Genomic DNA, 70,362 nt, shown 5'->3' with positions numbered 1-70,362 from the left:
CTAAATTGCAGAAATACCAAGATTTAATGGTATTTTGGTAATTTTTCATTTTCCTCTATTTTCCACCCGATCTTGATTTAAATTAATAATTTCATTCAATTTATTAATTTAGATAATAATAATAAAATTTCATTTCATGCAATTTGATAATTTTTGACATTTTTACAAAATTACCCCTAAAGTTTTACTTTTATTCAATTTATCCCCTAAACTCAAAACATACAAATTAATCATTTTTAATACAAATTCAAGCTAGCCAAATATTCATGGCATCCAATACAGCCCATTTTTGCAATAAATTCACTACAAACTCTTGTATTTTTACCATTTCAATAATTTAGTCCCTAATCGAGAAATTCATCAAAAATCACTTAATAAAATACTTTTAATTAACAAATAATATCTCAAATTCATCATTTAACATCAAGAATCATATATATTCATCAATGGCAACATCCAAAATCTTTAACAAATCAAAAATAAAAAGTAAGGTTTAGTTGAACTTAATTGTAACAATCTCAAAAACATAAAAATTACAAGAAACGGGTAAGAATTGGACTCACATGAAGCAAATATGTAAAACCAGCTCAAGAAGCTCACCCCCTGTCTGTTTGAACCGAAAATATGAAGAAGAAATGTTTAGAAATTCTTTTAAAATTCAATTTAGGTGTTTTAATTTCATTTTATTTACCATTGTGCCATTAAATGGCTTTATTTTATTAATTTCTTCTCCTATGCCGCCTCATCCTTTTCATTTAGGCAAAATTGTTATTTAGGTCCTTCCTTATGTATTAATCATGCCATTTAATCACTTAATTATTATAATTAGCAAGTTTTGCACCTTTTTTGATTTAGTCTTTTTTAATTAATTGACTACCAAAACGATAAAATTTTTCAACGAAACTTTAATACTACCTTATTGACACTTTGTAAATATTTATAAAAATATTTACGGCTTGTTTTATAAAAATGAGGTCCCGATACCTCGTTTTCTAAAAGCACTTAACTGAATAAATCATTATAAAACACAAATTACTAATTCAAAAACCTTTCTAAAATCATATTTGACTCATAAATATTATTAACCTGCTTGCCGGATTTGGTGGCCTTGAACCACTATTACCGACACCGCTAAAAATTAGGCTGTTACAGTAAACTACCCAGTCAATTACCCGAAATAATGGAAAACAACTTGAATTTTTCATTCAAGGTTTTCTCAATGCGATAAATCACGAAATTTAAATTGTACTTGCTTTATATGATAAATAATAGATTTGAAAATTTTCGGCATGAAATTCAACCCAAAAAATATTTTTTTGATTTTTCTCTTTTTCTCTTTTTGAATTTTTTTTATTTTTTGTTTTTTGTAAGAAATATCTTTTCAATGTATTAATGTGCCAAGAAATAGTATAAAAAAATTTCAGATCTTTTCGAATTCATTTACCCACTAAAAAGGATGTTTTTTGGAAAATTTTCTAGGTAAAAAACAGTTTGTAAATGTTGTTTAAACAAAATCAGTAAAAAAATTATATTTTGCACAAGGGAAAAACTCAAAAGTGCCTAAATTTGATACCAAATGATATGGGCAACGAACCAAGAATGTATTTAAGTTATTCGACACGAGAGGATTCAGATTTTACTTGAAAAGAAAAAACCAAACAATTCAAAAAAAAACAAGGAAAACAAAAACAACTAAAAGAATAAATTCAAGAATAAAAAAATAAAGATTCAAATCAATAAATAAATAAAGAAAATGGAAATTAGAAGGTGGAAGATTGATCAAATAAATTGATAGATATGGATAGAAGATAGTTGTCCAATTAAACCCTTTGAAATATATACCCCAACAAATTCAATTAATGACACTAATCAACCCTCCAAAAAATAATCATTGGCAAATTGAAAGATAAAAAATAGATTCCAATGACTCCTTGAAGAAAAGCGATGTAATGCCCAAAATTTTGAGCATTTTTTTGGTAAATTCTGTTTATAATTGAGTATCTGCTTTGTGGTTGTTGACACCATTTTTTTGATAAAACGGGGTCGACTTGGGTTTTGAAAAATGAAAACGAATATGGGAGTCGCCACCAATCTTTGGATGATGTGTGATCGGGTCACCTTTAAAACGGCTATTTTTAATAAATGGTTTAGATTTATTAAAACAATGCTTTTGGTCTGCGAAATTCAGAAAAAATAGGTTCGGGAGTCGGTTACGTACGATGAAAAATTAGCACCCTCGTAACGCCTAAAAATTGGTACCTAGTTGATTAATTAGTGTCTTAGTGTCGAAGATTGAAAACTTTGAAGAGTTTTTAAAAAATACGATCCTAAAAAAAAACTCGAATAACATGGATTGAAATTTAAGATTCTCTTGTTCCGAAGGGATATCACATCCAGCACGTTAGGACACGATACTTTAAACCATCGAAGCCAAGATCACCTTATGGTTTCAAAAAAAAACATACATTGAAGTTTTAAGAGGATATTTGGTTATTTGGTCAAACGAGAAATCGAAACCCAGCACGTTAGGGCACGCTTTCTCGAATTTCTGAATGCAAAATATTGTCTTTATTATTTTTAGAAAAATCCTCATATCGAGAAAACAATATGCCATATCCAATGCGTTAGGACACAACATATCGAATTTCCGATACTAGAATGCATGTCGAAAATTTTACTTATTTGAAAGACATTCGATTATCTCGATTTTAGAAAAGACCATATTCCGTAAGTTAGAACACGACCTTATTTGAAAGACATGATGTTGTAATAAAAGTGCGAAAACAGCTTACATTATTGATACGCATAACAAAATAATAATAAATATGATGGCGTAAAAATAACACGAGCAATAGCAACGAAAATAAGATAATAAAAGGGACCAATCAATAACATACAAAGTGACAAGTATATAGGCAAATAAAATTGAAACCTTCTTTCAAGATGATAATGAAAATGTAAATAAATAAGTAAATAACGAATAGATGTAAAAAAAAAAACATATATACGTGAATGTACACAAAATTACGAAAATATGAAAAATCTATGTATGTATATATATTTTAAAATTATCAAATATAAAAATATGTGTAAGGATGTATATATATATGTATATGTATATAAAAAAATTATGAAATGTCTAAAAATATAAGAGTATGTGTATACATGTATATTTATAATAAAATAATAAAGTACGTATGTATATGTTGTAGAAATGTATGCATGTATATATAAATGTATGCTTTGAAATTATAAAATAAGAAAAAAAAAACATTTATATGTAAGTATGTGTATGAGTTATAAAATATACATGCATGTATATACATGTATTATAAAAACGTATGTACATAAGTGAACACATATATGTACATATATAAAGTATATAAATAATATATAAGTATGTATATATATAAATAAATTAAAAATATGTACGTATGTATATATATATATAACAAAATGCATGGATGTACATATATGCAACAAAATTTGAAATAAAAATGACATAAATAAGTAAATCATAACAATAAAAATAATGTAATATAATAGTAATAATAATATTAAAATAATTAATTTAATGCTAAAATAACTCTAATAACACGTATGGGATTAAATAAAAACAGTTTAAAAATAATAAAAAAAAATAACAGACCCAGGATTAAATTGGAAAATAAATAAAATTAAAGGGGAAAATTTAAAAGAGAAAAAAAATTTGGACCCGAACAAAATGCGCGCAAAGAAATGGGGATTGATTGGGAAAATACCCCCAGCCTTGCGCGCAGCGTTTTAACGGATTAAAAAGAAATAAATAAAAAGATATAGGGACAAATTAAAAGAAAAGAAAAGAAAACAGAAAAGGACCAAATTACAACACTTCGCGAAAGAGGAAGGACTGCGCACATAATTATACCATTTAGATAAGCACGCGGATCCTTTGCCTGGAGCGGGTCGGGTTACGAGTCAGCCTCACCAAAACGACGTCGTTTTGTGTCTGGGGAGGCCACCCAAAACGCTGCTGTTTCAGCTTTCCATTTAAGCCTTCTTTTTATTTTATTTTTTGTTCATTTATTCCCCCCATTAGAAAAAAATCTGCAGAAACCTCTCAAATACCCTCCCTATGCCTTCCGGCGGTTGGGCTTCCCACCGCCGTTCATCCGTCTGCCGCACCGCCATTGAATCTGACAGCCGACGAAGCGCAATGAAGGGCTTTTAAAGCCCGATTCCAGGCGAGCTGTGAGGTCGGGCTTCTGAGCCTCATAAGGATCGAGACAGAGGCCCACAACCCCCTCTCCAAATCCGGTCTCGACGACGGAAACCCGCCCTTCGACGGTGGTCTCAGGGCGTCCGGTAAGTTCCTCTTCCTTTTTTCTTTATTGACAGTTTTTTAGAAGAAAAACGATATAAAAAAATACAATAAAATACTAAATCGAAAAACATTAACTTTTGCTTTTATTTCTGATATTCTCACAAAAGGTCCGAACCATACAAAGAAAAAGCTTGTGGCTTTTATAGCCAAATTACAAACGTTTAACTTCTATTTTTTTTGTCGTTTTGTTACTTGGACTATTCTTGTTTTCGTTTTCTCCTTGTTTCTGTTGTTGCGTGTGGTTTTGGTTTGTAGGTGTCAGGAGGCTGGTGATTGGCGAGTGGCAGCAGTGTACGGTGGTGGGCGTGCGGAGGAGGTGGCAGCAGCAACATGCGGTTAGGGTTTCTTTTTTGTGTTTGAAAGCTAGTGTGATTTGGGCCATTTGGGCTTAGGGTTAATTTTGGGTAGTGGGCTGGTATTGTAATTTGGGCTTGTGGGTTCTGATGGACTGTAATTTTTAATATTTGGGCCCGGACAAAAATGGGCTCTTACAGTGGTTAAGTGTTTTGTCCATGTATTTGAGATCGGGGGTTTGAGTCTTACTTATTGAGTTTTACTGTTTATTTTGGTTTAATCCCTATCCTTGAGCCCTCGACTTAAGTTTATTTCTATGTAATTTTGTGTTAATAATGAGCCTACTGGTTTGATGGTTAAGCTCCTGTATACCTTTTGGTCTTGTGTTTGAGTGTCTACGTAGGTAAAGAGAATACATTTTATGCTACATGGTAAATCCTGTTTTTTTTTTGTTTTTTTTTTGAAAAATTAAATAGGTTAGTTACTTCTTTGTTTAAAAAAATATTTGTCTGTTGACCTTTTTTTTACTTCTTCACTGTTCTTTTTTTTCTTTGTTCATTTCCTTTTCTTTTTAATGGCCTATGTAAGATTACTACCGAATTAATTGGGCATTCTATTTGGTTCATTGTTTCGATTGTAAAGATTTTGCGTAAGTTTTGTTGTTATTTCTTTCTGTTTTCGCTAGATTTCATATGTTTTCATTGGGGTCGAATGTTACTATTAGTGATTATCAATTATTTGTTAATTGTTGGATTTGCTTTCATTAGGCAAAGATCTTGAGAAGAGTATTCCTCTAGCGAGTTAGTTCTGCTTAGGGCATGTTCGATCGTTGTAAGTGAATAGTTTTTATTTTGGGGTTTTGTGTCAAAGTTTTCGATGTAATTCAATTCGACAGTTAAGTTAGCGTTTTTAGTTCGACTAATTCGTTAAATTGGACACTGGTTGGTTGTTTTAGGTTCTGGACTTCTCTGCATTGTTCTGGCATCTATACGACATCGGGTGTGTAACGAAAACCAAAAAATTATGTGATTCGCAAACGTCGGAAGACATGGTTGTCGGCGTCACACGATCGTGTGTCAGGCCGTGTAACTCACTATTTGTGAATTAAGGTCACACAAGCGTGTGTTCAGGCCGTGTAACTCACTGTTTTGGAATTAGAGTCATATAGGTCAAAGACACGGGCATGTATTCAGGCCGTGTGAGAGATATTTTGAGTTTTGAGTCACATGAGTGTGTGCTTGGCTGTGTGATAGGCCATGTAACTCATTGTTTTGAGTCACACGGCCGTATGTTAGACCGTGTGATAGGCCGTGCATGACATTAAGAGGACTACACGAGCGTGTGCTAGGTCGTGTGGACCACACGGACCAGCCACCTAGGCCGTGTGAATCCACATGGGCGTTTGGGCCAAAAATTAAAATTTTTCCCTTGGGCTGTAATCGTCGTTTGTCTCAAATGTAGGCCTACCGTAAGGGTTGTATGATTTGAATTAGATAATGAAACTGTTACCTGATGATCTGTAACTAAATTATCTATTATTTATATATATAGTTGACATGAAATCTGATAAGTAACTGTGATAGCGTTACATGAACATATCTGAATTGGTATTTCTGTACATGCATATCTGACATCTGTTAATCTACATCTGCATTGGGTTGAGATTGTGAAAAGGAGGAAGTGTGGGCAGTTTAATAATCTGTCAAGCTTAGTGGCTAAGCCATAATGATACGGGGTTGCGCGCGGACCAAGATCGAGTTGCCAAGTCACAAGAAACTCCTACGAAAACCCTAAACAATTAGATCTGAAACGAAACAGAAAATTAAAAGATTAGATTTTTGAATTTTCAGATCTGAAATAAAATCCCCAAATCAGCAAAGAATCAAATTGAGAATAGAAATAAGTGTTAGGGTTCTTGAAACCCTCAAGGAGATTGTGATTCTGCCCAATTGAACACCAAGATAGTTTTCCCCAAATTTCGACAATCTAATTTCACCCAAAACGAGTATGGAAAAACCCTAGAAATTGGGGATTTTTGGGCTGATTCCTTAAGATAGAAAAAGGCTGAAAACACAATAAGAACAGAAAATAGATTAGATAATGATTCAGCACAAGTAGAAATAAAGAAAGAATTGACAGTAAGAAATTAAAAGATAAGTCCTAAGAAGCCTTGAAATCTCGAAAGATCTCACAACTCCCTTCAAACGGCTCTAATCTCCCCTCCAAAGAATATCAATGGCAAGAAGAAGGTTGAAGATGGCTCCCACAATCAAAAAGATTGTTAAAACAACTTCTAAAGAAAACTCAAGAGAAAATCCTTGAAGAACTCAAAGAGAATTTTCACTCAAATCAAATCTGAAATTTTCAATGTAATTGTAATGTAATGTAGGGTGGCTGGCCAAGCCATATAAATAGGCCTTTCAAATGTTTTCCTAATTTAATTAGAACACTAAAACTACAACTAAAAAAAAACTCCTAATTATTTTAATATGGAAATTCGGCCAAGGGTCTTTTATTTGGGACTCTTGGATAAACATTTAAACTAAGTAAAATAAATAAATAAATAAAAATAAAACTTTACAACTTGGGCCACTTTGACAATTTGGCCTGATTTTCAACTAAGTATGGGTGGATTTCTTGATTGGGCTTGGAATCTTCTTATTGGGCATTGCCCTCAAGAATTTGGGCTTTTGTGACTCGTATCATTCCCCCCTTCCTCAAAAAGATTCGTCCTCGAATCTGAAAAATCAAATGAACTCGACTTTCCTCTATCGAACGGGACTAATGGCAATTGAGTCCACTGAAAAGAATAGCCATGAGATAGTAAATAGAAACGGAAACAAGCTTGTAGTCCAATCATAAGCATAACAGAACAGGTATAACGCATGTGAATGGACAGATTCAGATTACCATGCAAACAATCTAATTTACTCACCACTGCCTCGTCAAATATTTGAAACAAAGATGGACATGTTTTAAGGCATTCAGTCGTCTCACATTGTTCCCACAAACCATGAATAAATTGCGAGTAATAAATCAAATGGTAAACATAATCGTCACAAGTAGGTATTTGAAAAGATTTACATGGTTCACAGAGTTGCATAATCATACCATGCATTAATCGACGGTCTATAGATTCACTCACACATGCATTATCAAAAACAAGAATCTTTTTATCAACCATCAAAACAGATAGATCATCAATAAATAAAATAGGACAGTCAAGCACGTTTCGATCTAAGTGTTCATCAACACGATCTTTATCACTATCCGAGGAGTACAAAAGTGTTTCAAAGGTTTCAAGCATCTTACCTCGATAAGCAAAAGAATAAGGGTCGATTTTACCTTTTTCATTTAAAACAAACCTTCGTTCATCGGGGGCATAGTGTAGTCGAATCTCCGTTGTTGAGTTAACCTTTGTCAAATGGAACTCAAACTTCATGTACAACCACATAAACTGTTTAAGGCAAGAATATAAATTGAAAACAAATTTGGCAAATTTCGTTACCTTATTCTCCAAAACAGATTTGGACAAATTCAAGGATTTTACACAAGGTAAATCAAGAGAATAACAAATCACGCTTCTTTTCGTAATGACTTTATCAACCACAATCGAAGAGTAACAATTAATCGGATCAAAATGATGGGATCTTTTAAGAACTAAGTCACCAAAAGTTTTATCAATAATTTTCAAATCTGCACTGGACTCGGTTTCTAAAATTTCCTTACCTCGCTTACCTTCGGGATCATGTAGTGTGATTTCATCTTTGCTTAAGTTGATCGTATGAAAGCGTCTTTCATTTGAGAGGTATTGAAGTTGAAAGTTATCTTTCGATCTTTCGGGAACCTGAAAAGTAGCAACACAAGAAAAATTCATATCTTGGTTAGTGGAAACATTCCTCACTAGCCTTTCCTCGTCTTTTTCTTTTGTTTCTTTTTCTAACTCATTTTCTCTTCTTTCTTCAACTTCTTTTTCAATTTTCTTTTCTGTTTCACATTCCTTTTCACTCTCAATCTCTTTTTGCTCTTTTTCATTCTCTTTTTCTTTTTCCTCACTTGTTTTAACAGAATTTCTCAGTTTGATTTGGTCCTCATGGACTTGTTCCGGAGTGAGCGGCACTAAGGTGAGTTTCTTTCCTTGATGCTTGAAAGAATACCTATTGGTACGACCATCGTGAGTGACTTTTCGATCCAGTTGCCATGGTTCTCCTAGCAATAAATGGCAGGCTTGAATAGGTACTACGTCGCACACGACTTCGTCTTGATATTTACCGATAGAAAAGGCGATGCGCACTTGTTGAGTGACCTTAAATTGGCTTTCGTTGCTAAGCCCTTGTAGTTGATAAGGTCGTGGATGCTTGGTAGTGGTTAAGCAAAGCTTTTCCACCATCGTCGTGCTGGCTACGTTCGAGCAACTTTCACCATCAATAATAACTCTACAAAGCTTACCTTGTACATGGCAGCGAGTATGAAAGAGATGTTCTCGTTGCTGCTCGCTCTTTGGTTTTGCCAAAGATGATTGTCCACGATCATGAAAATCATCATCCATTCTAGTGACACGTCGAGGGCCGCGCCTCTGGGGTTGGTTATCCTTATCTTCTTTGATTGGATTTCGATATTGAGGTTCTTGATTCAATTGCACCTCATTGATGGTAGCAGTCAAAGCTCGAAGAGCAGCAGCCTGTTCATCCAACTGTTGTTGGAATTTTTTAAATATGTCACTATTATTATCACCTGTAGACATTTTTTTTAAAACCTGCAAAACACTCAACACTCAAAAATAAAAGTTATCAAACCTCACCGTTAATCACTTAAAAAGAAAAAATCAAATTCTCAATGAGGTCGAATTCAATCTTGTGAGTTCTTTATCAGAGTTTATATCAACCAATTAGAGAGTGTGAACCAAACTACCAAAGAATCCTAATTTGCACTAGGATGCCAAAAACTGACGAGACACCAATTGATTCGTGTTGCACCTAGGAAGAAGTTGTGCACACGTTTAAATCCTACTAACACAAGAAACAAGAAGGTGTTAGATAACGTAAAGGAAGAATAAAGGTAAACAAATGAAAACCTACAGCTAAGAATCAATAAAAATTGCTGAAAACAGAAAACCCGAAAAACTGCGGAGTAACTTGACAACTTCGTTCGAGGTGTTCCCGATCTCCAAAAATCACAAAATTAAATCTGGAATGTCTTAAAATATTGAATTTTTGATCTGGAAAATTTGGGCACCAAATTCAACCCGCTGAATATTTTTTTAATTTTTTATTGGATTTCGTCTTTTTTCAATTTTTTGACTTTTTCGACTTATTTTTTTGCGGGAAATATTTTTGTATATTCAATAACAGTGCCAAAAATATGTATGTAAAATTTCAGATCAATCAGAAAACATTTACCCACTCAAATGAATTTTTTTCGAAAATTTTTCTGGGTAAAACTGCTGTTTGTAATTTAAAAAATAGAGATCAGTTTAGAAATTAACAAAGAACACCCAAAACGCCCAAAATCTGATACCAAATGATACGGGGTTGCGCGCGGACCAAGATCGAGTTGCCAAGTCATAAGAAACTCCTACGAAAACCCTAAACAATTAGATCTGAAACGAAACAGAAAATTAAAAGATTAGATTTTTGAATTTTCAGATCTGAAATAAAATCCCCAAATCAGCAAAGAATCAAATTGAGAATAGAAATAAGTGTTAGGGTTCTTGAAACCCTCAAGGAGATTGTGATTCTGCCCAATTGAACACCAAGATAGTTTTCCCCAAATTTCGACAATCTAATTTCACCCAAAACGAGTATGGAAAAACCCTAGAAATTGGGGATTTTTGGGCTGATTCCTTAAGATAGAAAAAGGCTGAAAACACAATAAGAACAGAAAATAGATTAGATAATGATTCAGCACAAGTAGAAATAAAGAAAGAATTGACAGTAAGAAATTAAAAGATAAGTCCTAAGAAGCCTTGAAATCTCGAAAGATCTCACAACTCCCTTCAAACGGCTCTAATCTCCCCTCCAAAGAATACCAATGGCAAGAAGAAGGTTGAAGATGGCTCCCACAATCAAAAAGATTGTTAAAACAACTTCTAAAGAAAACTCAAGAGAAAATCCTTGAAGAACTCAAAGAGAATTTTCACTCAAATCAAATCTGAAATTTTCAATGTAATTGTAATGTAATGTAGGGTGGCTGGCCAAGCCATATAAATAGGCCTTTCAAATGTTTTCCTAATTTAATTAGAACACTAAAACTACAACTAAAAAAAAAACTCCTAATTATTTTAATATGGAAATTCGGCCAAGGGTCTTTTATTTGGGACTCTTGGATAAACATTTAAACTAAGTAAAATAAATAAATAAATAAAAATAAAACTTTACAACTTGAGCCACTTTGACAATTTGGCCTGATTTTCAACTAAGTATGGGTGGATTTCTTGATTGGGCTTGGAATCTTCTTATTGGGCATTGCCCTCAAGAATTTGGGCTTTTGTGACTCGTATCACATAAACTTATATATGACTTTAGCTAGTTATCGCATTCTGATCCGACAGCTTGACTATAATATTTCTGAAACATGACAAATGCAGTGTGTACGGATGGATGGGTATTTGATACCCTATATGGTGTATAGGGATGGACGGAGATGGTGTGTAGCGGTTGGGGGTAGGAATTTGCATCTGTATCTAAACAATTCTGCAATTGTATCTGATATCCTTTGTTTCTGTTTCTGTATCTAATTCTGAGAATTAATTTACTAAAGATGAACTAAATTAACATTTTTTATTTTATGGTTTAGTTGAGAATGTAAGTTACACACTAAGTTGTAAACTCATTATTTGTTTGTTGGATTAAAAGTAACTCGTTGGTCAACGTGGCAGAAGCTCGATCATTCCTCTTTAGTTTTTTTATCGTTCCTTTTATAAACTTATGCTAGTGTGTGCTTATTTTGGATTATGTTTCGGAAGTTGAATTTTATGTTTGATTTAACTAATTACATGCTTTTCGACTGTTGAATTTCAAGTAATTAAAGGTTGGTTTGTTCTAAAATAATTTGATGTAACCTTCAGACTTGGTATTAACTTCTAGACTATGTATGGGGTGTTACAAGCGAGAAGAAACATTGCTTCTAAAAATTACAATAAAGCAATTTTGCACAAAAGAAATTAACTCCAAGAATTGAAAATTTTATTAATGAATAAATGCCTTTAATGAATACTGAAGAGGTCTTTAAATAGGCTAGCTAATTACATCCAAATAAAACTTTCAAGTGTAATGAAACTTTAATTAATATAAATTAGAAGTAGTTTTAATGGACTAAACTTTCTTGTTGACTAAGAAACATAAAACTTCTAAACAACTTAAAATACTTAAAAATATCTAAAATGCTGAATAAACAAATAATGATAATATAAAACTTAATAGATACAATATTGAGCTCATATATAATGAAAATTAAGCCTAAAAATCAAACTCAATATGATTTAAATTGGAATTAAAGCTCAAAACTCGTAATTTTCGTAATAATCCCGTCCATAAATTTTGTTTCTGCAATCTTCATTAAAGCAGTCATAACTTGAGCTCTCGGACTCAAAATCGAGTGATTTAAAGTGCATTGCAAAGCTAAGAGACAAATATTTGATCCATATGAGACATGTTGACCCAGAAGTGTATGGATCTCTTCAAAAAATGCACTGCAAGTCAACTGATTATAACATGGGCTAAGCATGTGGGCTTGATTGGGTTCTTTGAAATGTAATCCCTAAGTTTGTTAACATCTTCCATATGGACTTGTCATCACCGATTGAGATTTTAAGTCCACGAACAAACTTGGACTCTTCTATTAATCTTCATTCCATATTGAACTCCAAGGTCCATTATTTTAAAGCTTCAACTCTTCTTCTTGAAATTTATTCGTGATAAAGTCTTCAACGAATAAGTTAAGTTTTGACTTCAACTACTTGGATATGGATCTCATGATTGGGCCTTGAAAGAAACTAAGCTCATCTCCATCATAGGTCTTGAATTGGGTCAGGCTGCTCGTATCATGAACCTTAAAAAATGTGGCTTAGAAACATTTTAAAGTACTTGAGGGTTTTCAAAAACATTTTGTAGAAAGTTTAAGTCATTTAGATACTTTGTTTTTGAATTTATAACACTTGAAAATTTATTTGAATAAAATCGAAATAATTGATGCAAATTTGATTAAGAGGTTTTATAATTAAGTTTATTATATCAAAATAATTGAAAATTAAAGCTTAATTATTTTTCATTTTTAAATGTAACTTTCTATACCTTCGAATCTGCTGAATCTGATGTTATTGAGAGGCTTTTATTATATTAATTTTAATTTTAATTTTAATTTTAATTTTAATTATATTGTAAAGCTGATTCATTTAAAAGTATGTTCATTCCAATACAATTTTTAGGATGGAAACTTCCAATTCATATATCTCCATGGGTGTGAATTGTTGGAAATTTATTTTACAACAAAATTATCAATTTTCATATGTAAAACCTTGAAATCCAACTTAATTTTTGTAAATTAAATTAAAATTTCAATTGATTACCAGAATCTAAGGGCAAATTCTACCAACATCATTCCCATCCTCACTTGTCAACTTCTAAACCATGCCAAGTAACTCAATTTTCTTTATTTCTTAAAATTCTACCTATAGAATATTTGTTATATTGCGGATATCCCTTATTATTATTATTATTATTATTATTATTATTATTATGTTTTCATCTATATATTATACAAAATTAGCTTTAAAGGGATTGTATAAAAAATTAGTAAGAGTATTCAATAAAAATAAATTTAAGCATTAAAACTTAATAAGGGCATTTTAAGTATTTTGTAAAAAGTTAATTAATCTATTTATAAATTTTAAATATTATTATATTTTATTTTTTATTTAATGTATATCTATATTTATGTATTATATAGATATTTTCATCTCCTAAAATGTCATGTGAGTAAATAGGGGTAAAATTACCTTCCTTCTTTCTTTCTTTTTTAATTTAGGCATAAAAATAAATTTAGCCCCTAATTTTTATTTTTATTTTCATTTTGGCCCTTGTTATTTTTTTGGATCATTTTGACCCACAATCTTTAAAATTTAGTCAAATTGCTTGTTTTTGGACAAAAAAATTGACTGAACTATTAAAATTTTAATGAAATTGACATGGTATGTGGCATTTTATGTATATTTCACTGCTAACACGGATAAATTTTCTAATTTTTATGATTTTTTTTTAATTTTGTTACTTTTTTTAAATATTTTTTTGTATTTTTATGAATTGTTCATGGATTGCCACACAAGTGGCCACTTTAATGCCATTAAAATTTTGGCCCAACGAGATCGATATAGACACATAGGTTTATGGATCCATACATCTCGATCGGAAAAGAATGAATAGAAAAAGAAAGAATCTGAATTGATCGATATATTTCTCGAAACAAACAAAAAGGAAACGAAAGCTGAAACATAAATCAAGGTTCAACTAAGCCCTATCAGGGACTTGCTTAAGAATAAGAAACAGGAATCTCATGTAAATACCATGGAATAAGGTTTGATCCTATTCATGGGGATTCCGTAAATATTCCCATTCCAAAAATAGAAAGTTCAAAACAATTAGATTTTTTTTTGGAGATTTCATGATCTGGCATGTACAAAATGAAAACTTCATTCTCAATTCTACAAGAATTTTTATGAAAGCCTTTCATTTGCTTCTCTTCGATGGAATTTTTGTTTTCTAAGAATGTATCCTAATTTTTGGCCTAATTCTTCTTCTGATGATCGATTCAACCTCTGATCAAAAAGATATACCCTGGTTATATTTCATCTCTTCAACAAGTTTAGTAATGAGCATAACAGCCCTATTTCTCCGATGGAGAGAAGAACCTATGATTAACTTTTCAGGAAATTTCCAAACAAACAATTTCAATGAAATCTTTCAATTTCTTATTTTAGTATCTTCAACTCTATGTATTCCTCTATCCGTAGAGCACATTGAATGTACAGAAATGGCTATAGTAAAGTTTTTGTTGTTCGTATTAACAGCTACTCTATGAGGAATGTTTTTAAGCGGTGATAACGATTTAATAACTATCTTTGTAGCTCCAGAATGTTTTAGTTTATGCTCCTACCTATTATCTGGATATACCAAGAAATATGTATGGTCTAATGAGGCTACTATGAAATATTTACTCATGGGTGGGGCAAGCTCTTCTATTCTGGTTCATGGTTTCTCTTGGCTATATGGTTCATTCGGGGGAGAGATTGAGCTTCAAGAAATAATAAATAATATTATATGTGTTTACATTTAATTATAAGGCTCAAATATACATTTAGCCCCTTGAACTTGACACATTCTCCCAAGTTAGTACTTATGATCTTTTGTAACACCCCCACCCGACCTGTTCGTCGGATCTGGGTGTAGGCATCACAACAGGACTAGGTTATGGTTGTAACGCCTCAAAATATAGGGGGTTAGATTAAATAAATAACCAAATAATTGAATAGGCTTGATGGTTAAGTTGTTAATACATTCCTTAGAGGTATTAGGTTCTATCCTCTTCTCTCTCATTTCTTTTTTTTTAATTTTCAACAAACTAAGATGAAAATCACTCTATAATATATATTAAATGAAGTAGAAAATAAATAAACAAGTGTGGGTAGCAACCCAATGGTTAAGCATTCTCCCTTCCCTTACGTGCTCCTAAGTTCTAATTATGCCACCCTCTCTCATTTTCTTTTTAATTTCGACAATATAGGTAATTTACCATGCAACCCCTTAAAAGTTTGAAAACCTAGCAATCTAGTCCTTCTTATCCTAATTACCCTAGGATTTAGATTTTTTTTTCTAATTCAATTTGATTTCTCCCTCTTTTCCCTTTATATTCTTCTTTTCTTTTCTTCCCTTTTTCTTTTCAACAAATTTGTCATTCCATTACTAAAATTATTTTTGTTCCTGAATCAAAATTTATTCCTAATATTAACTCATTTACAGGAATCGTAATCGTCATTAGAAACCCCTCAATCTTTGCCAAGAAGCGATAAGTACACCTCAAATCTCGAAGTTGATCTTGAATCTTTATAAGATTTTCTATCTAACAATAATCTTGCAATAAAATGATCCTTCTCGATTTTTCATCGAATATTTTGATAATCTTGATAAATCTTGAAAATTGTTACTGATTCGAGTGTAAATTTCATTTGAATGACCTGTTACAGGTGCACCGGACCAAATTTGAATGTAAGATTTGAACATAAGGGACATTGCTTGGAATCTTGATGAAAGGTGTGTGTTCTTTCACAAGTGATTCGGGGAAAAATCGTGCCTAGGATAGGGCCACACAGTTTGCCACACAGGCATATAGGCCACCTGTATGGACCACACGACCCCTTACATGGTCATGTTCCCTTGAAACCCTAGGTTTTTTATTCTCACACGGCTTAGGACCCTCCACACGGCCGTGTACCCCCTCTACACGGTCCAGGGTTTTCCACACGGTCCGGTCACACGGCCGTGTGTCCTCTATTTTTCATATTTTATAGTGTTGCCCTTATTTTTCAAATTTTACAAATTTAAAAAATTTTCTAAAATAATAATTTTGGGACCTAAATAAGTTAATTAATGATTCAAGTTTATCGTAGAGGTGCTCATGGGCCGGGAGGCCTGGCCCGGCTCGACGTTCGCTCGAAATATGAGAGGGTTCGGGTAAAAATATAAGCCCGAAATATGAGTTTGGGCAGAAAACGGGCCGGGCCGCGGGCAAAATTTTTTTTGCCTGGTCTCGACCCGGCCCGTCCCGAATATAATAAATATATTTCTTTTATTTTTAAAATATATTATTACATTTCCCATTTCCCATTTCCCCTTTCCCCATGCATCTGATAAATCCCTAAGCCCTTCACTCCTCTATTTTTTTCCCCAAATCAAAAATCCACCTCCACCGATCCACCATTCCACCTCCAGTCCTCCACAGCTCCATCCAATTCGGAAATCCACCTCTACGACTCCACCTCCGCTTTAACGGTGCTTCTAGCCTTCTACGTCTTCTGAACCTCTCATTTCAAAGGTGAGTTTGCTGTTAACCCTATTTCCTGTTAACCCAATTCGAAGTAGTTTTTTACTTTTTGCTTTTTGATTTTGATTGTGATTTTAATTTTTGTTATTAATGGTTTTCTGATTTTGATTTTGAGAAACTGAATCTTCAAGGGGGAGGGGAGTTTAATTTCTGCTATTTGACTACTACCTTGGTAGTCACACTACATCTGCCCATCCATTACTAACTTTAGTTTATTACAGAAGAAAAGAGAAGCAGAACCTATGATATTTTATGCTATAAATTATATTAACCTAAAAAATACAAGTTAACTGAACTGTATTTACCCATTTAGTCTCAGTGTTGGCCCTCATCCGTTAAGAGCAACCCTGAATAGGCCCTGGGTCCATCATCGTATCCATTTGTGGTGGAGCAACTCTTTTTCGAATAAGCATTTCCACAGTGGAACATGTTCTTTTACGCCCACCCCTTGGCCTTAACTGAAACTGCTCATCCGACTCTATGAAGTCCCCCTAAGTAGGAAACAGTCGTTACAATCATTACTCTTTGTCTATCACGAAAAATACCTATGACGAAATAAACAAGCTTATAATAGCATTTAATCATTGACAACTAAATAACTTACTGGAACATAAACGTGGAGGCTGATTTCTCATGGTTATCTCTGACATGCTTGTATGAAAATCTCATCCCACAACCAGATAAGCTACATGCAAAAGGCTTGAGTTCTTTATGCACAGCCTTGACATGCTGAAGTCACACCAATGGTTGAAAGATGAACTTCTTAGGCAATCAGGCATATAGGAACTGGTTATTAAACTCCTATTAACTGTTGGTAGACCCATTCATAGAAGACCAAAATTTTCAGATCTTTCACTTATGATGTGGTTCAATGTATCATTGGCCTGCTATAATTGGATGCTAAGGGCTTTTGAAATTGCATTAGTACCAGGTTACAACTTTCATAGCTATCTATATATATAATAGTTGTTTATAGTTATTAATTCAGAATATGGATCCCTCGAGAGGCCAGAACATCTATAGGTAATGAATTGCCTAAATTTATAAATTTCTTTTAACCATGAATAGTTTGACTGCTGCTGAATCAGTACTTTGCTAATTACTGTACTTGGACATTAGAATATTTTGATTTATATTTCAAAGTAGTATAAAAATTGAAATTATGAAACCATTAGGCAGCTAGTAAAAACCTAATTACGGTTTAATGTCCTAGTAAACTTTTCAAGCTGGTTATGGAAGTCATAAGATCTTAATTTGGCTGGTAAAATTGTTTGGTTATTAAATAAGTATGCAGGTCTGAATCCCACCTCCAAAGGGTAAGGCATATAGCTAGCTTACATAATAGATAGTCTGGTAGTTGGATCAGGAAAAAAGAAATAAAAGTAGTTGGATCAGCTAAATTGTTTCTAAATGTTTAAAATTTAATTTAGCTTACAATTTATATTTTGTTGATGGATTAATGTATGAATATTATGGTTTGTTGTTTATTGCTATAAAATTAAATATGTTTAAATATTTTGTTATAAAATTTAGGTGAGAGGATAGAATTGGAAGTGATAAAATTGGACTTATAGCAATGATGGCCAGGGAGTTGGCATTAATGGCCGAGGTTGAGAGTTGAGAATAATGAACTACTTTTGGGAGATTTGAGAGTATTGTTACTAATATTACAAAGGTTTGTTCAAGACTAGTCAAGTTTATCTCAAGTAAAACGGGGTTGTAATCAGGTTGTAAATTTGGGCCGAAAAGAACTAATCAAGGCCTATACTCATAGCTCTGAGTTTCGAACAAAGTAGTTAGATGCGATAAATGCATGCTTCTCTCAAGACTAATACATACTTATACCAATTTAATTCAATTCTTAATGTTTTGACTGGTACAAAATGTTAGATTTTACTACTGGAATGATACTTAAGATTTTAATACTGAAATGATGCATTCTTAACCAATGCAAAACTGACCTCACTTATTTTATTTTAATACTAATCTTATTTTATTTTTTTTGTTCATTATATACAAAAAAAAATATAATTTGATATAATTTTAATAACAATTAGTTTTAATTTTAATAAAAATATAATTTTAATTTTAAAAAACGGGTCGGGCCGGACTCCGTATTTTTTCCCCAGGTTGGGCCTGGACAAAATCTCAGGCCCATATTTTGGGCCGGGCTGGGCTCGGGCCTAGGAAGTGAGCTGAAATTTTTTTTGGCCGGGCCGGGTTATGAACACCTCTAGTTTATCATACTAAAGTATATTTCTTATTTTTTTTCTTTGAAAATGTTTTTAAATATACATGGTTTCAAATTTATGTGCTCTAGTATAGAATTAGTTATATTGTAACAAGATTTAAATTTGATATGTTTAGTTTTTTAATTTAACTCGAACAATTTCACTCGATTTGACTAAACTGGAATTTTATTTCACTCGACTCGATTCAAAAAATTTCCAAATCGAATTAGGATGATAGAGTATGACTCGTAAACTTGATCAACTCGAAATTTGTTCACCCGATTCGATCGAACACTCACTCTTAAATGCTATTAGCACGATTATAAATGAAGTTTATAAAAATCACAATTTTATTGAGTTTATCAAAATCATAAATTCGAGATTTAATTATTATGTGTTTAAATATAATTGTATTTATATTTGATTATATGTGTTTGAGGGTCAAATTGATGAATAAAATTTATTAAATAATTTAGAATTAAAATCAAGCTAATAAAATATGTTATTATACCAATTAGAAAAATCCTTAAATTTTGATAATTGGGTAATAATAATGGGGTGGCTTTACCTAATAGCTTCTTAAAATATCTCATTATTGAAAGGCGTGACATCTAATAAAGTTATTGTGATTACGTGATTAGATCTTTAATAACTTGATTAAGAAAACTAGTTGAGTAAAAAGAAGAAAGAAATATTATTATTTTATATATTATAACACTTTTGTAAGCTGTCTGGTTGTACAACCATTTTTTAAATCCAAACAAAGAATATTTGGTTTTTCAACTCTATTTGTCACCATTCTCATTTTTAATATTATTTGGAATTTTCAATAAATAAATTCATAATATTTTATAATAATAAAACCAGCCAAAAAAAACCAATCCATTCCTGTTTTTCTTATTAATAAAATCGAGTTAATCGGGTATTAATTCAGTTAGAAAATGACTAATACATATTTTATTAAATAACTATTGTTATAATTTTGTTTCTCCTTTTATCTTTTCATACTTTTATATAGTCATAGCTTTTAAATAAAATAATTAAAATTAACATATCTAAAAATTAAACTCGTGTTTAATGGATTTATAATCAAATTATTTACCACCACACCAATAATAATTCTTCAGAAAATTAACTTTAATTTTAATTTTTTTTACTAACTTGATGACTTATTGATGTAATCAAATTTTGGTGACGTGGGCATACACATATGTAGATAATGTCACTAATTGCGTTGGTGTCATAAGTCAACTTGATATTTAATTTTTAATTTTTTTTTACTAACTTGATGACTTATTGATGTGCTATAAAAAAATGACAATATTATGATAAACAATTGGAGTGCATTTAATATTCTTAATATAATGTATTTTCCTATTTCAATTTTCTTTTACTCACAAGTTAAACTCTTTTTTATTTTAATTTTGTACATATTGTATATGTGTTATTATTATTATTAGTTTTGCATCTTTCATTTCATTATTTGTTGTATGTTATTTTTAAATGCATATTTGTGTTCAAAATTTTTTGTTTCCACATTCATACACGTGTGATAGGATTTCTAATAATAATAATAATAACCTATACTATTATTTGAGCTCCTGATTGAGTCAATGTCACTCTCAGTTAGACTCATCCATGGTCTGGGTCACCCGAAAAGTGATAAGGTTTGGGTAAAAATATAAGCCCAAAAAAGGGCTTGGGCAAAAAATTAAGGCCCGTTTAAAAAAGCGTCGAGCCTCGGGTAAGGCTTTTTGGCCCGGCCTAGCCCGAATATGCAAAAAAAAACTGTTGTTGTTTTTTTACTATTTTGTTGCCATTTTCTTGTTTTTTTTTACTATTTTTCTACCATTTCACTATTAGGCTACTACTATTTTGTTGTTATTTTTTTAATATTATAACTTTTGTTTTATTGTTAATTTTATTACTATTTTATAGGCATTTTCTTGTTAAGTTGCATCTATCTTAGTGTTATTTAAGTATACATATTTTTTTAAAATTTATTTTCAATTTGTTGGGAAGTATTTATTTTAATTTTTTTAGTATTTTTAATGTATTATATTTTTCAAAAAAATTATATAAAAAATTAATATGGGCTTTCCAGGCTTGGGCAAAATTTTATTTTCGGGTTGAGCCTAGCAAACGAGCCTAAAATTTTGGTTGTGCCCGGCCCACGGATACCTCTACTCTCAACCGGTTCACCAACTCAGTTAGGAAGTTATGGGAATGCACTTATGTAATTAAAATAAGTAATATTATATGAGGGTATTTTAGTCTTTTCACTTTTAAAAAAATAAAAATATGCATAAAGTGGGATTTAAACCCATACCAATTACATTAGTAAAAATTTTAATTTACCATTCAATTAAAGCTTTATTTTAGTAGTTTTATATATATTAATTTCATTATGCACATTTTATTACCCCTCAGTTGTATATCTATACTTATTATTATTTAAACTCATAACTGATTTCATGTCACCTTCAATCGGGTAACCAACTTAATTAGGAAGTTATGGAAATGTGTTTTTATAATTAAAATAAGTAATATTATTTGAGGGTATTTTAATTTTTTCACTTAAAAAACCCAATAAAAATATGCACATGGTAATATTTGAACTCATGCCAATTATATTAGTAAAATCTTTAGTATACCATTTAGCTAATAAAGTTTTATTTTAATTCTTTTATACATTTTAATTTTATTAAGCACATTGTTACCTCCATCAAATATATATATATTAAAAATGTATTTGATTGGGTTGGTATCATAAATTAACTTGATACTGACTCAAAATTGATGACAAGATCATGACAAATAATTTAATATAATTTTTTTAATTTTAATAATGTACATATTTTATGTATTATTAATAATTAAAATCATTAAAAATATATATTTATAATTTTCATATAAATATATATATAACATTTTTAAGAAGAAGAATTGAATATTATTAACTTGTTTTGGCTTGGAACTATGATAAGATGCTTCTGCATGCGTGGTGGACTAATAAATGCTTGGGAACATGTTTTTTTTTTTTTTTTTTTTATATCTTTCATGTTTGATCTATCGTAACTGATGCTGTCATGTTTCAACTCCTTGCCTTTGGGAATAGAAATGCGCGCTTTTATTACATTCCTCAAAATTTGTATAAATACTATGCATCTTCTCATATTTGATCACTTTTCCATTATTTGTCCTTGCCTTCATATCACATTTCCTATTCTTTTTTCATACTTTCAACTTTTTTACTCCAATTTAATATTTAAATTTCACACTTTCCCCTAATTTGCTATCTAACCTATTTTTAGGTTTAATTAAATATTTAAATTCATTAAATGTTATACAAGTTACGCTATAAAAATATTGTCAGTATTAAAGAAAATTAATATTAAGAAATAGGTATTGGGCTACGCTTAGTGAATTAAAAGAGATTTATTATTTTTAATTAATGAAATAATTCATTAATTAAAACTAAAAGTAATTGAACATATAAAATACGAAAAAAAAAACAGTACGTCATCTGTCACATGTCGGTCATACATTGATTATTTCTGCTACCTCATAAAAAAATAGCATTGTTAGTATATTGGAGTATTTTGTAAACGTTTGTCAAGTTCAAGTACCAAATCGAACAAAAAAAAAAGAATATCAGGTACCAAATTAGGAAAAAGTATCAAGTTCAAATACCAAATATCTTTTGGTGATGTTTTCATAATAAGTCTTCCAATTTGCTTATATTCAATAATTCTACTTACATTTTTACATAATAAGCCACTTTTAATTTTAAAATCGCTTAAAAAAAAGTCTTTTTAAGTTATCAATATTTTAAAAAAATTTAAATACACTATTAAGATTGAAATATATATTTTAAATTATAAATAATGTTACAATAAATTATTCAATGATCACATATTTTAAAATCAACAATAATTTACATTCACTAATTAAAAATTAAAAATTAAAATTACGGTAGAACATATATATAAATAGAATTTCACACAATATATTATTGTAATATTTAATTTTAAAAGTAATTTCAAAATATGGTTATTTAAATTCAATCTAATATCAAATGTGTGTTTTCAAAATGAAACTTATATATATTATTTTAATTTAAAAACCATATTATTAATAAAGCATTACAAATTTTATAAAAAAATTAAAAAATTAAAAAATATATATAATCAATTTGTGCATTAGAGGGCAAAAAAAACTAATATATAATAGTTTGTGATTTGGTTGAGCGAAATTTATTGCATTAATAACATAATTTTATATAAATGTATATTGGTTAAATTGTTTGATTATTCATTGGTATTATTATAAATAAGTTTAATTTACGTATATTTATTTTCTCATTTTAATATTTAAATATTTTTTTGTTTCAATTTAGTACCTAAGTATTAGTCCATTATAGTTTAAAAAAAAATTGATGGCCAATCAAATACACCACGGGCTTTTATATATATATTCAAAAGCTAACATCTTTTTTATATCATATTTTATAATGTATTTCTTAACTAAAGCTTTTGGAAGTGTATCCTCAAAGTCAAAAGTACCTGATTTGCTTCACCTAATAAATTTAGCATGTGATCCGATAACAAATGTCACATTAAACATTTTTAAAACTTTTTATAACATTAAAACACTTAGACTCAATTTCAACCTTTGAAATTTAATTTTGTGTTTGATATCAGAATTCTCGAGCTTATTTCATAGCTTTAAGATTTAATTTTTATCATTCTCACTAATTCATCATAATTTCGTATACACAACTCAAACAAATATTCAAAATCACATACATATCATAACCAATCTAACCGATTTCAAATTCTCATTATATAATTCACACATGTATTTATCAAATATTTCATGAAATAAAGCATATAATTTTTATGTCCATGTTTATACATGTTTCAAAAATTTTAAAAACAGTCTTTATACTTCAGATTTTACAGTTTTACAATACAGTCTCTGAAAATCAAATTTTGTAGTTTTTACAATTTAGTCCTTAAAATCCAAAATTTCACTATTCTACAATTTAATCCTTAAAAACAGCCCAGAATTCCCATGTTTTACAATCAGCTCCTTTTTTAGTCCATCTTTCACAAATTTCCAATTTAATCTTTACTGAAATTTTACTATTTATACTGTCTTTTTCTAATGTCAAATTTTGACTTTACTATCATTATTCAATTGATAAACTCTTACTTTTTGGGAAATTTTGCTATTTTTCTTTTCAAACACTACTATTAGTGACATTGAGATTTTTGGGATGTTACAGATATGATATGTAGTAAAATTAGAAGTGGAGAATACAAGAATTACTGTAAGAAAAAGCAAATCTGGGTTTTCTTAGAAATGGGTTTTTGTTGAAGGATCAAGAAGGGGTGAAAAAGAAATTTAATAAAAAAATAATTAAGAAATACATTATATTAATAATATATTTTTTCTTTTCAACCAAAAAATAGTTTATGAAAATATAGATCAAACCACGTGGCTTTATTTGATTGGCCGTCAGATTTTTTTTATTTCTGTTAAAAGTTGGACCAAAACCATAACAAATTAATACTTTAAGTATCAAATTGGGTAAAAAAAAAGTTTAAGTACCAAAGTTATACTTCAAGGGCTAAATCGTAAATTATGTCTTATAAATATTAGAGTTTGAGTATATCATCAATCCCACCTGACCTTTCCTTCAAAATAAAAAGGGGTAAATTATACCAGTAGTCACTAAATTATGGATAAGTTATCGTTTTGGTCACTTAACTAAAAAAACTTATAATTTGATCGCTTAACTATTCAAAATTTTTCATTTAAGTCACTAGGCCGTTAAAATTGATGCTATATGACTTTCTCTGTTTGCACCAATCAGAAGCTCTCTTTTCCATTCTCTTCTACAATTCGATTTTTTTCATGAAACAACTTTGGATGTCACAAATTTGCGAATCAAAATTCAAACAGTTTTTTCTCTGATCTCTAACACTGGTCATCAGATCAACTTGGATCTAAGATATGTTCTTTTACTCGTCGATGGATATTGAGTCAAATTAAAGCGAAACAAATTTCAATTGTCCCTTCATCGTTTTTATCATCATATATTCAAAGCTAATGGATATTTTGATGAATCTTTCTAATTTTAAACCTTTTTTTTAATACTAGAATTTACATCCTTATAATTATGACCGTTAAATTTCATAGTTGAAGTTTTAGCAGCGCTTTCATGAATAAAATACCAATTCCTACATTTTTAGTTTAGTTTTAAAGTAAATAATATATATATATATAGGTTAAAAGATATAAAAGTAACTTCTAATTACAAGACTCTAATAAGAGTCTAGGCTGTTGAATATTATTCTCCAGTAAATTTCGAACATCCTCAGGTGGCTCAACAAAGCAACATTTCACATTCAAATCTCCATTTGACATCCTTACCATGCAATCTGCAATATTATTTTGCTCCTTTGGAACATGTCGAAATTTAACTTGGCATTCTTTCAAAATCATAATACGTATAAGTCGAACTTCCAAAATAATATAATTGATGTTATCCCGTTTTTAGTTCTATATTAAAAAGGATAATATTTCAGAGAGAAGTGATAAATAAGTAATTCATAATTTTTAGGTAGAATAATATTCCAACTTCAATTATTTGTGAAATAAATAAATAATATAATGGAGTTAGTACGGATTAAAACATTTTGATTAGAATGAGATTGGGATTAATTCATGAAATAAATTATTAGTTTTGTAGGAACGAGGAAAGTCGAAGGAAAAGTGAGGCAATGTCACGCAATCCACCCCCGCCAAAACACAAGTAAGGGACGTGCCTTGCACGCGATTACCAACCCCAACATTATAAACCCTTTCACATATCCTCTCTTCTTCCTAAATTTTTCAGGAGAAAACAAAGATGGATTCTTATTCTTCTTGGTTGAATTCATTCTTAGTTCGCTTCAGACTTTCTGCCAATCTCTTCCTTTCACAATTCGAACCTTTGGCTCTGCTTCTCGCCCCTCTGCTCACTCTCTTTATCGCCCGTCTACTTCACTCGCTCCTTTCCGTTATTCACGAGAAAGGCCTCAAAGCTACGGTCTTAGCCTTGTTCATGAGTTCCATCAAGTAATCTATTAAAACTTATATGTTTTATTTTATTTACGTTTCAGAGCGGAAATATTCATTTTCATTGACTAATCAATTTGTTCTCCATTTTGCAAAAAAACATCTTCTTCTTTTTTTACGAAAAAAGGTTGGTTCCTGGTGTTCAGAGTTATATTGATGCAGAGAAGCAAAAGGTCAGATTATATATATTCTTATAATTTAAGGCATATTTATTGATTTTTTTAAATGATTTATACACTCAGTTTTATTCGTGCTGCGGATTAATGCTTAGTTTTGATTCGTTCCTAACAATAGAAATTTAATTTTCTTTTTGTTTGGGGAATGAATGAAAGAATATATTGTAACTGGATCAGGAATAACTGGAAGCATTTAATACGCGTCCGCTGAGTTGCATTCATAGCATTTGTTAGTGTAGTAGTATTATGATGCTATAAAAATTCCAACGCTGGCCGCTACTACTGTTTGTGGATATCTGAAAACACATTAATGGCTTGCATTTTATAGTATGGTACGGTTCCTTGGATTTATTTGATTTCTTTTATTTGGCATCATAGAGGGCCTTACTCTATATCAGTGAATTATTAGTTCATTTCTTGTATTACAGTTATAGTCGCTGGCGCTATTTAGAATTTTCTCTCTGATTGATATAATTTTTTTTACCTACTTTTTGTGCATTTAATAAGGGAACTCATAAATAGAATTTCAAAAAAAAGGGCTTGCAGTTTGGGTTGTGAGACTGTAGTGTGGCACTCTTTTGCTTTTTTGGTGTTTGTCTAGATGGAAATGTACTGTGTATTTGTTTAAACTATGCATGAGTGCTACTGTGTATTTGTTTAAACTAAGAATGAGTGCTGCTTTCATTGAACTGTAAGAGCCAAAGAGAGATAAATAATGTTGGAATATTTGTGTAGAATAGCCAAAGCCTGAATGACACCATCAGGGATGTTGTTTATTGATTATATAGTGAATTCAGTGGAAGTGTTTCTTACATCGTTTAACTATTATATTTTAAACTCCTGTTGGATGAAATTCTGCGGAAGTGCATAAGTATCAATTATAACATGAATTAGAGAAGGCTTGTGATTGTTGTTTCAACACGTTGTAGAGACACTTGTGTTCTTGCTTCTTCTAGAACTAGAATACTAAAATCTGCTCTAGATGCATCATGTAATTTTGTTTTTTAAATATTGTTTGTGGATTTTATGTTCCAATCAGTCAGGTCTTAGTAAATTTTGTCTTGAAAATTTGGATGAATATAATTTGTTACATATACCGGTCTGAATAATGCAGGTTGTGGATAAGCTACAATCTGGTAGCAAATCCAAAAGAGAACACTGGAGGACAGAGTTGCCAACCACAGGTTTAGGAGTGGGTGTTATAGAGGAAATGAAAGATGTAAAGAGCAATGATGCTGATTGGAAAGGAAAATGCTCCGGTACAGTGTATGTTTATAATTTTGTCTGAGAGAAAAATTGTATGTGTTTTGTTATTTCAAATATAAATCAGTTTTTGTTGAATTGTGCTTGAGCTTGATAAATTATGGGTTTACTTTTGTCCAGCTACATTGGTGGAAGTGAATCTGAAGGACATTTTTCTTTGATCAATGAGGCAAGCTCGATGTTAGTAAGATACCCTAATTTCTCAATTTAAAAAAAAAAAATTTCTTGAGAACATCTCTGGTATGTTATTATTTGCAATGCTTTGAACTCATTTGATTGGATTGGAAGTTTCAGATAATTACTTGACACTATCTTGGTTACCAAAAAGAGTGTTTAAAATACTCTATTTGCGTCAGTTAAAGATTTATATCCTTTCTATTATTACTTCGAGGAAATCATGTCTACCCCACTCCACTTTCAGCTACACATTTTTAAAAAGTTCTGTTGACTATTTTCAGGTTTGCACATACCAACCCATTACATTTAGATGTGTTTCAGAGTGTGGCGCGATTTGAGGCTGAAGTGGTTGCTATGACAGCAGATCTACTTGGCAGTAAAGAGAAGGCTTCTGGAGGACAAGTTTGTGGAAACATGACATCAGGAGGAACTGAGAGCATATTATTAGCAGTGAAAACATCTCGGGATTACATGAAGGCGAAGAAGGGAATTACAAGGCCAGAAATGTAATCTTTTCCTGATATCTACTTAAAATCATTTCATTAATTTATTTTCAATCCCGATTTTATCAATTTGAATTTTTCGATTCCAAACCATAGGATAATAGCTGAATCTGCACATTCAGCATATGACAAGGCAGCACAATATTTTAACATCAAACTCCGTCGCGTCCCTGTCAATAAAGAATTTAAAGCAGATGTTAAAGCAATCAGAAAACAAATTAACAGAAAGACAATCTTGGTATGCATGCCTATATTATTTGCAGTAATCTTATATGCAGCTAAGGTCTTTGTTGTAAGTTGGCCTGACAAAAATCTTATGATTCTGCAGATTGTTGGATCTGCACCTGGGTATCCTCATGGCATCATTGACCCTATTGAGGTAAGCCACTAATTTCATCAGGGTAGGAAAAGCTTTTAAATGTAATTTGTTAATGTTATATTTTACTTGGGAGCCTTTCTGATAAAATATAGCATCCTTCTCACAGGAGCTTGGTAAACTGGCTGATAGCTATGGAATTTGTCTCCATGTTGACCTTTGTCTTGGTGGCTTTGTGTTGCCTTTTGCTCGTAAACTCGGGTACGTGCTGCTGAACTCTCAGTTGTATTAGATCAGATTATTTATTTTCTTTTCAACATGGACTAAGATATTGGAATTGTGGTAGTCATCTTGTCCTTGTTAAGTTCGGTTCTTGTTCTTTGAAGGGGGTAGTTGTCTATTGTTGATTTGGTACTGGCTTCCCTCGTTAAGGAACTGTTTATTTGAGTCATCAAAACTTTTTAAAAATTGATACCAACCTGTTTAGTAGTTCTAGTTTTCAATGAATAACTGATTATTCACTTTATTCTGAAGAAGTTGAGTGTTTTTCCCTGTAAGAGATTAGTATTTCTCTCTTCTATGCAGTTGTTGAATGCGCTAAGGTTTTTTTACTCTGGATAAGTGTCTTCACTTTTATTGACATTATTTTTTCCTTTGAATGAATTTATCAACTTGTGTGTTTTATGCCATTGAGTTGATTGTGTGATCTGCATAACCTGCTATCAGGTGCAATTTTATCAGGAAACTGTTTTATATGATTGGGGCTGCCACTTTATTCATTATTTCACTATGATAGTATCAATTTACCTTTTCTTTTTCCAATTTTTATCTTAATTAACGGATACCTTGTATGGACTACAGGTAGTGGTTTTCTCCCTTTGATACTTGAATTCTTGTTTGGAAATGTTAGTGTTTTGTTTTTGAATTGGAGTAGAAAGTATTATCGGGAGCATAAGCTCTTAATATAATTGTTTCTGTTCCATCTCTATTACAGGAATGTTGGCTAAAACTTGATTGGTTATATGTTTTTCTCAGGTACCCAATTCTGCCATTTGATTTCACTGTTAGGGGAGTAACATCAATTTCAGCGGATGTGCATAAATATGGGCTGGCTCCTAAAGGAACGAGTGTAGTTCTTTACAGAAATCATGACATTAGAAAGGTATCTAACAGTTCTCTTTGAACAGTATTGAACATTGTTTGGGCTCTATTATTTGATTATATCTAGCTGCTGAAGTAAAGACTTTAAATTGGTGATTTGGAGGTATATGTCTCTACCGACAAATGTCAATTTTCTGTACAAGTTCTGCAATGCATATTATCTGTTTTTGTTGCTTTGATTCTGCCTTTTGACTATGTACATTGTATTAACATAAACTTGAATAGAAGTGTCAAGATTAAGTTTGATAAAATCGGATAAGTCAGTAAGGTTTATTTCAGATATTTGTCTAACATATTTCTGACACTTCTGATCAAGTTCTTATGATGTTTCTTTTCATGTCATCTTTGCTTGGTGGCTACTAAATATTATGCTGGATTTCTTGGCCGACTGTTCTTTAACAGCATCAATTTGTAGCTGGTAAGTAGAATCTCTACTGTCAAAGAAAAGGAAAAAGAGAAATATGCTTGAGATGGGAAAGAAGGGGGATAGGAAAATCTTAGGGTTGTTTCAAACAGAAAACTGAGGCAGCCAGATCACTTCTAGGATAGTATTTCTGATTCTCGGGGCCATTTTAAACATTTAAGATGAGATGGAAAGCATTAGTTTGGTATAACAGGGAGTATTATTTTGAAAGAGAGCAGTACTGTGTTGATATTATCTTTCAGACGCTAGAATTAATTCTTAATTTACGTATGAAATGTGGTACTCAGTTATATTTGTTTTATTTTTTTTCATGGACAGTTACTGAGTGGTCGGGTGGGCTTTATGTGTCTCCAACCATAGCTGGAAGCAGGCCTGGAGGAGTAATTGCTGGAGCTTGGGCAGCAATGATGTCTCTGGGACAACAAGGTAGCAAAATTCCTTTCTAGTGCACAATGCCTGAAGCTAGCAAATTGTCATCTACACTGTTAGATTATTCAGGGGTTCTGGTTTTTGGCTGATTATTGTTTCCTTGAAAACGCATAGGTTACTTGGAGAACACAAGAAAAATCATGGAAGTATCGAAGATGATTCAGAAAGGGTTCGAATTCATTTCACATTTTCCGCTGAATTCTTTAATATTGAGATATATAGAATAACAGCTATTTCAAATGGTAGGATAAAGGAGATTCCTGAGTTGTTCATCATTGGGAACCCAGACATGACAATCGTGGCATTTGGATCTGCTGTTCTGGACATATTTGAAGTCAATGATATCATGTCTGGCAAAGGTTGGCATTTAAATGCATTGCAGAGGCCCAACAGGTGACCACTGTTTACCTCATTCTTTCTTTGCTTTTGCATTGAATTGACTTCCCTTAGTCATTTGAATTACCTCTGGTCGGCCTCTAGTATGATTGATTAAATGTGTTACTTTATTGTGAATTTTAGATGCTTTCATAGATACTAGTATACTTGTCTTCAAGTTAGAATCTGTTACCTTGGTGGTAGCAATTTCTATTATCAGGACTGATTCTTTTCTTTGATGTGGTTGAAACAGCATTCATATCTGTGTCACTCTTCAACATGTACCAGTAGTTGATGCCTTCCTCCAGGATTTGAGGGAAGCTGTACAAACTGTAAGCATCTTTTTTTCTTTTTTGTCTGTAATGTTTACTGGTATGTTAGAGAAACTTTTGTAGTATTGGTAGTTGAGAATTTGCTGAATTATCAAAATTCGGTTCGTTTATATATATGTTCCATTTCAGGTGAAAGAAAACCCAGGGCCGATAAGCGGAGGTCTAGCACCCATATACGGTGCTGCAGGGAAGATGCCAGATCGAGGCATGGTTCAAGATTTGTTGGTAAATTACATGGATGGTACATGCTAGTGCCCAAATAGAGCCGATGAAGGTTTATTTTGGATCCGTAAGAGTGGTGCATCCCGGAATCAAGTACAAAGAACTAGAGTTTGAGTCTCGGCCATTCATTACCTTGCCATCCCACACCTCAGTTCTGATCCATTTGCTTCTTCACAAAATATTGGTTTGTAATTTGTACTATAAGAATTATGGTTAATTTAGGATGGAAATAAATGTATTTGTTTGCTCAACATCACTTCACTGAAAATCAATAATTACTGATTTTTACATGATTAAAAATACATACTGGTTTTATTTTAGTACTTTTTTCTTTTTGATGTTTCAAACTCTATTAACAATGAATCAAGTAATTTAATAGTATAATTACTGATTTAAAAGAATAAAAAAAAATCAATCAATAAATGCATACAATCTGAAATTGGTAAAATTAGGATAATAATGTTAAACAAACGTCTGAGGAGTTGGTGGGTATTTTTCATAAAAATCTTATGAAACAATACACTTCAATCCTTGAGGATAAGGATGTTTATTGAGAGGGTATTGGATTGGGTTTAGTTGGATAAAAATATTATAGAGGCTCTTGCATTAAGTATTAGATTACATTTTATTCTGAGTAAATTAATCTGTGTATCTTAAATAATAAAAGTAAATTGATACATTTCTACTATTAAGACTAATCCCTGTGCATTAACATAAAATACATGTGACATGTCACATATAACTACCTTATTTTTTTGGTGTAAAAAACCTAATCAAACTAAACCTTCTCCTAATAAGCAATCAGAGTCAAACTTGTAATCTTTCGATGGATCCTACCTTTGGGTGTTAAAAAACTGCTTTGCCCAACTAATTGATACTTTAATGATATCCATATTACCCCATGAAACTCCTTGGAAAATAAACAAGTTTATGTTCTTCCATAAACGCCATGCAACAAGACCAAAGATACAAAAATGATTGTTTTTTTTATCTGACTTGCAAAAATTTTGTATCACAAGAGCCTCTATGATACTATCTTCTATGCCTATGGGCTCCAACTTCTGAGTCCAATAGTTAGTTATCAGTTGAAGTTGTCATTTTAAATTTTGTTTATATCATTAGCAAACTTTTAATATCAAATACTTTAAAATAAATGAATAAATAGAAACATATACAATCTGTTTTTCTTTTATTTTCTGTACAAGTAAGCAAATCTCACTTGAATTTGTGGTTGTTCTTTTTATAAACTGCACAATGAATATATACACCGTACATTGTTTGGATTTCTTGGCTTTAATGTATATTTCTTTGATAGCTAAAATTATCTGCGAAACAAGCTATATTATTACCTGATATCAACCCCTACTTTTCAACTCTTTTCACCTACTGAAGATACAGAGATGTATCTTATCCATGTCGGAATTCAATGTATGTTAACTATGTGAGGCTGAGTTTGCATGATAGCAACTTCATTCTCTTCCTCTGATTCAGCAAACAATGAATTTGGTGTCTCCTAATGGAACAACGGCAAAAAAACGTAGCTCTGATAAGCAAACAATAGACAACCAACCCGAACAGTAGGAAATACAAGCTGAATTAATGGCAAGTATTCACCTGATGCTGCCTTCGGCGAAGGAGGGCAGTCACTGTTTTAAAAATGACATACATTGGCAGGATAATTCCGATGGTCCGAAGTAATATCGACTGTAAAACAAAAGAAGTGATAAGTTTATAAGTCTAAAAAGTAAAGAATCTGATGGTATTCTTTAAATGCATGGGGGAAAAAGACGGCTTACGATAAATAATGGGAAAGAGAAGTCATCGCTTCCCCTTAGTAGGACAGGAAGAATATGCCGTAAAACCAAAAGCAGCATGAACTACAGATTAAAAGCACAACAAATTAGAAAAAGAACTTGAACACAAATATAGTCACACAATACTTGGTTTTTTTTTTCTTCTTAAAGATTAAAACATGAGTACAATATGATATGACAGTAATGTTTCCATATAATATCATACAATTCTTATATGTCAAGCGTGTCCAAATCTGTCGGACATTGGTAAGCAGCGGCCTGCCATGTCAATCTAACAAGTTAAAACAGATTTTTCCCAAGGGAGAGGGAGAGAGACTTACAAGTATTGCAACCATACGGTAACCGGTTAAGCTTCTTGTAGTCGAAGCTAAATATTCATCATAGCGAGAATCCAGTAAGCTGTGATCTGTTGAGACCACTGCTATAAAGCCAGAATTGTTTAACTCCCTCCTAGATATCTCCCAATTGCCCCTGATTTCATAATAAAAAAGAAAGGCATAAAGGTTACTTATTCATAAAACTCCACAGAAAAATGAAGCACTTTAAAATCTCTTAATTTGACTAGAAGTGCTTAGTTAATGCCTAAAACAGTTAAATTTCAAACAAAACTTACCTGAAGTTCATTGGAATACGCCCAATATGAAACAAGGGAGGTGGCGCGGTATAACCTGGCCTGAATTGCTGTAATGCAGAAGATGTATGATCACATAAATTTAGGTAAGAAACTATATATCAATGAAGAATTCGAGCTCCATACCACTTTAAGAAGTTGGAGTTAGAAGGGGGAAAAAATGCTTTAACAAGAACCCTGGGTCGTGAATGTAAAATTATGGTACCTGATGGCATATTTCACAGGTAGTGTTGCCCTTCTCATTGCACCATCTCTGTACACATCTGCGATGCGCATACTGTAATTAAAATAAAAAGGGTTAGTAGAAAAATCAAGCTTCAACTAATCAGACTAGCTAAACCCTTCAGAAGGAAAATGCATATTCACAGGTTCCCCTAGACTGGATTCTTTAAAAAGATTTACTGAAAATGAATGAGTATTGAAGGATATAGGAGCCCGATTGAAACTGATGATGTATTCAAACTTCTAAGGAGCAAAAACTACACAAAGTTCATCACATCATTCACCTAAAATTGGGAACAAAATGTTGTCAAAGTTGCAAGGCGCACTCTAGGCACTAGAACCCTTATATTGCATGAGGTGCAACGTGCAACACAAAAGTGCTCATATGAGTGAGTAAGGCGATATATGTATATGTGTAAGGCTAAGATATATAATTATAATACGAAACTCTAAAAGAGTGATCTAATTTGTCTATAAAACATGCAAAAGTTTCACTTATGTTATCAAGTGCGGCGCCGTGAGAACACTGCAAATCATTATAGTGAAAATTTTGTGGGGTTATCTTAATATACATAACATTTACAGATATATTCAAATTCTGAAAAATTATAATCAAATAAGCACCAAACTAACCTTCAAGCTGCCACAGCAAGCACAAGGGGTCTCCATATTCGAGTCTACATCCTCATCTTGGCATATCCTACATTCAACAATTTCCCCCAGGGAGGATAAATTCAACTTTGGAGAAGAGTTGAATACCTTAGTGTCATCAACCACTGATGCAGTGGCCTGAAAAGACCGGTTCCTGCTTTCAATTGCAGCTTCCAATGTGGATTCGGTTATCAACCGGTCCACTAGTAATACAAAATGATCCCCCATAATCAGATACAAAAATGAAAATTCAACAATCAGCTTTAAACAAGCCAAAGACAAGGCAGGAATGGTTTTGATCAAGTTCTCTTGTTTAATTTCCTGCTGTGAACAACAACTACAAATGATTAGAAACAATCAAAAACTTTCAAAATTTAGGTGTTAGTATATAAGATTTAAGTTCATATAAGGCCCCTCTCAACTGCGGAACTGAAACCAGGAGAATTGGGGACACCCTAACAAGTGCATGTAATAAAGTATGGACAAAAGCACCTCATAGAGAGTTAAGAAGAAATTTTCTCAGAAACGAACAGCATCAAAAGCTCAACATATTGGAGCAAATACAGATATAAAAAGTTTAAAATTTTGAAAAGGTTAAGCAGAGGAGGAAAAGGGAGAGATGAAAAGAAAAAGAGGGGCTTTTTGACAGGCACTTAATACAAATGCCTAGGAACAAGAAAACCCACAAAAGCAAACAAATTGGCATGAAGCCATTGAAGAAAATACATCCAAAAACATTCTAAAGAAAACAGAATGAAGAAAGGGAAGTACCCAAAGAAGCCAAAAAGACAAAAAGAAAGGAAAAGAGGAATGAGAGGGAAAAAGGTAGCAATAACAAAGAGGGCAAAAAAGAGAGAGTGCTTTACGATTACAAGAGCATTAAAGCATAAAAGAAAAGAGGAAACTTACAAGAAAGGGATCGTTTTTCTTCAAGCAAATGTATGGGGTTTTGAGGTAAATAAGAATGTATTGGAATCCGGTGTTTCAGTTATTATATATGGGATTTCATGTCTGTTATGATTTTGGTGAGGGAGGAGGAAGATTCTTGAGCCACCACCCCGCATTTCCCGTTTTTATATTTTAAGAACAAGTACAGGTTTTTGCACTACCACCATCTCTTTCTTAATTATATAGGATAATATGGGGTCAATATTGACGGACTAAGATGTAGACGTGTTCAAGTTGGGCCAGGCCCATTTAACTTTCTCTTTCTAAAATGAGATCAAATCAATTCAAATTTGTGTTAATTTTCCATTTTCTTTATGGGAAAACGCTACAGACTGGACTAATGCGTGTGGAAATTTAAAACGTATATATATAAAATTTAGTAATTTGATTTGTGCGGGTTTAAATCCCACCATATACATATTTTAATTGATTTCTATTAAAATGAAAAGACTAAAGTACTCTCGAATAATAATAATTTCGTAATTTCTTAACCGAATTGAGAGCAGTCAATGGTTTAATAAATACTATAAAAATCAGAATTCTTTTTTTAACTAATTTATAAACACATTTAAGTAACAATGACATAAACATTAATTATAGATTGCAAAGTCAATTAAAAATAAAACATTTAAAGCATTAAATCTGTTGTGTTTTTTGAGTAATTTGTTTAGGTTTGTGGAGACTTCAGATAGTTTTTTTTTTTATTTGTCGGACGGGGTTGGGTTTGTTTACCTAATTTAAAGTACTGTTCATTATAAAATATTAAGACTTCAAATCTATGTTAAATAATTAAACTTTTAAGATGATGTGACATGAAAAAGGTTTAATTGATTTTTAAATAAATTTATGAGGGCTTAATTTATTTTTCAATTATTTTACGAGGGTTTAATTAATTTTTAGTACAAGTGCCAAACGAACGGGTTAGGACAAACTCGAGTCGAGCTCTTTTTGAGCTTATATTATCTCGAGTTCAGATCAATTCAGGCTTGGATATTTTTGGGTTAGACGTTTTCTCAGACTCGATCCTTTTTAGATTCGAATCTTTTTTAGCTTGAATTTTCTCGGATTTGAATCAATTTTGGTTGGACAAGCTTAAACATATTCAAATAATTTTGATATTTTATAAAATATATTTCAAATGTAACAATTAATTTACTTTTACACACGATGATAACACAATAAAAAGTCACTTAATATAAAGCAATAATTTTATATAGATGTTTTATTTTAATAGAAATGTTATCTATAACATAACTACACAATACTTATTACATGTAATGTTTGTAAGTAAAAAATTCTTAATGTCACGTCTACAAATTCAACAAAAATATTATTAGTGTTAATAAAATAATTTAAAAAATTAAACTATTTTTCCACTCCAATTGCCTAGTCATCATTTTTTCATGATAATTGCCACATCATCCCATGTTAGATGCTTTGACGGAAAGCTATATTTTGGAGGCTCAATTTATTGCTAATTTTCAATTAAGGACTTAAATTATTGTAGTTTTTTTTATTAGAGTTTTAATTTATTTTTAAAAATATTTTTTTGAAGCTTTCTATAATATAATAATAGTTGTATATATGTATCAATAGTTTTATTCATAATTATATACTATATTATTATATTGTGTAATAGTATATCATCTTTTGTAGTTAGCTATTACAACTAACTTACCTAACCAAATCGAGCTAGTTCAAGCAAATTGGGTGGTAAATTCAAATTTTATTTCAATAATAGTTATTATATGTTGTAACGAGCCGATTTTAAACGGTGTTGGAAAACACAATTTTAAAGCAGATTTTGTAATTTGAATTAGTGAATTATTAATTGAAGAGTTGACATATCTAGTATGAGATTATAATAGTGAATTATTGAGCAATTAAATTGAAAATGTTGTTAAATATAGTACAGGGACTAAATTGCAAATGAGCCATCACAAGTGAGAATTGATTAAAGAAATGTGTGAGGCTTTATTTGGCAATTGATCCAAGGACCATGTTGATATATTACCATCATTATTCCATAGTTGAATGAATTTATCTCATTCATCCAATTCCACTAAATTAATTAATGATAGATAATAACCATCCGTTTAAGGCTTAATTAAGTTTAATTATTTTGCTAATATTTTTATATATATTAAGTGAGTGGAAAAGAGAATGGATGATATCTTCTTCCTCATACCAATTGTTGTTTATGCTAAGAAGAAAGAAAAAAAAAGTTTGTTAGTTTTCCTCACTTTTGTCGTTCCAAATTACTAGAGCTAAAGACAATGTTGGGAAGTCGAGGGATAATGGAGAGGCGAAGGTCGTAGATGAGTAGCTCCATTTCGGTCTGCGCTATCGTGATTTGATTTAAATGTATATCCTATTAAGTAGCAAATTGAATAAGGTAAAAATGTTTATTTGTCTCATGATTGGTAAGTATAGTTGTGATATGATGACTATTGTATTTTGAATATTTATGTGAATGAGTTCATGTTACAATGTAATGATAAATGTTTAGAAATAGATATATGAAATGTATGTTATATGATTATGTGATTGATATAAGACATGCTGGTATACCAATCACACATACATGTGTCATATGAAAAATAAAAATAAAAAAATCAATTAATTTAAAATGTGAGTTGAAAGGAATAATATAAGTAAAAGAAATGATTAGATAATTCAACATGCTAAGGTCTTTTTACGGTCATTTTTGTTATTAAATTATCAGATAATCCATTTTCACAGTAATTCACACATTTTAAAATTTAAACTACTCTTCCTTCCCCTGAAATTGTTTCAACATTTTTTTAGTTCCGTTTTTCTTCTATAAAATCAAACTGAGTTACCAACCAAATTTGCAAACAATTAGGCCTTAACAAAAGCAAAACGCTACTTTAAGAAGGATTTTATTTTATTTTATTAAAGGAATAAAAGTAAACCAATAAAAAAAATTAAAATTAAGGGAAAATATATAATTCCCCTCTGTATTTTGGGTTCAATTTTGAAAAATCTTCCAAAACCCTATGAATAAATTAAAAAATTTTCAACATATTCATATTCTAATTTGATAGGTCGAAAGATTATACAAATGTAGCGATTAATGAGAAATGAATCACATTGAGAATTCCGAATGGTGAAAAAGAAAAACAAGGGAATTGTAACATCCCTAGAATCCCTTAAGTCGAGAAAAGATGAAATGTGTTGGAATTTTCAAAGGAAATAAAATAAGAACTATTAGAGTTAGTAGAGAAGGCAATTGAAAGGAGTCGTGTATTTAGAGAAATAAATCCGAGATGTTGACTAAATTGTAAAGAAATAAAAAGTGGTAGAGTCAAAGTGTGAAATTCAAAAAGTTGAAGGGTTACAATGTAAATTAAAAAATTTGAAGGACCAAAAGTGTAAATGCCCAAAAGGTCCTTGTGACACAAAATTAGTAAATAAAGACCAAATTGAATAAGTGGAGAAATATGAGGGACTAAGTCATAAATTTATAAAAAATGGATAGCGACTCAGGGATGAAATTGTAGAGAATTATGAGGGCTAAACCTTTTGTTAATAGTTGCAAAATTTGGGGAAGAGACTCTATCTTTGTTCACTGGTTTAACAAGTTTTAAATTACCAACACACTTTATTTGGTTTATGGCATGGCTTAACCTATCGACTACAATCTTCTCTTTTGTGTCTATCGGATTTCACTGTGTAAGAAAATTGGACAAGTGTCGACAAGAGGAAGAGTTCGTGCACGTAATGTATAGATATGAACAATTATAACCTCTTCATATGATGCGTACAGTGGGAATCTACTTTATAGAAATATTCTTTTTATTGGGGGGTCTTTTAAGTTCAAATAAACACTAAAAATACAGTATAATAAATGTTAACTTTTGTACTAAAATTGTGTGATCATTCATATTTAAGTTTAGTTTTATAGAAATATGTCTACAGTTTTCTCAAGGTCACCCACATTTTTTTTAATTTTAAAAATTTTATTTAATATTTTAAACGTAAATAACTTAATATATTTTATAATATCTACATTACTATATATTTAATTTCATATGATATAAATTACAATATATATAAAAAAAATTATATCATAAACTCAAAAATGAATTGAGTCAGACCAACTTCAAATTTTAAATATCACAATCCAACATGTTTTTTTTCTTAAATTTATTTTCTATATTCAAATCTTTTCAAATTTCGTGTCGACTTTAGATTAACTATTAAACAAGTGTAATTTATATATCTAAAATGTGGTAAAATATGCAGGGCATTATATGTTTTATTTATTTCACATAAAAGTAGAGCTTAGTTTAGTTTGGTTTGGTTTAGTAGGGATTTTTTAATTTTTTGAACCCCTGTCATAATTTAGTTTTGATTTTTCTTTTTATACCGGTTTTGAATGTTTGGAGTTCATATTAATAATAATATTTTTTTTATAAAACTTTTAAGTTATTTTTTTTAGATTCGAATCGATTATTTGTCTTTTGACATACTCTTTCTCTATCTTTTGATATGTTTTTATTTTCTTTAATTTCCTATTTTGAGTAACCTGCTTGTCTTTTTCCGTAGGAAGAAAATGGAGGATTCAATTGCAGGTCTTTCGTTGGATGATGAAGAGAAAGAAATCATTCAACTAGAGGTGGAAAAGACTAGTCAAGAGATCTCGTATGTGAACTGTTTAGTGGGAGTATTTCTTACTTCCAGTGTTGTGCATTTTCAAGCAATGCAATCGACTTTGGCAAGTGTTTGGCATCCAATAGGGGGTGTTTCAATCTCAGATCTGGGAAGGGAGAGATATTTATTTCATTTTTATTATGAAGTGGATGTGGAGAGAGTTATGAAGAATGGGCCATGGAATTTTAATTCCCATTTACTAATTCTACATCGATGGAAGACGGGAGAGGATCCTTTAACTGTTCAATTACATTGGGTGGATTTTTGGCTACTAATACATGACCTCCCTCTTGGTTTTATGGCAGATACTGTTGCTTATCAGTTGGGAAATTTTATTGGGGAATTTATTGAATATGACACTGTTGCAACTCAACTGGGATATAAATGCATCATGAGAATTTGGGTGAGGGTGGATGTTAGAAAGCCTCTTAAGAGAAAGAAGAGGACTGCACTAAAATATGGTGAATCAGTTTATGTTCGTTTTGAGTACGAAAAATTGACTCTATTTTGCTTTCTATGTGACAAATTTGGACATGGTGAAAGTTTTTGCTCGATTAGAGCTATTCAACCACAGTCAGAATATGTCTTTATTTGGGATATTTCTCTGCATGCTCAACCAAGGAAGAATCTGTCATGGAAGAGCAAGTGGTTAGTGGAAGACGATGGGGGAGAAACCTTCTATTTTTGGCAACACAATGTCAACTAGGGAAAAAAGGAATGTGGGGATTCTGAAATCAAATTCAGTGAATAAAGGTGAGAATTGGGATTCTATCCCAAAAGATTCTGTTTCTGTAAAAGATAAAGGAAAGTCTACTTTTGCTCTAGGCCCATTAAAACTTGGGGAAATGGATCAACATCATGATGGATTTGACGAGGAAATGGTAGCATATGAGGAAGCGAGTAGTCCAATGACGCATAGTGATGAACTTAAACGACCCCGCGTACAATTTAATGTTTCATGAGTTTTTGGAAATGATGATTTGAATGAAACTTTTGGTACTTCATTGCAAGTACAAAATACCAAAAGATTGGCAGGCCTTGCTAAGCAAGCCAGCCGGGAACAATGAAACTCCTAAGCTGGAATGTTCGGGGTTTAGGGAGGCCTCGAATTGTTAATCGTCTCCGGCATATGCTGAGAGACATAAATCCCACGGTGGTGTTTTTAATTGAAACGAAGCTTCAGAGTTGTAATATGGAAAAGGTCAGGCGTAAGTGTGGTTTTCCTAATGGAATAGATGTTGATTCAGATGAAAGAAGTGGGGGTTTATCTTTCGGTTGGGTTGAGAAACTTGGTAATCTGGTTGTCTGTCTCAACTTGCTTCCTCTTCTGGTTGACTCACTGCTGGAATTTGGAAGATTTAGTTGTTTATTCTTTGGGGAGTTTAGATTTGCAAAGAGCTTGAAAGACTGTAGAAATGAGAAGACGATTTCTTGTTTTGGGGCCTGTTGCTTTTTTGGTTTTCTATTTCCCTGTTATTTGGTGTTTCCTTTCATTTTTTCTTTTGGGTTTGTTGTAAACTTCTCTTATTTGGTTTTTTAGGCTCAAGTATTAAACGGACTTTATTTAAAAAAAAACTATTTTTTTAAAATACTCACTTTTACCATAAAAAAATATAAATTAAATTCAATTAGAGAAATTAGAATTATTAATTGATGACCTATTCAGCATGGAATGGAATGGAATATTCCAAGTTTTGAAAAGAAAGATGAATGCAAGTTAGAAAGGGCAATCCATGGATGCATGTGACTCTGTAGAGGCGGCTTTCAAGTTTCAAGTCCCGATGGTGGAGTCTAGGCGGCTATTTTTATTCCACATTTTCTTCCTTTCGCTTTAATAGTATTTGTAACGAATGAGTTTCCCAAGAAGATGCCTACCGCTCTTAGCTTAGCTTAGGCACTGAAACTTTGTTTATGGACCATTCAAGAGCATTCAAGAGAGAGGTCGATGACAAAAGTTGTATTCAACATCTTCATTATTTTATTTGGCAATCGAAAATGTAATGAATTTAATCATAAAATTTTATTTTTAAAATGATACGTTCATTATGCAAAAAAAAAGAGTAGTCCTATTTATTTAATTTAATTTAAATATAACTATTTTGAGCATGTAATTACATATTGTGGAAATAATTAAAAATAATAGGTAAAAGAATTCGTATAATGCGTACCAAAGCATTTTTACAGTTTTTATTTATGTTTTTAACCAAAAATACGTCTGCCCCTGCGTATATTACAATCGAAGAAGCCAAAGACGACGACAATGCTGTTAGTAAGATGTTGGAGATGAGAACAAACAGCGAAACAATACAGACCGTCCAAATTTCATCCAAAGGTTGAGAATATGCGGAGAATCGTATTGAAAAGCAAGTTGCCACTTCTTCAAACAAACAACACCCTTGATTTTAGAAAGTAAAAACGGAGGAAAGTTAAAGATAAGCATTGAAAAGAGCTCCAATAATATCTGATCCGCAAAGTGAAAAGTAAAAAATCAGAGAAGACCACCACCATCCATTTTATTTGTGTGGCCTGGGTCTTGACTTTGAGGAGTGGATGCCCTTTCCTCCATCCGCCTTTAAAACTACCCAACACATCCCTTTCTGTTTTCCATACGCCTCCTCTCCTGGCCTAAATCAATATCCTGGAGGGAAATAACCAACAGGAACTTTCTTTTTTCTTTTTCCACTTTACTATTTTACAATGCTGCTAATCTTTTGATTTCTGTTGATTCAATTTTTTATTTTTTTAATCATTTTCAATCTGTTTTTCTTATTATTTAGTACCCCCAACACACACACAAAATGGCAATTGCTTGGTCTGAAAAAGCTTCTTATGTGGAGGTTTTGTCTAGGCCTCCATCTTTATCTCCACCGGTCATCCTAACCCAAGACGAATTGAAAAAAATTGCCGCATACAAAGCCGTTGAGTTCGTTGAATCAGGAATGGTTCTGGGTCTAGGCACTGGTTCGACAGCCAAACACGCCGTGGATCGCATCGGTGAGTTGCTTCGCCTCGGCAAGCTCAAAAACATCGTAGGAATTCCCACCTCCAAGAAAACGCAAGAACAGGCTGTTTCTTTAGGCATCCCGCTCTCGGATCTCGACCACCATTCCACCATCGATTTAGCAATCGACGGCGCCGATGAAGTGGACCCACATCTTAATCTCGTCAAAGGCAGAGGTGGGTCCCTGTTAAGAGAGAAAATGGTGGAAGGGACTTGTAAGAAATTTATTTGTATTGTTGATGAATCCAAATTGGTTAAGCATTTGGGAGGGAGTGGCTTAGCCATGCCTGTTGAAGTTGTCCCCTTTTGCTGGAAATTCACAGCTAATAAACTCCAAAACCTGTTCGAAGATTCGGGCTGTGTGGCCAAGCTCAGGAATGATTCTAAAGGGAAATCCTTTGTAACAGATAATGGGAATTATACTGTGGATTTGTATTTGAAGAAAGACATTGGGGATTTGCAGGTGGCAAGCGATGCTATTCTGAGGATTGCTGGTGTCGTTGAACATGGCATGTTTCTTGATATGGCTACGACTGTTATTGTTGCAGGTGAGCTTGGGATCACCATCAAGAACAAGTAGAAACTGCGACAAAAATTACTCTTAACTCTTTTTTTTTTTTTTTACATATACTATTTAGGATTTAATATTTTGTAATAGGGGGGTAGATTTTTGGATTGCTTTTTAGCATACATCGATTCACGATGATGATAATGAGAAAGGTTGGCTTTCTCAAGTTTTGCTGTTTTAGGCAAATGAGGGAAGGACTTGGGATGTATGCCAACTATTATGATAATATAAATAACTAAATTTTAATTATTCTTTGGATGTTTGTTGTTTTGATGGAATTGTTATAGATTTGACTCATGTTGGCTAATAAATTGATTAAGTCCAAAAAATATAATCGGCATGGCAGCTTTGTATATTTTTATGACATTCAAATTAAACTTTAATTGCTACTCAAATAAAGCATTTGTTTGGAGAATCTTGGTGCCAATGAGAGTTTGATCCAAATGCTTGAAATTTAGTAGTCGTGGAGGCTGAGAGTACCAGAAGGCAGAACGTTCTGCCTAGGAATAGAGGTCTGACTGGGATAAACTTTCTCACAGGCTGGTCTTCTTTAAAGAAGGTTCGTTCCTTTGGAACCATATACTCCATAGTACAGCAAGCCATGGGTTTCATCCCTTCTCGAATGTAGAATGTCGGCTGGTTGAATTCTATCAACCCCAATGCTATAGGCCTAACAATATTGAGAAATATCTTGGTTTAAGGGTGGCTTTTTTAAGCCCTTCTTATACTTTTACACACTTGCATTCTGAGATGTCAAGTATTTTCATTTACTATTTGTCACGCTTTAAAGTTTCTAAAGACTTCTAGTGGTAGCATAGTGACGAAAAATCATTGAAATAATTGGGAAGCTCTTACTCCACCTAAATCACATGGAAGCTTGAGTCTTAGACGAGTTGCTAATATGAAGCAAGCCTTCCTAGCCAAGTTGTCTTGGAAATTACTTGATAAGAAAAGCTACCTCCAAACCAAAACGATTGGAAAAAATAAGCAAAGCATTCTCCATAGGGGAGGCAAGGCTTTTGGGTCAGAATCATTGGCCTTCTTCACATGGGTTTGATTCTTGGGCTTTATGTTTGAGTATTTAAATAAAAATTCTGGAGTTGAAAAGTAGTGGTTGACCCATTTTATAGGTTCGATTGAATGGGTAGTTTCTTTTTTGGTACAAGTCTAGATTTGAGCTACAAAATTTACAAACTCTGTCTAAATTGCTATTTAATTAATACCCAGAAAAACCACAAATCAAGATAAGTAATAAAAAAATAGCATCACCGACTCCGGCCCAAGTTCCAGGGATTGAGGTCTATCAAGTCATCCATTTATCTCACATTAAATTACTTGGATTCCAATTTTAATATATTTTGTCACGCACATAGGTCAAAATATAATTAGAAATTAAAATTTAAATAAAAATTAGAACTTGAAGATCGATGTGGCTTTTGGTAAAGCAAAGATTTGATTTGAAAAAAATTGAAAGACTATGAAGTTCACTTATCAAACATGATTGACAACTATAAAATAAAATCATATCAATATATAATCAAAATATAATAGAACAACTATACATGGTTACATGGTAGAATGGAAACCCAACCCAAATTTGAACTCACTATATAATAAGATGAATCACAGTAGGAAGAGTACGAAGATTGTAACATTTTGAATTAGAAGTAACAAATTTAGAGGTAAATGATCATAGGGAATTAGGGATAAGATGAAAGAGAAGTGCGGCGATTGAAGTTGGTAAGGTAAAGAGAAGAAGAAGAGTCATCCCCAAAGCAACGGCAGGCCTGGTTTCCATGAGCTTGGATTGCAAGCTCCCCACAGCTTGGCAAACATCGAGGTCGTACTTTTCTTTCTTGTATTGTTTCTCCCACTCCATCCAATGCTGGGGAGGCTCATAACTCTTCTCCACCCTCTGCATCTCCTGAATCCGCTTTCTCAACACTATCATGCTCTCATCCACTAGCTTCCCGTCGAAATTGTGACTATATGGCCCTGATGATCTTTTTGAAGCCATTACTTTGACATTTACCGTCTTTGCTCCTCCCAAACCCTTTCTCCCACCTATTAGGTCGCTGGAGAAGCGATGTTGTGGTGGAGGAGCTGAAGCTGAGGACTTAGAAAGACAAGAAGTAGTAGCCTGCATGGTTTTTGGACGTGAAGTTATCTCTGGAATAAGTGGCGCAATGATTTTGGGAAGAAAAAAACTAGAGAGTATTTATAGAAGAAAGAAGATGGTGAAGAACCGTTATTGAGTCAAAAACCTGGAATTTAGAGATTGATTTGGAAGAAAGGTCAGATAACGTGTGGGACACTCGATTTTTAATTGGAAGATTCTGTAGTAAGAAGTGGGAATGTACGTGCGTATCCTATGGGGGCGGCGCCAGTCACACCGCGTCCACTTGTATCTTCATCATTTCATGCAATTTTTAATCCCTCTCTTACACCTACTCTTCCTGCCCTTCTATATTTAATTCTTTATTCACCTAGTCCCATCATCTTTCTGTTTTCTTTTAACATTAAATATAAAATTAATACCTTTCATATTAGTATTTATATTTTTTTTTCTAGATTGGTACTTAGGTTCCGATTTAGGTGATGGAACAAAAATTTAGGTATCAATTTGGTAAAAAAAAACTTTAAATATTAATCTGAAAAAAAGTGAATAAATTTAAATACTAATTTTATATTTAACCTTTAATATCTAACATCCATTTTTACTCTTGAGAACCGCAGGATACTTTCCATATTTAATTTATTTTATATTATGAGCAAATACCCATCTATTAATTATGAGTAAATATTAATCGAAATGTTTAAACATATTATATTTAAAAATATATAAAAAAATAAAAATTTTATCATACATGTATCCGTGTAAAAATTATGTGTTTAGAACACAATTATACACTTAAAAATAACATATAATAAATAATGAAATGTAGTGTTCAAAACTAATAATAACACATATGTCATATGTACGAAATTAAAATAAAAAAAGTTTAAATTGTGAGTAAAATTAAATTTAAATAAGTAAATACGTCATATTAATAATATTCAATGCACTCTAATTATTTATCATGATATTATCAATTTTTTATAGCACGTAAAAAAATTACATTGGTTCAATATTAAAAATCTAATTATAAATAATTAAAGGCTTAATTGAATAAGAGGCCCATAAACTATGCTCTTTATTTGAATTAGATTCTTTTTTCTTTTGGTCGAGTTAGGTATATAAACTTCATTCCGTAATTAATGTTATCCCTATCATTACATCCATTAAAAAAAATCTTTGCAACCAATCAACAAGCGGCACGTGTCTTTAAAAATATAATTTATATTAATTTAACTAGAAATTTGAAAAATTTAAATAAAAGTATATTATTATTTAAAATAAAAATTATCCCTCCCTGCCTCCCAGCTTTGTTTATTTATTTTTAAGTTTTTTAATGTTTGGTTAGTGATAGTTAAAAGTTTTAAAATAGTGTTTGTGGTCATTTTTATAATTGTTTACCAACATATACTTGAACACGTTTACAAATAATATCATGAAGAATAAATTAACAAACAATAAATAAACATACATATTATCTTTTAGATATAAAATAATTAAATATAAATATTAATAGTTTTAATATAAATAGAATAAGCACATGAACTATAATAATATTATTAATTATACGATAACTGAACAGTAAATGAGTTTTAAATACACTTAAAAATAATTTATGAAATGAGCTTTACGTGAACATCAGCGTGTTTGTTTATGAACACAAACGAACCAACCAAACTTTGTTCATGTTCGGTTCACTTAATAAATAAGCTTAAACGTCGATTGAGTCTTAGCTCGATTGACATAGGCATTGTTGCCAATGTAGGAGGACGTGGATTCGAATGCGTTGAAATGCATTATCCTCCTATTTATGAGTTAAGGAGGAGCTATGGATAGTTCTAGGCATTGTGTCAAAAAGAGCAGATGTAATCAGAATCTATAATGTGATTGTTCAAGAAAAAAAGCAAGCTTAAACATTTTGATTTTTTTTTGTTTGTTTAGCTTAATAAATGAGTATAAATGAAAAAAATTTAATTGTTCATGAACTATTTATTGAATAGTTACTCATGTATAAATTTACGTATTACTGGGAATAACTTATAGTAGAATCATCCGAAAATATACAATTATTAGACAACAATAAAATAGTACAACATCACTAGTTTTCAAAGACATACAAAGATTATTCTACACTCAATTATATATGATATCATTCTAATTTAATTTAATTTTAATTAAATTACTTAAAAATAATTAAAATTTTGAGGAAAAATGCAAAGATGTGGAAAAGAAAAGTAAAAGTAAAATATAAAAATGTTGAAAACAATAATTAAAAATTAGAAAAACTAATAAAAATTATAAAGAAATTGAAATTTGAAAAATTAAAATCAATCATTAAATATTTTTAAAAACCTAGAAAAAGAGTTTGCAAAAAATGGAAAAATGATTACAGCCACCCGCAGTGTTACCAAACCATGGAATTTCATTAATTTTTTATGAAAAATATAGAAAATTAAAAATTGAAAAAGAAAAATTAGGTGTCTAGACATTGAAAATTTAAAAGAAATTAAAATTTTGACTACATAAAAATAAAAGTTGATTAAATTTTAAAAAGAAAACTAAAAATAATTTTAAAATTTATTAAAGAAGAAAACATGTTTCTTTGTTTATTAAATGTTTAAATAATTTAATTAAAGTTAAAAAGATGATTTTGAATATGAAGATTAGTATGATAATACTTTCACAATTTTTAAAGTGGATGATGGGGAATTATTTTATTGGTGACTAAAATATTTAATTTTTAAGATTATCCTAATATAATTTAGGTATAATGACTTATTTGATCATTTAACTTTATAAAAAAAAATGTCATTTTAGTTCTCCATTCACTTTTTCGCCACTTTTAGTCCTTAAACTTACATTTTTCTATTAAATCACCTCAAATGGATGAGAAAATTAATGTTCGTTAACTGTATTGATGTGGCATGCACATGAATTGTCACGTGGATTACATGTCAGAATTTAATTGACTTTTAATTTTTTTTTAAATTTAAAAGTATTTTTTTATAGTTTTTATGTTTTTTTTTTTGAATTTTTTAAAATTTCCATAAATTTTGAGGTTATTTGACAAAAAATACAAATTAAAAGGTTAAAAAAGACGAAAAATTAAATTGAGAAATTAAAATGATTTATTTCAAAAAATAATCATGCCTATAATTTATTCCCCTAATGTATTACTCTCTTTTAATGAAACATTGACGGTAAATAAAATATAAAAGTCATTAATAACCATTTTTGAAGACGTTGGAATGAATATCTAAATTTATGTTTTCTATCATTGCAAACTTAACTTATGATTATTTAGAATTAATTCTAATAATTAATAAAAACATTCATACATCAAATAACAATTTCATTAGTAAAAAAAAAAAAAAAAGATGAGAGTGGGGGCAACATTATACTTGGAGGCCAAATTACTTTTCTAGTAGGAAAAAGATTCTATCCTGTTTAGTTATATCAACTCATATTTTTTCAAAAAAGTGAGAATGGGAGGTAAAGAGATTAGATTTTAGAGTTGGGATTGAGGAGAGAATTTTTTATTGTTTTTCTTTTATAAATTTCTCATTAAACAAGGGTTTCAACAGTTACCTTCACACAAATAAGTTGATTGTTTGGTGCTTGACTGCTTCATCCATGGAAGACAACATACCCTTCATTGTTTTGAATACCAAGGATGTGGACGGCACCAATAGGACCAAAGAAAAAAAAAACTCAGATTGTGAAGATAGCAATATTTCATTGGAGTTGTCTCTTTCGTCTACGTCAACAATATCAATTGGTATCGGAAAATAAGAAATTCATTACGAGAAATTAGAACCTACTAGGATAAATTTTTTCAGAGATTTCTGTCGGAACCGAGGGATACCGGTATAGAACTATCATTACAATCTTCTCCTTCTATCGACAATATGTCCACCAGAACTATTCCAACTGATGAAGGAAAACTTTTAATTCAAGATACAGGGAAATCAAATGTATATAATATGATGTGCATCGAGAATAGCAACAATGCTTTTTCGTCAGAATCGATGGAAGCCGACACTAGTGATGATATTTCGTTAGAGTTATCTCTTTCACTTTCATATGGAGTCGGTGAATGTAGCGATCACCATAACTTGAACAGCCTGAATAAGAAGTTCAATGGAGAGCTTACTTTGACATTGTTCAACAAGAGACAAACAATAGGGAACTCAGAATTTTCAACTGATAGAAACAAGAGAAATAGAGTCAAGATTGAAACTGAACTGAGACATCATGCCCATGATGATCCATGGTGCATCAAGAAGCAACTTTACAAAAGTGATCTCTGAAACCTGTCAAGGCTGCTATTGCCATCGGAGTTGGTGGAATCTCATGTTTTGTTGCATTGGAATGCCGATCAGTTAGCCCAAATTCAACAAGGATTACCAATATTGGCTTGGGATTGTGATACCAATATCCAACATTACAAGAAGTACAAGCGATGGACCAATAGGGCCAATGTGCTCATCAAAAACTGGACTACAGATTTTGTGAAGGGAAGGGATCTAAAACTGAGTGATGGAATTGGTCCTTACTGGGACATCCATAACTTAAGATTCAAGTTTTCTGTTCTAAACAGAGCTCTTAATCACTAACTTCATTTTTAGGTAATATAGTGGTTAAAGAGGGATTTAACTTTTGTTTTGTTTTGTTTATCTTCAAAAGACAAATATTATAGGAGTCTAGGATGTTATTTTGTAGTAGGAATTGGTCTTTAAATTTTCTATTTATCTTAATTTTTTATTATCAAATTTGATTCTATCGTGATAATGGAAAGTGTAAACAAAAAAATAATTTCAAGAACAAATTATGTTCCATGTATATGGTTTTTTCTAGCATCTTTAAAAGTAAATTGTAAAAGACTTGAAATGAGTTTAATTAATATATGTAGATGAATAACATATGCAAACTACCATTTAAAATTAAAAATAGAAGAATACTTGAACTATATAAATAATACTTAGTTAATTTAATTAACCCTTGTGGAAAACAAAGAGAGGGGCAAGAATTTTTGGGCATGCCCCAGTTTTGTCAAGTTTCAAATTTTCCTTGAGGTGCAAATATTAATGTACAATGCATAGAATTTTCAAGGTAGACATATAGTGTGGCTAAGGATCAAGTTTTTCAGCAATTTTCTCGTCATCAGATGGAGTGTATCCGTCTTCACTATGCTTTTCATCACTGGACTTTTCTGCTGCTGTTGCTACGACATCTTCTAGCATGACATATTTCTCGCAATATTCTGGGAAATGGAAAGAGATAAAAGTCATAATATTGCAATTATTGAATCCTTAAAATCTCAAAGAATGAAAGAGAAGCAATGCATGATTTTGTAAATCATAGATCATACTTTCAAAAAACAAGAATCGCATCATGCAAAGGATATGATAAATGATTTGCCACAACATATTACTAGCGATTTGAATCCATCGAAAAACTATATTAAAGAATATAAGAAGTAGGTGAAATGGTATGGCCACAAAAATCGGTCAAGTAAGTCTAACTCTATCGACTGAAAATTGCTGACTTTTAAAATTAAAACCTCCACTTTCCAAACACAAGGACAAAGAAATGTAAGTAAATTACCTCGGTAGGGCATTCTAAAGGCAAAGATATGTATGAAATATAGAACATAAAAGCTTATGCTTATTCACTTATGTTCATAAGTTGCATGAAGCAGCTTCTCTATTCAATGGATCTCATGGGTAGGGATATAGAAGAAGTTGCGGAAGGAACACTTCAAACACATTCACCAAATCTAAAATTAAACATCATAGGATTGATTACCATGTTTCGAGAGTAATAACAACAACTTCAAAATAGGAACGAATAAGGCAAACAAAGAATGTGCAAGGTTTACTCGACATGGGATTCCAAGGTTTTCTTTTTTATAAATTTCTCATTGAACAAGGGTTTCAGTAGTTACGTGAAACAAATAAGTTGATTGTTCGGTGCTTGCCTGTTTCATCATTGGAAGACGGCAAACCCTTAATTGTTTTGAATTCCATGAGTGTGTACGACACCAATAGCACCAACGAAATAAACCCAAATTGTGAATATATCAATATTTGATTAGAATTGTCTCTTTCGTCATCTGCGTCAACAATATCAACTGATATGGGAAAACAAGAAATTAATTACGAGAAATTAAAACTACGAGGATCAACTTTTTTAGATATTTCCAGTCAAACCCGAAGGATACCGATACTGAATTATCGTTACAATATTCTCCTATCAATAATATGTCCACCAAAACTACTCTAGCTGATAAAGAAAAACTTTTAATTGAAGATAGAAGGAAATTGGATGTATGTAAAATGATGTGCATCGAGAATAGCAGCGGTGCTATTTTGTCGGAACCGATGGAAGCCAACATCAGTGATAATGTTTCGTTAGAGTTATCTCTTTCACTTTCATATGGAGTCGATGAATATAGCGATCACCATAACTTGAACAGCCTGAATAAAAAGATCAATGAAGAGCATACTTTGACATTGTTTAATAAGAGACAAACAATAGGGAACTCGAAATTTTCAACCGATAAAAACAAGAGAAATAGAGTCGAGATTGAAACTGAATTGGGGCATTATGCCCATGATAATCCATGGTGCATTAAGAAGCAACTTTACAAAATTGATCTCAGAAACCTATCAAGGCTGCTATTGCCAACGGAGTTGGTGGAATCCCATGTTTTGCTGTACAGGAATACCGATCAGTTAGCCTAAATTTAATAAAGATTACCGGTATTGGTTTGGGATTGGGATACCAATACCCAACATTACATGAAGTTCAAGCAATGGAACAAGGGTGTCAATGTGCTAAAAAAAAATTGGACTACAAATTTTGTGAAGAGAAGGGATCTGAAACTAAGAGATGAAAATGGTCTTTACTAGGACATAAATAACTCAAAATTCAATTTTTCTATTCTAAACAGAGCTCTCATTTAGTAACTTCATTTTTTTGGGTAATATAGTTGTTAAAGAGGGGTCTAACTTTCGTTTTATTTTGTTTATCTTTGAAAGAGAAATATTGTAGAAGTCTAATATGTTATTTTGTAGTAGGAATTGGTTTTTAATTTTTTTTTCTCTTGAACTTTTTGTTATAAAAATTTATTCTACCTTGATAATGAAAAGTGTAAACAAAAAATAATTTTAAGAACAAATTATATTCCATGTATATGGTTTTTTCTACAATATTTAAAAGTAAATTGTAAAATACTTGAAATGAATTTAATTGATATATGTAGATGAAGAACATATGCAAATTGTAATTTAGTATCAACAATGGATGAATACTTGAAATATATACACAACAATTAGTTAATTTACATAACCTCCATGGAAAACAAAAAGAGGGGAAAGAATTTTTAGGCATGCCCCAGTTTTGTCATGTTTCAAATTTTCCTAAAGGTGCGAATATCAATTTACAATATATAGAAATTTTAAGGTAGACATATAGTGTGGCTAAGGATCAGGTTTTCTGGTAATTTCCTCGTTATCATATTGAGTGTATCCATTTTCACTCTGTTATTCCTCATTGGACTTCTTTGTTGCTACGACATCTTTTGACTTGGCATATTTCTCTCAATATTCTGGGAAATGGAGAAATGGAAAGAGATAAAAGTCATAATATTGCAATGATTGAACTTATGGTTTTTTTTGTCCCAGATTGGTACCCGAACTTTTGTTCTGTCAACTAAATCGATCTAAGTCTAACATTGTTAAGTTTAGGACACATGGAAAAATAATATTATTACATGTGGCATCAATGACATCATGGTGTTGTCATAATTAAAAATAAAAAAATCCTTTTGACTTTTCTACCTCGCAAAATATTTTGACGTTCTTTTTTTTCGTTCCTATCAACCAAAGTTTCTTCTTCTTGTTTGATAGTGACAGTCAACATTTTTTTCCACCACTCTTTTCCTTCCTCTTCCTTAAAACCCTTCTCTTCCATTTATCTTTTTTGTTTGTTTCTCGGAAAAAACCCAAATTTTCATTTTTTTTCTTTTTTGTAGATACACTTGAAGTGGACCATTCAATTCATTAATGGGTGCATGTTCAGTTCAAATGTTGAGATAGTTCTTGTAGATGATTAATTTCGCAGAAGAAATCTTTTCTTATGTTGTTGATTTATCTCATGAAGTTTAGCAAACCTTAACATAGGTCTTTGGTTCAGTTTCCCAAAATTACTTGCATATCTAAGGGAAGAGTGGTAGAATCTCAACATCTATGATTTTTTTTCTTAGTTCCCAGACTACAACCTTCTTTTTCATAAATATATATAGAGAGATAAAATATGATTCAACCTAACTTAAAAAAACTTTGCACTGCATCATTCAATAAAAAACTTAAAGAAAAAGAAACCCACAAGACCATCCAGTAAAATCTTCCCCTTCCAGCAACACCATTGATTTATCCAGTAAAATATGATTTATCACCATTGATTTATCACTAAAGAAAAAGAAATCCACAAGCCATTGCAACATGGAAAAAGATAAAAACCTTGAAATTGGGTCGAAAGGGTCAGAATGCAAAACCCTGTAGATTGAATGAACTTAGTTTCAGAAACCCAGAAAGAAGATCGAGGTATAGAATCTTAATGAGATTGGATACAAAACAGGCTTATCGGTTTAAGATAGATTCTCTAAGAACCAGAGGATGGTTTTTGAACCCAAACTTTTTTTGCAAGTAGATAAGACGAAACGAAAATGAGAACCAAATGTGAATAAAAGATGACAAATTCTGCAGTTGATTCTTAGGAAGACAAAAAAATCGTTGACTATCACTCCGATGCCATTTTCAGGCCAAAAAAGAGGCTAAGCTGTCGGCAACAAAGGCAACAACTTGGGTTAAGGGAAGAAGAAAAAAGGAAAAAAAAAAGGAAAGTCAAAAAAATAGGGGAGGAGAAAAGTAAAAAAAAAGAAGAAGGTTTTTTTGTTAATTTTTTTAATGATGACATCTCCATGACGTCATTTATGCCACATGTCACAATATTATTTTTCCATGTGTCCTAAACTTAACGACGTTGGACTTAGGTACCGATTTAGTTGACGAAATAAAAGTTCAGGTACCAATTTGGGGAAAAAAACCCATAAGTACCAATCTGAGATAATCGGACAAGTTCAGGTACTAATTTTATATTTAACCTTTTCTTTTATATAATTTAAAAAAACCAATTTAAACTCGAAATAAATCTAAAAATGATCGATTGAATTTTCACTCAATTGACATTATTATTGCAACAAATAAGAGGATGTGGGTTCAAACGAGTCTAAGCATATTTTTCCTCCGCTTTAAGGCTTGATAAGAATTATGGGTACTTAACGTAAGCATTGTATTAAAAAAAACTCAAAAACAAGATTTAAACTTAGGACATTAATTTCTCTAAAATCTCAACTTCATCATTTGATACGACCCGCCCTTGGGAACGGCCATTGCATCAGCCTACAAGCGAGGCTCGTCGTGTTTGCAAGCTGGACGTAGCTCAATCTTATTTTGTGGAGCTTCATTTAGCTCGTTTCCAGCTCCTTTCAAGCTCAATGAGCTCGAACTAGCTCAATTTCATTAAGACCTTATTATAGTAGCTGAAATAATTATTTGAGTCATTTAATTAGTTTATTACAACTCAATTAATATTCATTATTTATTTGGTTTAAAATTTGGTTGGATTTAATTATGCATGATTAATTGTGTTTTTCTTACATGTTATTAAGTTAAATTAAATTCCTACAGCTTATAAATAAGTCTTAATACATGTTTTAATGTGTCTTGTCCAAACTGAATTAATTAGACTTAGTTTAATTAATTGAGTTTTGTTTTAATTATTTGGATTAATGTTGTCTAAATTTCATTTTTAATATGATTCAGCTGAATAATGATCAACTAAATTCATTTGTTCATGTTGTGTAGGTTGGCCGAATGTGGGTGGAAGCATTTAAGCTAGGTGCATGCATCATAGGTTCAATGAATGTGGCGTTACATGCATGAGGAATGTTCAGCTGATTTTAAATGATTCAAGAACCAGCATAATGCCCTTCACACATGAAGTTCACACTCTTGGCTTTTCGGTTTGGAATGTTCACACACAAAGACTCTTTGAAACCGAGTGTTCACACTTCATTTGGCCATTCAAATCCCTCTTAATGGCTGGTCACTTTTCAGCAAAAGATACAACTTAAATGAGTTCATTTATGTACATTGGCCGAATTTAACTTCTTCATGCACCATTCAAAGTGACCAAGGTTCAATGGGAGTTCTAGAAGCTTGTCAAGTTCAGCCGAATCTAGCTAGCACATTCAAGTGGTTCATTTGCTTACTCCTTAAGGATTGAAAGAGACCATTCGGCTAACTTAGGAGATTATTATAAATAGCTGAATTTTTTTACTTTGTAAGGGACTTTTGACATTTTAATTAGCGAATTGCTGCCAAATTTGTGAGGCATTTTCTCTCAAATTTCGTTCGAGACCCATAAGACTTATCTAAGCTTTTTAGTGGCGTCTTTTCGAGTTTTTTCCGAACTTATCACTCCTTAAACCCGAGTGTGGCGTTCACCTTTGATACCTTTGGTTCATACTTTCCTAAGTATCGGGTCAAGGTCCTTTTCAACCATTACCAAAATGTACCAAAACCAAATACCATTTCTTAATTATCCTAAACCGAACTCGTCCATTCATACCTTTTCGACTTAAACCAAATCCACATCCAACTTTGCACGAACTTATCTTACTTCTTTGAACACAAATATATTCTATCTCCTTCTCGTCTATTCTACTTCTTCGTTTACGATCGGGAACTAAATGACTCGGCCTCAACTACTAAACCGAGATCGTATCATTTGGTATCAGAGCTGGTAAAAACGAGAAGTACGAGCACTCGAAGTCAATTTGAAATAGGTACGTAAAAAAAAAGAGTTCGAAAAAAATTGAAAAAAAAAATTGCATACGGTTTAGGTGCGGACGAAAAGAACGTGAAAGATCCGTAAAAAAAAAAGTCTGGAGACACTTCAATAGAAATTTTTCCAAAATCTCATTCTACACTCTTTTATATCCCCCGTAGTGAAATTTAACGCAATTTAAAAAAAATTTCGATATAAAAAAAAAGTGTTTCGAGTTTGTAAGTTTGGCATTCTCTTCTATTCATCTTCTAAGCCACACTTAGCCTAAAGCCTTTCTTGTTTCTTTTAGCCTACCCGTAACCTAACATCAATCCCTTGTAAAGCCATTTGAAGCCGACCCATTGAACTACGATAAGGTCACGACGAGTCGCTTACGAAATCACGAGAGGAAATTGAGTGGAAAAAGGCACGAGTGTTGTGAGAGCATTAGAGAGAAGAAAAAGCCATTAAAGAGTGTAAACACGAGTGGAGTGCCGAATTATTTTCTTTTTGAGTGACTTGTGAGTTTTTGTTGTGAGGTTATAATTTCATATATCAAGAAGCCCTACAATAAACATGGCAGAAAGGCAACCTGTTTGAAATGTGCCGGACTTGAATTTGCAAGCATTGCTACGCGAGGTGGAACGATTGTTCGATCAAAAGTTAGAACCGATTCAAGATAAACTTGATCGTGTGGAAGGAAGAGCCCAACGAAGGAGAACTCCCTTAAGCCCTCCGAGAAATCGAGGACGGCAATCTGATTTAGATGATGAATCTTCCGAGTCGATTGAACACGAAAGTGATCAAGGGTCCAATGCGAATGTTCAACGAAGAGGCCAACGCAACCGAGGCCAACGAAATCGAGGGAGGTTCGATGATGACTTGAAAAGCATTAAGTTGTCAATCCCTTCATTCCAAGGCCGATCGGATCCCGAAGCTTATCTCGAGTGGGAGAAAAAGATCGAGCTTATATTTGAATGCCATAATTATTCTGAGGCCAAGAAAGTTAAGTTGGCTGCTATCGAATTTTCGGACTACGCAATGGTGTGGTGGGACCAACTTACAACTAGCCGAAGGCGAAATGGCGAGCGTCCTATCCAAACATGGCCGAGATGAAGGCTGTAATGCGACGACATTTCATCCCTTCGTACTACCATCGGGAGTTGTACCAAAAACTTCAAAATCTTACACAAGGGACGAGAAGCGTGGAGGATTACTTCAAGGAGATGGAAGTGGCCATGATTCGAGCGGATGTGGAGGAAGAACTTGAAGACGAGCCCAAAATCGTTTCTGAAAATGATGAAGAAGTTGAACACGCTCTTGATGGAGAACTCCTTGTCGTTAAAAGAAGTCTAAGCATCCAAAGCATCGACTATGAACAACAACGAGAGAACATCTTCCATACTCGTTGTCAAGTACAAGGAAAGCTATGTAGTGTCATCATCGATGGAGGAAGTTGTACGAACGTAGCGAGCACTCTAATGGTGGAAAAATTAAATCTACCAACCACCAAGCATCCAACTCCGTACAAACTTCAATGGCTCAACGATGGAGGAGAGTTAAAGGTGACAAAGCAAGTTCTAGTCTCCTTTTCCATTGGAAAATATTCCGATGAAGTGCTTTGCGATGTTGTGCCCATGCATGCGGGCCATTTACTGTTTGGGAGGCCGTGGCAATTTGATCGGCGAGTCAAGCACGACGGGTTTTCTAACCAATATTCATTCAAGCACAAAGGCAAAAATATCACTTTGGCCCCATTGTCTCCACAACAAGTGATGGAAGATTAACAACGATTAAAGCAATCCTTGGAAGATTTGAATGAACAAAAAAAGAAATTGAGAGAGAGTGAAAAAGAAAAGAAAAATGATTCAAAAGAAAAGAATCGAGATTGTGAGAAAAACAAGATCAAAGAAAAAGAAAGTGAAAGAAATTTGAGTGAGAGAAAGAAAAATGTTTTGATTAATCGTTGTCTTCCTGTCTCTTCATTTTTTCAGGTTAAACCAAGCAAGGAATTACGATTACATTATATTCCTGAGAAGAGAAGGTTCATATTGCGAGAGAATGGTAAAACCGATCCTCAAATCCATAATCTCAAGGATAGACAAGGTTTGGTTTCTGAAGAACTAAAAACATCTCTATTTTGTTCAAAAGGTGATGACATTCGTGAATATGACAAGTTTGATGAAGAAGTGGAAGATTATTGGCCAGTACTAAGTTTAAATTTGCAAAACTTGATCTGACTAAGTGATCTTGTTTCTTTTGGCCGATTAATATTTTTTTCACATATTTGTTTAAAAGACTTTTTGTGGATTTGTGGTTATTCGTTAAAATCTATTCGTCCATTGGATGGGATTTTTCATGGTGAAGATTTGACCAATCGATTTAATTGTTTGATTCATGAGTCTTCGAATCCATTTGATAGAGTGTGTTGTGGGATATGTGTTTATTTGCATGAACTGTTCATATTCGTAGAATTATTTCCCATGTCTAGTTCCTTGATGAATTTGGAAAATCAATGTGGAAAGGTAAGGCTTATCTATATTTTTGAATTCGGCAATAGTTCTTTTGCTCTAATTGTGATTGAAAATTTGGAAAGAGTTCGCAAGTTTGTAGTTCATTGTGTCATTCATAATTTTCTTTATTGTGTAGGTGACACTTTGAAGTGGCTTTGCCCTAAAGAGGGAGGGCAAGTAACTAATCGGTGTTATTTTCAATCTACTCATGAATTTCAGGTTGCTGGGCGCAAGTTTGTCAAATTCAACAACCAAGGGGTCTTTGCTAATGAAAGTTTCTTTGCGAGCAAGTGGCCCGATTTGGGGACAAATCGCTCTAAAGAGGGAGGGGATGATACGACCCGCCCTTGGGAACGGCCATTGCATCAGCCTACAAGCGAGGCTCGTCGTGTTTGCAAGCTGGACGTAGCTCAATCTTATTTTGTGGAGCTTCATTTAGCTCGTTTCCAGCTCCTTTCAAGCTCAATGAGCTCGAACTAGCTCAATTTCATTAAGACCTTATTATAGTAGCTGAAATAATTATTTGAGTCATTTAATTAGTTTATTACAGCTCAATTAATATTCATTATTTATTTGGTTTAAAATCTGGTTGGATTTAATTATGCATGATTAATTGTGTTTTTCTTACATGTTATTAAGTTAAATTAAATTCCTACAGCTTATAAATAAGTCTTAATACATGTTTTAATGTGTCTTGTCCAAACTGAATTAATTAGACTTAGTTTAATTAATTGAGTTTTGTTTTAATTATTTGGATTAACGTTGTCTAAATTTCGTTTTTAATATGATTCAGCTGAATAATGATCAACTAAATTCATTTGTTCATGTTGTGTAGGTTGGCCGAATGTGGGTGGAAGCATTTAAGCTAGGTGCATGCATCATAGGTTCAATGAATGTGGCGTTACATGCATGAGGAATGTTCAGCTGATTTTAAATGATTCAAGAACCAGCATAATGCCCTTCACACATGAAGTTCACACTCTTGGCTTTTCGGTTTGGAATGTTCACACACAAAGACTCTTTGAAACCGAGTGTTCACACTTCATTTGGCCATTCAAATCCCTCTTAATGGCTGGTCACTTTTCAGCAAAAGATACAACTTAAATGAGTTCATTTATGTACATTGGCCGAATTTAACTTCTTCATGCACCATTCAAAGTGACCAAGGTTCAATGGGAGTTCTAGAAGCTTGTCAAGTTCAGCCGAATCTAGCTAGCACATTCAAGTGGTTCATTTGCTTACTCCTTAAGGATTGAAAGAGACCATTCGACTAACTTAGGAGATTATTATAAATAGCTGAATTTTTTTACTTTGTAAGGGACTTTTGACATTTTAATTAGCGAATTGCTGCCAAATTTGTGAGGCATTTTCTCTCAAATTTCGTTCGAGACCCGTAAGACTTATCTAAGCTTTTTAGTGGCGTCTTTCCGAGTCTTTTCCGAACTTATCACTCCTTAAACCCGAGTGTGGCGTTCACCTTTGATACCATTGGTTCATACTTTCCTAAGTATCGGGTCAAGGTCCTTTTCAACCATTACCAAAACGTACCAAAACCAAATACCATTTCTTAATTATCCTAAACTGAACTCGTCCATTCTATTCATACCTTTTCGACTTAAACCAAATCCACATCCAACTTTGCACGAACTTATCTTACTTCTTTGAACACAAATATATTCTATCTCCTTCTCGTCTATTTTACTTCTTCGTTTACGATCGGGAACTAAACGACTCGGCCTCAACTACTAAACCGAGATCGTATCATCATTTCAACCAAAGTTCTATTAATTTTTTACATAATTATTTTTATTATAATTTTTACAAAATAATTCTTTTTTCACTTCACATAATGAGTGAAGATAAATGAGTTAATATATAGTTTGTCCTGTGAACTTGTCCAGAAGAACTTAGTTGGTACTTGAACTTTTTTTGGGACCTAGTTGATATCTGAATTTGTATTTTGTCTCCCAAGTTGGTATATTCGCACTAACATCGTTAATTCATGCTAATGTGGCACTAATGATCAATATGATGGGGTGAGATGGTAGCCTCTTAGTATACATGGCAAAAATAAATTTAAATAACTTTAAAAAATATATAAATTAATAAAAAATAGAATTTTTTTCACATAAAAAATAACATGGACAAATGTTTGTCCAAATATATTTAAATTTGGACACCAATTTATCTAGATTCATTCCAAATGTAATTTTTGTAGTAAGTTTATATGCTTTTTTATTTGTAAAATACCAAGTTATTTATATTATTATTACGAAATTTAAAAAATATGAAAATTAATAAAAATATAAAAAGTTTTGACATATAGAATGAACCTAGACAAAAGGTTGTCTAGATTTAAATGTATCTAGACAACAATTTGTCCAAATTCATTGTAGACGTGCTTTTTAGTTCTTTTATATATTTATATTTGTTATAATTTCATAATTTTTTATTAATTTATATATTTTATATTATAATTTTTATATTTTATATTTTATATTTTTCAAAATACTATAAGATTTTTAGTTGTATATATAACCTAAAAACTAATATTTTATAAAAAAATTAAAAAACAATCTAGATAAATAGGTGTCCAGAGTTCAATTTTTTTGATGTGAAAAAGATCTTTTTAATATGTTTTTAAATTTATGTTCGTATGTGGCGTATTGAGAGGCTACCATGTGTCTATCGAATTGACTATCAGTATCACATCGGCACCCAACCTTTGAGTGATGAAATATAAATTAAGGTATGAATTAAGTCTAAAAGAAATAAAATATTAAGTAAATATTTTTAGAGAAATTGAAGGAGAAAACTAAATGAGGTCATACGTAAGGGTTTCTAGAGTGTATTGGGTTTCATCACTGTTTACGTCGTATATAATATGGTTTTCTAGATTGGGTATCTTGAGTGGCCCCGTAGACCCAAGTCAAGATTTTTTGCATAAAAAAAAAAACATAATTAATAAATTTGATATCAGCTGTAATCAACTTTATAATCCTAATGTTGACCATTGACACGTGTCCAATGAGCACCCCAAGAGAGGCATGGTAATGTGAGGTGTTTTCTTTCTCTTGCTTATTTGATTTTTGTGTCATCTATTCTCCTACTCTTTTATTTCCCAATTAAATGATTTTTTTTATTGGCCATTAGGGATAAATTTTGGTATTTCAGGCGTTGACCCATGTTGACCAGGTGAAAAATCATTAAAATTATTTACAATATGAAAAAACAAACTTGCAAATATATATATAAATTAGTAAAAAAAATTAAAAAATTTTAAAATTCATGTAAAAATATTAAAATTTTTCAAAATTTTTTAAAAAAAGTTTGAACAATTCTGCTCCTTTTCATTTTTAAAAAAAATTAATAATTTTTTACAACTTTTTACTAAAATTTTTATATATTTTAAAATTTTATAAATATCTTTTTATTAATTTTTATTTTTTTCATTTTAAATAATTTAAAAATATTTTTTAACCGATCTACTACCGATCAAACTTCTAGTCCACACCGATCAACACTCGAGATACCAATATTTCTATTTGAACACAAAATTTTTCCAACGGACACCGAAATTTTGCTTAATTTAATCTCTATAATGTTGTAATTTTTTTTTTACATTTTTTATATCTTATTTATCTAATCAAATACCTAGCAAATATCAAAATATTGTAACGAATACTAAAATTTTTAATGGAAGGTGTTAGATATTTTAGCATACCAAAATTTTCCTTTTCTCTCTTGTGTGTGTGGGACCATCGTACCCAACTTTCTATACCAATTTTCTAATGGAAGATGTTGAAATTTTTTTTGTATTTGGGTACAAATTTTGATATTCTTCATAAATGTTAATATTTGGTTAGAAAGTTGGGTACAATCTATTGGTCCTCGGACACAGTGTGAAAAATGAAAATTTTTGTAGCACCCCAATATTCGATCCGATCGTCGAGTCTAAATTACAATGTGCCACATGCGTTGTTAAAGCAACTGCAATTTATAGCATTCAATTATTTGAAGTTGAATTCAATGTCATTAATTAATTATTAATAATAGATAAAATCAAATCAATGATATATATTTTTTATAAATGGAATAAATGAGAGTGATACCAAGAGAGAGGATAATGTTAATGGTGATCATCGTACTTTTAGTTAAAGGTGACGATAATTGTGAGATTTTGTACCTCTTGCTGGGGGTGAAGTGTCTCGTGTTGTGGTTTTAGGTGGTGTTTTCTTTGTCTTGGTTTATCTATTTTTTATTGTTGGATTTGGTGCTCTGTATTGTGATATTTTTCTATTTCAGAATAAAATGATTTCCTTAGTTGAGAAATATATATTGTATATAATTTTTATTTTGTGTAATTTTATATATGACATTTTGATTTGATTTAATTTTTATAAACAATTAACATCATTAATGATATAATTTTATTTTACATTTATATACTATATACATTAACAATTATACTTATTAAATTTAAAAAAATGATATATTCATTTATTTAAATGCATATAATTAAATAAAAAATAAAAGTCTAATCTATGCAATTACAAAAATTAAAATTTATGTATTAAATTATATATTAAATCAAAATTTATATATAATTTTGATATTTATTCCGGAATAAAAAAGGAAATAGCGAGAGAGAGGAGAAAGTGAGAAAGTGAGAAAGCCACCTTCATAAATTAAATAATAAAATACAAATCTATAATACTTTTCTAATTGTTTGCATTACCATAATAAATTCTAGAATATTTTGTAAAATCATACAACAAACATGCGATATTACCTTATTTTTCATCTGTCGAAATTTAAAAAATAAAAATAAAAATAAAAATCGCATTCATGTGATGCGAAGCCAATTTGAAAGTTTTGTTAAGAGTTAAGAATAGGCTAAATATATTTTTTTTATTAGAATTTTTCAACAATGTTTAAATTAGTATTTATTTTTTTAAAAAAATGGGTATCCGAATCATACATTTTGATTCATTTTTGTAACATTGTTAAAATAAGATGATATGAACTAATCATGTTGTTATATCGCGGGTCGTAGTTCAAAGCCTGTGATCATCACACAAAATGTATCTCATAGAGGTCTATTAGTTAAATAAGGATCACTTGACTTACGAGAATTGGCTAGATTCAAAGAACTTATGGAGAAGCATGTATGGCCTAACAAAGCAGATATGAAAATTTAGGCTACATTGGTAAATAGGGAAACTAATCTTAGAAGATTGATGAGAATAATATCTAATAAGATTTGATTTGATTTGATTATGTAAATCTTGTAATTCCTTAATTGTAGGGATAAGCTTCATCTCGTCCGTCATGTAAATATAGCGAGACCATTGGATTTGAGGGAACTCTATAAATAGAGCCTCCCCTCAATTGTAAACCATCTATTGATCCATTGTTTTCTGTATTATTTAAGAGTTGATCGGCGGTATCTCGACTCTTAACTACTAGGGCGTTGTAAATATTAGGCATCTTGTCCAAGGGAAAGACTACATCCAGTACTGGATACTGGACCGGTGATTTGAAAAATACACCCCAGATTTTCTTTTTCAAGTGTGGAGACTCCAAGAACAGAAGTAGTAGGATTTATTTTCATAATAAAGTGAAATATGTCAATTTTTTTCCAAAAATTATCTAATACAAAATAAATCTTCGACAGAAGGTTGATCGGTTAATTCGATAAGAAATGGGGGTTAGTGCTCGATTTCGTTGGTCCCATCCAATTCAAGTGCATTCAGTTGGATTGTTTCCTTCTTCAATGAAAGAATTTTTAAGTTCAACCGATCTATTTTCAAAATAGGAAGTGGATAAATAAAAATTTTGAGAGTCTTTCATTTGTCCATCATTATAGGCAACACCATCCATATTATCTATGGAATTCGAACCCGAACTCTGATTCCTTATTTCTATCTCATTAGCCTTGTTTCAATTTCATTTTGTATTTTATTTTAGCATATCGATTTTTTTTTACTTTACATCCAACCTCTCCCCCCTTTTCCATCTATATTCGTTTTTTTTTTCATTTTTGGGCCGAATTACGCCTGTTTTCACATCTAGTATTTACATATACAACATATATTACTGTCAATGGTGAATTTCTTATTTCTTATTGTAGTAGCCCAAATTTTCTTGGACTTACAACCCAAAATAAATACCTAAAACCCAAGCTACAAGCCCAAAGCCCGACGGCCCAAAACCTTAACTGGTTTCAGTAGGAATTGAAACCCTAACCCTAAGGCGCCGTTCCCCCTGCCACCCATGTGCCTCAGCAGCACGTTCGTCGCCCGAGGCAGCCTCCATTTGCACCAAGATAGCAATTCCTCTCCGTTGACGCCCGATACTTGAAAAAAGGACCAAGAAGCAACACAGAAACATCAACGAAAAGACAGAAACAAAAGCAAAACATAGCAAGACGTAGCAAGAAAAACAGCAAACAGTAACATGGACCAAGAGTGTAATCGTGGCTATAAAAGCCACTAAAATGACCATGTAATTTTTTACAGAGAAAAATACAACAGAGAACAAAAATATCAGAAGAATCAAAGGTTGATATCTATTTGATTTTCTTGCTTTGTTTCATTTCTACTTTTATTTTTTATATACGAAAGTAAAACAAAAAAAGGGAAAGGGGATCTTACTTGGTACGTCGTTGGAGCCGCCGTCGTCAGCCCTTTCCGCCGAGACAGGGGCCTCATCATGAAAGGTGAAACCTTTCGGTTTCCTTTCCATCGGTCGAGTGTTGGTCAGTTTTTCAGAGATTTGAACCCCAGATCTGGGTTTCATTTAAAAAGGGGACTGAAACGGCGTCTTTTGGACTTTTCGGCCACTGTGAATGGCGGCGCCGTCGTCGACGACCAACGGCCGTCACGGTGGTCCAGCGGCCAGAGCTAACGTGGTCAGTGAGAGGGGTTGAGTGGGTTAAAAAAATTATATTTATAGTGTAGGCCATACGACGTCGTTTTGGGCTTAAGTTTCAAGTGCCAAAATGGCGTCGTTTTAACGTCGCCCGATTACCCGACCCGCTCCAGGCCAGGGTCCGTGTGTTTTTAAGCTAAAGGGCTAATTGCACTTTTAGCCCTTCCGCTTTTAAATTGTTTTGCATTTAAGTTTTTTATTTTATTTTTAATTTTGCCCTACAATTTATTTTGGCTCTCAATTCGACCCACCCTGAAACTATGCGTTTTGGAGGGACGGGATTATTACCCATTTGGTCCCTCCTTGTTATTCGCGCATTCAATGTGGTTCTCCCCTTTTATTTATTTTCGAATCCACCCCAATTTTTTCATTTTTATTTCAATTTAGTCCATGTTTTTAGCTATTTTATTATTTAATTAATTATTTTAATGTTATTATCATTATCATATTATACCATTATTATTATTTATTGATTTATACTTTTTAAATTTTAAATTTTGTTATATATATACATGCGTTTTTTTATAATATATATACATGTACATATTTTTATACATTGTCTACATATACATATATATAGTTATACATTCTTTATATTTTATAACTTATATGCATATCTATATATCTATGTACATATTCCATTTTCATATATATATACATACTTTTATATACCTTCTATAATTTTTATATACATGCAGATACATATACATATTTTAATGTACATACATATATATGTATGTATATGTTTACTTATATATTTATATATATATATATATATTTTTATATAATAATTTTAAAATTTATACATACATACATACATATATTTTTCATATTTCCATAATTTTATGTATATACACATATATATATCTTTTATATTTTTATAGTTCTATTCATTTGCTTCGATTATTTCTTTATTTACATTTTCATTATTATTTCGAAAGAATGTTTTGATTTTTATTTGCTTATGTGTACTGTTATTTTGTATGTCATTGATTTTCCCTTTTTTTTATCTAATTTATTTTCATTGCTATTACTCGTATTATTTATGCTACACCATTGTATTCATTAACATTTTGTTACGCATACTAATATCCTTTTAAAAATTTCAAAATAAGGCAATGTTTCGCGTTTGGAAATTCGAGAAAGCGTGCCCTAATGTGCTAGGTTTCGATTTTTCTTGTTCGACCAAATAGCTAAATATCCTTTTAAAAATTTAAAAATAAGGCAATATTTTGCGTTTGGAAATTCAAAAAAACGTGCCCTAATGTGCTGGGTTTCGACTTCTCGTTCGACCAAATAGCCAAATATCCTCTTAAATCTTAATCCATGTCATTCGAGTTTTTAAGGATCGTACTTTAAATCTCTTTAAAGTTTTCAATTTTCGACATTAAAACATTAACTAATCAACTAGGTACCGATTTTTTGGCGTTACGAGGGTGCTAATCCTTCCTCGTACGTAACCGACTCCCGAACCTATTTTTTTAAATTTCGTGGACCAAAATCGTCGTTTTAATAAAATTAAATTGTTTATTAAAAACAACCACTTTTCAAGGTGATCCGATCACACCTTATCAAAAAGGATTGGTGGCGACTCCCATTTTTGTTTTCATTTTTCAAAACCCAAGTCGACCCCATTTCATCAAAAAATGGTGTCAACAGCTTGGCGACTCCACTGCGGAAGTAAAAAGAGAGTCAAGCTACATGTTGATTACTTTTTTTCTTTTTGTCGAAAATCGAGAATTTGATTTAAATTTACGATCCTTTCATTGCATTTCATTCGTCTTTATTACAATCATTGTGGTTTTATAATTGTAATGTTGGTTTAAGTTTTGATATATTTCTGCATATTGCATTGCATGACCGTTGGTCACACCTTTTTAAGTGGGAGTGAAAAACTAGTCCTTCGTGAGGTTTTCACCTTCGTGCAGGATAGTAGATCGCTTTCGGGATACATCCGTACCTATGTCTTCGTGAGATTTTCATCTCCGTGCAGCCATAGGGAAATGTATTCCCCTGAACCGAACTCGGTCCGTATGAGCCTATAATGGGTAAGGATCGAGGAATCTGCTAATTCGGGTACCTTTACTTTAGAACCAACCACATATAGTGAACCTTAGGAACCCACCCTAGGTAAGAACCACTTCGAACCCTTAGTAGATACCCAAATAGGTGCTTTATTATTTCTTGCTTGTATTGAGTTTTATTTTGATACTAACTTGTTGTTTTGTTTTGACAGCATGACATTTTGACTACATGGCATTCCATTAAAAGACGTTGATTCACATTCGGTTGCTAGATAGAAAAGCCCATCATGGAAAGTGAATTTCTTGATAAAGTGGAAGATAATGCGGTTATCCGAATATGGTCAGAAAAAAACGTAACTCGAGAAAGGTGATAGTCTGACGAGGGGGTACACATCAGAATTATGAGATTTCACTAGTATCAATGTAACTCAGAATAATCTTCAAGAGTTGAAAGAAATTTGAGCTCAATGGGATGATGAAGTCAAACAGTTGTTTTGCTATAATTATGGTGATTTACCCTACTTACTCGACATCAAGGTGGATGAGCATTTATTTCGAGCTCTGGCCCAATTTTAGAATTCTGCTTATAGCTGTTTTACCTTCGGGGAGGTAGACATGGTGCCTACTGTGGAGGAGTATACAGCTTTACTTCGTTGTCCGAGAATCCAAATGGACAAAGTTTATTCTAGAGCTGCCAATGTTTTGACTTTTACAAAGAAGTTAACGAAAATCACTAGAATGAGCGAGCAATGGGTCACGGCACAAATCAAACAAAAGGGAGAAAACAGATGTATCCCTTAAAAAAGTTTGCGAGATCAGATTTTGGCACACCCTGATACGAAGAAAAGGGTCGATGTTTTTGCTTTAAGTGTCTACGGGCTGGTTATTTTTCCTAAAGCGTTAGGGCATATAGACGAAGCAATTACAGATTTGTTCGATCAACTTGATAGGAGGGTCACACCAGTCCCAGTAATTTTGGCTGAAAGATTCAGATCTTTGAGCGCGTGTCGAAGAACGGGAGAGGGAAGATTTATTGGTTGTGCACAACTCTTGTTAGTTTGGTTCCATAGCCACTTCTAGAAGGTGGATAAGGTTTCTTATCAAGTTTTCTTAAAAAATTATTCTCCTTTGAAGGAATTAGCAGCGACGTTGAGACGCGATGATATTACAGAGGAAAGATGGATGACGATCCTTCAAAACCTCAAAGATGAAGAGGTTGAATGGAGAGCTCCTTGGATGGTGCCTGACGAGATTTTGTATCGATGTGGGGACTTCAACTGGGTCCCCTTACTTGGAATTTGGGGAGCTTTCGAATTTACCCCTTTGTTCGTGTTAAGACAATATAGATCAAGAAAGTTCGGATATACCCCTTTGTTCGTGTTAAGACAATATTTATAGTGTAGGCCATACGACGTCATTTTCGGCCTAAGTTTCAGGTGCCAAAATGGCGTCGTTTTAACGTCGCCCGATTACCCGACCTGCTCCAGGCCAGGGTCCGCGTGTTTTTAAGCTAAAGGGCTAATTGCAGTTTTAGCCTTTCCGCTTTTAAATTGTTTTGCATTTAAGTTTTATTTTTATTTTTAATTTTGCCCTACAATTTATTTTGGCTCTCAATTCGACCCACCCTGAAACTATGCGTTTTGGAGGGACGGGATTATTACCCATTTGGTCCCTCCTTGTTATTCGCGCATTCAATGTGGTCCTCCCCTTTTATTTATTTTCGAATCCGCCCCAATGTTTTCATTTTTATTTCAATTTTGTCCATGTTTTTAGCTATTTTATTATTTAATTAATTATTTTAATGTTATTATCATTATCATATTATATCATTATTATTATTTATTATTTATACTTTTTAATTTTTAAATTTTGTTATATATA

The 70,362-nt window shown here is 31.9% G+C and overlaps 4 protein-coding genes and 1 long non-coding RNA gene across 8 annotated transcripts; 3 read left to right on the top strand and 2 right to left on the bottom strand.

Annotated features, from left to right (window-relative positions):
• The first annotated feature begins 16,508 nt into the window (after window positions 1-16,508).
• Window positions 16,509-18,608, top strand: LOC121213935 (uncharacterized). Its single transcript, XR_005909484.1, has 2 exons — window positions 16,509-16,741; window positions 18,284-18,608. It is a non-coding gene; the product is annotated as an uncharacterized lncRNA (long non-coding RNA).
• Window positions 18,609-25,760: 7,152 nt separating this feature from the next.
• Window positions 25,761-31,789, top strand: LOC107922384 (sphingosine-1-phosphate lyase). The gene is made up of 15 exons (XM_016852400.2): window positions 25,761-26,109; window positions 26,237-26,282; window positions 27,400-27,551; window positions 27,669-27,728; window positions 28,007-28,231; window positions 28,325-28,466; window positions 28,557-28,607; window positions 28,714-28,805; window positions 29,580-29,706; window positions 30,108-30,123; window positions 30,448-30,555; window positions 30,673-30,727; window positions 30,805-30,951; window positions 31,187-31,265; window positions 31,395-31,789. The coding sequence occupies exons 1-15, from the start codon at window positions 25,901-25,903 to the stop codon at window positions 31,515-31,517; spliced, it is 1,632 nt and encodes a 543-aa protein (XP_016707889.1). The 5' UTR covers window positions 25,761-25,900; the 3' UTR covers window positions 31,518-31,789.
• A 913-nt stretch (window positions 31,790-32,702) lies between these two features.
• LOC107922386 (uncharacterized) lies at window positions 32,703-35,918 on the bottom strand. 4 transcript variants are annotated; one of them, XM_016852401.2, is made up of 8 exons: window positions 35,715-35,918; window positions 34,788-35,129; window positions 34,138-34,209; window positions 33,915-33,982; window positions 33,622-33,772; window positions 33,284-33,364; window positions 33,102-33,191; window positions 32,703-33,000 (listed from the first exon to the last, which is right to left on the bottom strand). In XM_016852401.2, exons 2-8 carry the CDS (start codon window positions 35,031-35,033, stop codon window positions 32,911-32,913), a joined length of 798 nt encoding a protein of 265 aa, XP_016707890.1. In that variant the 5' UTR covers window positions 35,034-35,129; window positions 35,715-35,918; the 3' UTR covers window positions 32,703-32,910. The 4 variants fall into 4 exon arrangements, with proteins under 4 accessions (XP_016707890.1, XP_016707891.1, XP_040943251.1 ...); XM_016852402.2 differs by having other exon boundaries at window positions 34,788-35,126; window positions 35,715-35,899; XM_041087317.1 differs by lacking the exon at window positions 35,715-35,918 and adding an exon at window positions 35,298-35,647 and having other exon boundaries at window positions 34,788-35,126.
• A 6,906-nt stretch (window positions 35,919-42,824) lies between these two features.
• LOC107920983 (probable ribose-5-phosphate isomerase 2) lies at window positions 42,825-44,248 on the top strand. Its single transcript, XM_016850829.2, has one exon. The coding sequence runs from the start codon at window positions 43,229-43,231 to the stop codon at window positions 44,009-44,011; it is 783 nt and encodes a 260-aa protein (XP_016706318.1). The 5' UTR covers window positions 42,825-43,228; the 3' UTR covers window positions 44,012-44,248.
• A 1,441-nt stretch (window positions 44,249-45,689) lies between these two features.
• On the bottom strand, window positions 45,690-46,145 carry LOC107921395 (uncharacterized). The gene has a single exon (XM_016851251.2). It carries the CDS (start codon window positions 46,143-46,145, stop codon window positions 45,690-45,692), a length of 456 nt encoding a protein of 151 aa, XP_016706740.1.
• Between the last annotated feature and the right edge of the window lie 24,217 nt (window positions 46,146-70,362).

This window comes from Gossypium hirsutum, chromosome D01, assembly GCF_007990345.1.
Source record: "Gossypium hirsutum isolate 1008001.06 chromosome D01, Gossypium_hirsutum_v2.1, whole genome shotgun sequence".
Classification (NCBI taxonomy): domain Eukaryota; kingdom Viridiplantae; phylum Streptophyta; class Magnoliopsida; order Malvales; family Malvaceae; genus Gossypium; species Gossypium hirsutum.
This window is presented reverse-complemented; position numbering and strand designations above follow the sequence as displayed.

Bases quoted from the DNA above. Each gene is read 5' to 3' on its own strand.
- LOC107922384 (XM_016852400.2), top strand. From the start codon at position 25,901: ATGGATTCTTATTCTTCTTGGTTGAATTCATTCTTAGTTCGCTTCAGA. The intron at 26,283-27,399 runs GTCAGATTATAT...TGAATAATGCAG, and splicing joins TTGATGCAGAGAAGCAAAAG to GTTGTGGATAAGCTACAATC. The intron at 30,952-31,186 runs GTGACCACTGTT...TGGTTGAAACAG, and splicing joins GCATTGCAGAGGCCCAACAG to CATTCATATCTGTGTCACTC.
- LOC107922386 (XM_016852401.2), bottom strand. From the start codon at position 35,033: ATGGGGGATCATTTTGTATTACTAGTGGACCGGTTGATAACCGAATCC. The intron at 33,773-33,914 runs GTAAGTTTTGTT...TTATGAAATCAG, and splicing joins CGTATTCCAATGAACTTCAG to GGGCAATTGGGAGATATCTA. The intron at 33,192-33,283 runs GTAAGCCGTCTT...TTTGTTTTACAG, and splicing joins TCTCTTTCCCATTATTTATC to TCGATATTACTTCGGACCAT.
- LOC107920983 (XM_016850829.2), top strand. From the start codon at position 43,229: ATGGCAATTGCTTGGTCTGAAAAAGCTTCTTATGTGGAGGTTTTGTCT.
- LOC107921395 (XM_016851251.2), bottom strand. From the start codon at position 46,145: ATGCAGGCTACTACTTCTTGTCTTTCTAAGTCCTCAGCTTCAGCTCCT.